This window comes from Pristiophorus japonicus, chromosome 1, assembly GCF_044704955.1.
Source record: "Pristiophorus japonicus isolate sPriJap1 chromosome 1, sPriJap1.hap1, whole genome shotgun sequence".
NCBI lineage: Eukaryota > Metazoa > Chordata > Chondrichthyes > Pristiophoridae > Pristiophorus > Pristiophorus japonicus.
The window spans coordinates 52,592,049-52,664,137 of record NC_091977.1 but is presented as its reverse complement, the minus strand read 5'-3'; the positions used below and the strand labels follow the sequence as shown (position 1 = coordinate 52,664,137).

General features: G+C 45.3%; 1 long non-coding RNA gene and 1 other non-coding gene across 3 annotated transcripts; one reads left to right on the top strand and one right to left on the bottom strand.

Moving 5' to 3' along the window:
• Positions 1–9,877: 9,877 nt before the first annotated feature.
• Positions 9,878–9,982, top strand: LOC139279969 (U6 spliceosomal RNA). Its single transcript, XR_011596569.1, has one exon. It is a non-coding gene; the product is annotated as a U6 spliceosomal RNA (small nuclear RNA).
• A 2,336-nt stretch (positions 9,983–12,318) lies between these two features.
• LOC139263745 (uncharacterized) lies at positions 12,319–58,857 on the bottom strand. Of its 2 annotated transcripts, XR_011593197.1 has the most exons (6): positions 58,842–58,857; positions 51,443–51,559; positions 22,639–22,739; positions 15,507–15,658; positions 12,841–12,970; positions 12,319–12,746 (listed from the first exon to the last, which is right to left on the bottom strand). It is a non-coding gene; the product is annotated as an uncharacterized lncRNA (long non-coding RNA). The 2 variants fall into 2 exon arrangements; XR_011593196.1 differs by lacking the exons at positions 12,319–12,746; positions 12,841–12,970 and having other exon boundaries at positions 15,459–15,658.
• Between the last annotated feature and the right edge of the window lie 13,232 nt (positions 58,858–72,089).

Here is a 72,089-nt window from a genome sequence, read left to right as displayed (position 1 = left end):
ACTAAAAAAATCCATGCACAGGCATCTTCCACCCTTCAGGGTGCAGTTCAGGATCTGGAATATTAGGTCTTTCATTGAAACACCTGTGAACTCATCCCTTTTTGGCACGGAAGAAAGTCATCCTCGCTTCGAGGGACTGCCTATGATGATAATGAATTCCTCATCCTAGTGAATCTGCATTGTACCCTCTTTAAAGCCTCAATATCTTTCCTATAGCATGGAGCCTGATACTGCACACAGTACTCCAACCATAGTCTTATTAAGGTTTTATTTAGGCACAGCATTGCCTCTTGGCTCTTATGCATCAGCCTTGGCTCAGGGATAGCACTCTCATCTCCGAGTCAGAAGGTCATAGTTCAAGCACCATTCCAGACACTTGAGCACATAATCTAGGCCATTGCAACACTGAGGGAATGTTACATGGACAGAGGTGCCAGTTTTAGGATGAGACATTAAACCCCGCCTTCTCTCTCAGGTGGACATAAAAGATAGCACTTTTTGAAGAAGAGCAGGGGCGTTCTCCAGGTGTCCTGGCCAATAGTTATCCCTCAGCCAACACCTAAAACAGATGATCTGGTCATTTATTTCATTGCTATTTGTGGGACTTTGCTGTGCCCACATCAAGTGCAGACACTTCACACAGAGCTAATCTATTATTTTTGGTGATGTTGACAGAACATCAGGAGAACTCTCTGGTCTTCTCTGAATGGTTCCATGGGATGTTTAATGCCCACCTGAACAGGCAGATTGAGCCAACAGCTTGGTTTAACTTCTCATCTAAAAAGGTGGCACCTCCAACAATGCAGCAGTGCTGCAGCACTGCACTGAAGTGTCTGCCTAGATTATGTGCTCAGGTCCCCTCCCCCCCCCCCCCCAGTCGTGGGTCTGGAACCCTCCACCTACTGAGTCAGACAAGAGTGCCACCAGCTGGCTAGAACAATCTGATATGTTCTACAGTCACTTTAAATTTGCTTTGTAAAAAGTAATTTCTCCATGTACATCTTTATGGCTAAAAGAAAAAGATTAATGATCTAATTCATCAGCTGATCCTGGTTATGTGGTGTGGCGGGTAGTAGGCGTTTGTTGCAGAACCCTACAGAAGGAATGCCGTCTCCAAGTCTGTGACTAGAAAGGTCTCTGTGGTTTTTGTAAATAATCATTTGTCTTTGAACATGCTAGACAATTATAAAACCAGGTTGTATCATGAGAAAAGTCACAAAAATATCAAACACTTTCCCCTTGACACCAAACGCACACAAATCCCTAGAGTTGTCAGCACTTACACAAACAATTACAATCAGTCTTTGTTGGTGTTTATCCTCCACACGAGCAGTAATCCTAATCCATGTACCTGCCCTGTTCCCATATCCCTTTATTCCCCATTTCCTTCAACCATCAGTCTAACCTATTCTTAAATGTTGACATGGTCTCTGCTTCAATCACTAACTCCAGTAGTCCATGCACAGCCTCACAACCCTCCTGTGTGGAGACATTTCCCCTCCTCTCACTCCTAAATCTCTTTTTATTTTATCTCTATATCCCCTTGTTCTAGACCCTCAATTATTAGTAACAGCTTGTTTCTATCCATCCTTCATAATTTGAAACATCTCTATCAAATCATCTTCATCTTACAGCCCTCATTTTTCAAGTCTTTTTGTATTTCCTCATACTAGGAAGTATTCTGGTGAATCTGTGCTGTACCCTCTCTCCATGGCCTCAATGTTCTTCCTGCAGTTGTGGAGCCCAAAACTACAAACCGTACTCCAATTGTGGTCTAACTAAGATTTTTTACGTATTCGTTCATGGGATGTGGGCGTAGCTGGCAAGGCCCATCCCTTTATTGCCCATCCCCATTTGCCCTCGAGAAGGTGGTGGTGAGCCGCCGCCTTGAATCGCTGTCCTCAGTTTGGTGAAGGTTTGGTATAACGGAGTGACTCGCTAGGCCATTTCAGAGGGCAGTAAGAGTCAACCACATTGCTGTGGGTCTGGAGTCACATATAGGCCAGACAGAGTAAGGACGGTAGGTTTCCTTCCCTGAAGGACATTAGGGAACCAGTTGAGTTTTTACGACAGATCTGGTAGCTGGGTTTTTTTTAAATTCCAGATTTATTTAAATTACTGAATTGAAATTCCACAGCTGCCGTGGTGAGATTTGCACTCACGTCTCTGGATTATTAGTCCAGGCCTCTGGATTGCTCGTCCAGTAACTTAACCACTATGCTACCATACCTGTAATATAGATTCACCATCACAGCTCGACTTTTATATTCTATGGGGCCGAAATTGCCCTTTTTTTTTTATAAGGCCCATAAGAGGCAGTAACGTCTTTCCGCTCAGGGACAGGCGTGACCCATCTGCAATTGCCAGTCCCGTCTTGCCCCGTCTTTCCCACCCCGTCCGGCGCACCGATTCCTTTTGCGCCCTGCGGGAGCATGGTCGGTGCCCCCGACAGCTTCACGGGGCGCTGTGGCCGTCCTTAAAGGGGAGGGCATACCGCCACGGCCAACATTTTGTTTTAATTGTCCCGACAATGGCGGCAGCCTGGCCTCCAACAGGCAGACTGGCTCCCCCTCTTGAGTGCCGGGCCATTGGCCCAGCCAAACCCCTCCCTGGTGGCCCAGTGGGCAGCATGGAGGCCTCATTAGGTCTCGCAGCACCCCTCCCCTTTAAGTGAAGTGGAGGGATATTGCACTGCGTCAGCGCCACACTGACATGCTCAACACGGCGCTAAATGACACCACCCTTCTGCCTCACTCCAGACTCGCTCTGTCCCGCAACGCTCCAGACTCGCTCTGTCCTGCAACGCTCCAGACAGCAACGGCGCCCGAGAGCGCTGGGAGGCTTCCCAAAAAACAAAGTCCTGAATATTGCTCCATTCTCCGGCCCGTCTCTACGGGCGCTAAATCTTCAGCTAATTCAAATTATCCGCCACAAATGGGGCAGAGGGCGATTTCGGCCCCTATATCTCTATAAAACCCAGTGTTCCTTAAGCTTTTTTTAATGGCTGTATCCACTTGAGATGTTGCTTTTAATACCTCGTGAACCTGAGCCCTCCAAATCCCTCCACTCTCCCACATCACCCAGTTTTCCCCAATTCACAGAAACAGACTCTGGGTGTTCAGATATAGAGATAGAATGGGCAGCTTTGCGTTCAGAAATATTTCTCTTTTTGGCAAATACTACTTTCAAAACACAGTTTAGAAAATAAAATTACAGATCAATAAGTTTGATGTCTCAGTGTGCAGAACGAAGGTTGGAGTGCAAGTGATTTTTGCTTTAGAACCTTGTTGCACACTCAAGAGGCTAGTGTATTGTGGTGAAACATAGAAACATAGAAAGTAGGTGCAGGAGTAGGCCATTCGGCACTTCGAGCCTGCACCACCATTCAATGTGATCATGGTTGATCAGTGATGGTTTTTTTTAATTCATTCATGGGATGTGGTCTTCGCTGGGAAGGCCAGCATTTATTGCCCATCCCTAATTGCTCGAGAAAGTGGTGGTGAGCCACCTTCTTGAACCGCGTGGTGATGGTACTCCCACAGTGCTGTTAGGGAGGGAGTTCCAGGACTTTGACCCAGCGAAGAAAGAATGGTGATATGGTTCAAAATTAGAATGGTGTGTGACTTGGAGGGGAACGTGGAGGTGATGGTGTTCCCATGTGTTTGCTGTCCTTGTCCTTCTAGGTGGTAGAGGTGCTGCCGAAGAAACCTTGGCGAGTTGTGGCAGTGGTGGAGGGAATGAATGTTTAAGGTGGTGGATGGAGTGCCAATCAAGCGGGCTGCTTTGTCCTGGATGATGTCGAGCTTCTTGAGTATTGTTGGGCTGCACTCATCCAGACAGGTGGAGTGTATTCCATCACACTCCTGACTTGTGGCTTGTAGATGGTGGAAAGGCTTTGGGGAGTCAGGAGGTGAAACACTTACTGCAGAATACCCAGCCTCTGACCTGCTCTTGTTGCCACAGTATTTATGTGGCTGGTCCAGTTAAGTATCTGGTCGATAGTGACCCCCCAGGATGTTGATGGTAGGGGATTCAGCGATGGTAATGCCACTGAATGTTAAGGGGCGGTGGTTAGACTCTCGCTTGTTGGAGATAGTCATTGCTTGGCACTGGTATGGCGCGAATGTTACTTGCCAATTATCAACCCAAGCGTAAGTGTGATGGTGGCAGAGAGATCCTGTACGAACTAGGGATTATTATAAAACAGCTAAAAGTGCCAACAGGGAACAGAGCAGCTTCAGATTAAATGATCCCGTCAGCTTCAATTGAACTGGAACCAGTCCCGATTCAAAGGAAGCCATCCTGTAAGATTTCTAGACACGATTTATGGAATGCCAACAGTGAATCCCACCCAATATTTAACTCCATGAAATTAAATTCAATTTGAGATAAATTCGATTGTCAGAACCATTTTCATTCACTGCAATGTCGATTTGCAAGGTTAAGAATTACAAAAGCAAATAGTTCAAATTGAGCCCCGTTCATCGATTGTTAATGGAATCATTCTGGCTGTGGGGGGAAATCTTCAGTCTTTTACTGTCACTTACCATTATCCAAATTAGACAGTATAAAGGTAGAAATTACTGCTATCGATGTTATTGCATGAATGCTTAATGCACATGTAGAAAGTACCTCTTTCCACTCTTAATAGTGATATTAGCCTGTTTATTTTACCGGGCTAATGGATCTGGTAAATGAGCGGAGAGGGGAGCTTGATGCATCCACAATAAACACTTATACGATAATCTTGTCAACACTACTATCGTTGTTTTGAAAAAGGGGCATGGTCCTAAAACAAACCTTTCTAAAGATGGAGAAAACCATGCATTATTTTTATCATAATATCACGCACAAGTGTGGATATTAAGTATTTCAATGTGATCTATATCGTCACATTATGAGCTTCTAATCTAATGATGAGAGCTTACCAAACACATTTTCCATGGAAACAATTTCAATGAAAATCCTAAAGACAAACATCTGGCACCTGATTAACAGTGATCAGATTAATCAAAGAACGTATGTGGGGCTTATTAAAAGAGCAGGTTATTTGACACTACTAGGGGTGCAATGGCACGTATACGTGATTCTACCACTGACAGTCTGCCAATAAAAAATGAAATCTATTTAATTGCAATCAATAATTGCAAACAATCCTGATGACCTCTTGGAGTTCCCATTTTTCCTGCAGATGGGTCGGTCAGACTACAACTGTGCTCCTAACAAGCACAGCCTCACCCTGGCAAAGACAAAGAGGGACTGATGCATTAGGAACGACTCATAAAAGACTTGCATTTATACAGCGCCTTTCATATCTTCAGGATGGCTCAAAGCACTTTACAGCCAATGATGTACTTTTGAAGTGTAGTCACTGTTGTAACATCGGAAATGCGGCAGCCAATTTGTGCACAGCAAACAGCAATGTGATAATAACCAGACAATCTGCTTTGTTTTTCAAAGTGATGTTGGTCGAGGGAGAAGTATTGGCCAGGGCACTGGTAGAATTCACCTGCTCTTCTTCGAAATAGTGCCATGGGATCTTTTATGTCCACTTGAGAGGGCTTGGTTTAACTTCTCATCCAAAAGACGGTACCTCACACAGTGCAGCACTCCCTCAGTATTGCACTGAATTATAAGCTCAAGTCTCTGGAGTGAGACTCAAACCCACAAACTTCTGACTCAGTGGCGAGAGTGCAACAACTAAGCAATGGTTGACACTCATTGATAACAGATCCATGCCTCAGGAAATGGTTTGTATGACTGGGTCTTACAACAGGCAACTTCATTTCATTTCAAACAGGGGATTTGATTAGATTCATGATCTGACAGGTTCAGAATTAAAACTCACTGAACTCTTGTCCAAACTTCAGAATTTAGCATTATGTCATAAAGAAAGTTTCAATAATGGCAGGGTCCCATTCATTGCTGTGAGTAACAGAATTACTTTTTCTCCTTACTAATTTTCTACTCTCATCTCAGGTGGCTTGAAAGGGTTTGAGGGTAAACAGTGGAAGATTATTTCCACCGACAGGTGTATCAGTAGCAAGTTACATATATTTAGCATTAATACAAGCATAAAAGGGGGGGTGATGAGAAGCATCATTAGAAAATGAAACATTGCCAGAAGCTGATTTGAAGCCAAGTCAGCCGCTAGATTTAAGGGGGAATCAAACACCTGAACAGAGAAAGCTGGAGAGAGGCTGCAGAGGAGATTGAATGGAACAATATCAGGGATGGGGGACTTCAGTTAATTGGAGAGACTGGAGAAGCTGGGATTGTTGCCCTTAGAGCAGAGAAGGTTAAGGGGAGATTTGATAGGTGTTCAAAATCATGTACGGTTTTGATAGAGTAAATAAGGAGAAATTGTTTCCAGTGCAACCAGAGGATACAGATTTAAGATAATTGACGAAAAAGCCAGCCGGGAAGGTGGTGGGGTGGGGGGAGAGAGAGAGGAGGAGGGGGAGAAGAGGAGGGAGATTTTTTTTAAATGCAGAGAGTTGCTATGATCTGGAATGCATTGCCTGAAAGGATGGTGAAAGCAGATTCAATAGTAATTTTTTTTTTAAAGGAATTGGATATATACTTGAAAGTAAAAATTGCAGGGCTATGGGGGAAGAGCAGGGGAGTGGGACTGATTGAATAGCTCTTTCAAAGAGACGGCACTGGCATGATGGGCTGAATGGCCTCCTTCTGTGCTCTATGATTCTATGACCTGAAGTGGGAAAATATTAAAGGCTGCATGGAGAACAAAGAAATGGCTTAGGAATAGATAGCCTCAATGTGGAGCTCACACTAGCCTAGGCATGATTGGTTGAGTGCTGATATTTCTGAAGGTACTGATTCCTTTTTGATAGCCAAATTATTTTTATTTTCTGACCTTATCAGTTACTTTATACCAATTCCGACATTACATTATTTACAAGTAAATCTTTTCTATGGAAGATCACATTATTTATTTTGGGAGTCTTCATCTTCTGGAGGTTGGCAGGGATGTGGAACTCAACCAAGTTCAAAGAACATTTTGGGAGTTCACTTACTTGGAGAAGATTACAGGGAAACTAAACTTCAGTAATGAACTCATTACTCATTTCTCGTCTGAAAACGGTTTCCCTATTTTGGCCATCTCGATTGCCAGGCCATATTTTTCCCCCCTCTCATAAGAATTCTAGGTAAATGATGTAATGGAGGGCTTGTGTGAAACCTAGTTGTGAGAAGTTTCCACTGCAGCAGTGGTATACTCTGTTGATCTATGTATCCAAGAGTTTTCAGCTGGCCTTTTAACCAGATGTAGTTATTTGGCTTTATTTTCACAATTATAATAACTTCAACACTACACGTGAATTCTGAGGAACCGCAAATGGATCATTTTAATATCTGAGCAAGCTACAAACTTTCAGTTAGCCGGCCATACAAGGCATGGGAAAAATTAATGATCAGCTCCAGGAAACTGGTCAACACAACATTTCAAAAGCAATGTGTCATTTTGAAATGTGAAGGCCAAGTTTCCGTCATAGTTGCAGGAATGTGTTAAATCTTTACTGTAAAATGGAAACATGTTCCCGACGACACTGGAGAAATTACACCAGCAACAACAAAATGCAATTCACGTAGAAAAAAATCTGAATTCACTTTCCAGAAAAGGTAAAAGAAATAGATAAAACTAAATCAAAGGAACAAATGCTGAGCGCCATGGTGGGAGAGGTAACCAGAAGCTTGGTCAAAAAGATAGATTTTGAGACAGCACTTAAAGGTCAAGTGAGAGGGTGGTGAGGCAGAAGGGTTTAGGGAAGAAATTCCGCAGTGGATGGCAGCTGAAGGTTCTGCCATCAATGGGCAAAGCAAAGGGGTGATATACAATGGGTAAGAGTTGCAGTTGGAGGGAGAGATTCAAGGGTGAGGATGAGGATTATAACTTCAATGAATTGGGAGCAAGGCTCGCGATGGTACGCACGCAGGACTTAGTGCAGGAAGACAAAGACATATGGCATTTTAAGTTTTCCAAATAGGAGCACAAACAACAAGAGCAAAGAGGTAATTCTAAGCAGTGAATAAGGCAATAGTTAGACCAGTTACTAGGCACACCCATTATAGAAAGGACATTCAAGTCAGAGAGAGCATCATAGAATCATAGAAAATTACGACTCAGAAGGAGGCCATTCGGCCCATGTCGGTCGAAAAAGAGCTACCCAACCTAATCCCACCTTCCAGCACTAGGTCCATAGCTCTATCGGTCATGGTTCTAAGTGCACACGCAGATAGGATTCTGCCTCTACCTCCCTTTCAGGCAGTGAGTTCCAGACCCCCACAAACCTCTGGGTAAAAATTTATTTCCTCATTTCCCCTCTAATCCTTCAACCAACTACTTTAAATCTAAGCCCCTTTGGTTATTGGCCCATCTGCTAAGGGAAATATGTCCTTCCTATCCACTTTATCCAGGCCTCTCATAATTTTATACACCTCAATTAAATCTCCCCTCAGCCTCCTCTGTTCCAAATAAAACAACCCCAGCCTATCCAATCTTTCCTCATAGCTAAAATGTTCCAGTCCTGGCAACATCCTCGTAAATTTCCTCTGTACCCTCTCTAGTGCAATCAGATCCTTCCAGTAATGTGGTGACCAGAACTGCACACAGTACTCAAGCTGTGGCCTAACTAGTGTTCTATACAGTTCTAGCATAACTTTCCTGCTCTTATATTCAATGCCTCAACTGCAGCATAGATTCATCAGATTGATGCCAGAGATGGAAAGGTATGGCTATGCGGAGAGACTTGAGATACTGGGACTATTTTCACTGGTGCAGAGTAGACTGAGATTTAACAGAGGTTTCTAAAATTAAGAAAGGTTTGGATGGGGCAACTAGGGAAAGATTATGTCCTCTGATAGTGTAGTCATTGGTGAGGGGTCATCAATTTAAGAGGCCCAGTTTCTCTAGCGTTTCTTCATAACTGAAGTGTCTCATCTTGGTGGATCTCCTCTGCACCCTCTCTGTGGCCTTGATATGCATCTTAAAATAAGGCATCTTTTCACTCTTGTAGAGGTAATGTTAAACCTACCTCCCGAAATAAATAACAAACTTGATTCTCATGTATCAGTTTTCTAGTGGGGGGTGGGTTTACAGTGCTGAGTATGTGGGGTTATGTTTTATGGTGTCTTTTTTTTAAAACAAGCAGTATGTGCCATGACAGATGAGGATGTTAAGAGCTCTCCATATGTTTTGATGTGTGATGGCCTCACATTTAAAGATTAATGATGCTGTAATCATGGCTGCAAATGTACTAAATGATAATCCACCTTCAACATCACGTGCTGCTCTCTAGAATTAATTGAAGATTCCACGATAATCCCAGACAGTAAACCATGCACAACCTCCCTAGTGAGATGGAGTTCAGGGAGTCTTTCAATCGTGCGACAGGCTGTCAGGTACTGGTGGGTTCGAGGCCTTTCATGTGTATTGGAGTAACAGCACCGATCAAATCAGTCAGTCATTACTGATGAGCCATCACAGCACAGTCACCGCAGAAAGTCTCATCTTGCAAACAATGTTTTTATAAATCCTTCTTTGCATCTTACAACCCCCACACCACAGTTATTCCACTATTTTATATGCAACTGATATTTATGTTTCAGCATGTTTTAAGAGGATTGCAAGTTGGACATCCAAATGTGAAGCTATTTTTTTTTTTATCCACACAATTAAATCCTGACTCCTGACTCCACTCTCACGGAGTTTTTACTGTGGAGAGACAGAGGGGCACACCTGAAGCTGGATATATGGCCACTGCCAGACGTTGTCTAAAGCCAATTACATCAGGGTGATGTTGCATACAACTAGAGAGAAGCAGGCAATTTGGCTCAACTGATCCATGCCGGAGTTTCGGTTCGCTTCGGCAGCACATATACTAAAATTGGAACAATACAGAGAAGATTAGCATGGCCCCTGCGCATGGATGACACGCAAATTCGTGAAGTGTTCCATATTTTTAGGGATCAAGGGATATGGAGAGAAAGCAGGAAAGGGGTACCGAGGTGAATGATCAACCATGATCATATTGAATGGTGGTGCAGGCTCGAAGGGCCGAATAGCCTACTCCTGCACCTATTTTCTATGTTTATGCTCCACACGAGCCTCCTCCCACCCTACATCATTGAATCCTATCAGCAGAGCCTTCCATGGGGTCAAAATTGTCCCTTTTGATTGAGCCCCGTTAGCGTGCCGGTAGGTGCCAATGGGGCGCAAACCTCTTTTCGCCCGGGGCGGGCAGCGATGGCACTTCAACTGATATTGGCCCCGAGATTTTGGGGGCGATTGGTAGTTAGCGCTGCGCCCTGCATTTTGTGTTCTGGGTCGGGTGCACACAGCGATGACCCCTTACTGCCCCACGCCGATCCCTTTGCGCCCCGCGGGGGAAATTGCCCCACGGGATGCCAGGATGGCGCAGACCAATGTCAACTGACATCTGCCTGGGGCATTCCTTAAAGGAGACGTGGTGTGCGTCCCAGGCCACCATGCTTTATCGTCGGCTGATATACTCGTCGGCCCGACAATGGTGGCCCTCGTTTCGACAGGGCTGCCATGATGCAACCCAGCACTGCCTTGTGTGTGACGGGCCACTGGCCCAGTCAAAAATGCCCCTGGTGGCCCAGTGGTGGTGCCCATCAAAGGGGCTGCAGAGTCCACAGCAGCCCTCCCTTTTAAATGCGACAGCGCTCCGCCTCGTTTCTGGGTCACAGAGCGGCAATTTCACGCCGGGGGCGGGACTTCCGCCCAGGGCGTTAACTGACCCAGGCCGGATAGGTTAGCACTCCGGATGAGCCAGGGGGCAATTTCTCTCGTGCGTTATCTAGCTTCCCCTTAAATGCATTTATACTATTCGCCTCAACTACTCCATGTGGTAGCAAGTTCCGCATTCTAACCACTCTCTAGGTAAAGAAGCTTCTCCTGAATTCCTTATTGGATTTATTAGTGGCTATCTTATATTTATGACCCCTAGTTTGGGGGGGGGGGGGGGGGGAAATCAAAATAAATTTGTTTCAAATCTGAAAACCACAACAAATCTTATTCATATGGATATTCTACAAAGTTTCAATAACTGACATGACTAAAAGAAAGACTAAAATAACAGACCACTATAAGTGCATTTATTTTTATGTTGTCTATTAAATCAGAACAATTCTAACCCGGTTACTGATTGAACGGTACCATACGTCCTCAAAGATATAAAAATGCATTGAACTTATCTGCCTTTTAACCACTCATTAATATTGAAAGTACACAGTTGCTGTGAGGCATCGACTTTCTGATTCACATACAGTCTGACCTCCATTATACCAACTCAAATTGACTGACAAAGCAGTTCTGGTCACATTATGAAGCATTTAACTTCTGCACTCACTATAATGGTGTTTTATTGGGACTAGGAGTTTTGTATACTCTGGTTTGGTGATTTTGTGGTAGAAATTGGACCTCATTAGTGTCAATTTTGAAGACCAATGTCCTTCGCCCAGAGATGCCTGACCTGATATTAGAATGGGTCATTATTCAGTTGTCTCAAACAGGCAATGGGCTCCTTACATATGTAAATGAGGGTCAAAATTGCTGTTTTAGCACTCTCATCCCAAATTTGGAGTGTGTTGGGCGGGGCAGGAATCGGGTCAGTACCACTTGGATTCTTCAGCAGCCCGAAACAAGCCTGAAAGACATTTAAGTGAAGTAATCTGGGACAGGAAAGGCACTAGATAAATGGAAGCTCTTTTTTTCTGCTTCTCCCTAATCTCTTCTCATTAGCCTACTTTGCTCATTTTAGGTTCTGTCTTCTCTGTTTATTTATAAAAGCAGCAAGGAAGTGCTTTGATGTTCAGTAATAAATGGGATTCATACATTAACGCACTATTATGGGAACACACATGGGGTAGTCTTGGTTACATTTGCTGTGTTTTACTACTGCAAAGGGACATTGGAACAGGTGGGCATGTGCCCCTTGTGCCTGTTTCATCATTCTATTGGAACATGGCTGGTCTGTACCCAATTTCCATTTACCCTCCTTCACTCCACAATTCCCGTAACCAACAAAAATCCATCAATCTCGGTCTTGAAAATTTCAGTTAACCCAGAAACTAGTCCTTTGGGGGTTGGGTGGGGGGTGGGGGGGCAGGGGGGAGATAGTTCCACATTTCCACTAGCTTACATGGCATTCCCTAAAGGTTGCATTAAATCCAATTTGACATCGTATTCAGGCACTGCAGACATTTAATTAATTCCTTGTTCACAATAACTCTTTCAGAAGAGCCAATGTTTTACAGAAAAACCTTCCCTAATCCCAAAAGTATAGATTGCAGAGAATAGACTTGCAAATGACAGCAAAATACGCAGCACAATAGGCCAACTGTGGAGAATCTGGAGCTTGTCGCAATCAGCAGAACTTTTATCAACACTTTTAGTAGTTGGCTTGCCACACAGCATCAAAGGAAAATGTACAATTATTAATAAACTAGGAATCCGTACGAGATTTGTGGATTATTTTGGCTTTTCTCGCGCACAAATTTTTCAATTAAAGTTTTTCCGGGTTGAGTTTTTACAGGCAACAGGACAAAAAGGCCTAAATCAAACACCAAAGTCAGATGAGGTACATTTGCAACTTTCTGACATACAGGTCATGCCAGGTTCAGGCTTGAAAGCACACGGTAGGCCTGGAAGCTGTCGGCAGAGGGCACAACTGGAAACTGTCGGGCTAAAGATAATGTGCCAGCTGTTGAGATAAAGAAAGAATGCAATCCGTCAGAACAACAAGGGTCTGCAAGCTATCAGGATAATTCAAAGAATGTCTGAAAGCTGATGCCTACCAGGTATCAGTGTGACTTTCTCACTAACTGAACAGGCAGCAGAGAGTATCTTGATCTGTGTTAGTGATGGTGGTTAAAAAGACATCGGCACCAGGCTTTCGATGTTCCCCACTGTGATTCGAAGCTGAAACTACACATCGGAAAAGGGATGTCGAGCCTTTAAGGAAGTGACTAAAAGCTCCTGTTAACTTTTCTTTCCTCCACTGCTCTCATCCCCATTGTGATAGTTACTTTCATCGCCCTTGACAGCTTTCATAGGTACATAGGAACAAGAGTAGGCCATTCAGCCCATCGAGCCTGCTCAATTAGATCATTAACTCCATCTTGGTTCCGCATTGGTTCTGTAACCCCTGCCTAACAAAAACCTAGCAATCTCAATTTTGAAATTTTCAACTGACCGAGCCTCAAAAGCTTTTTGGGGGAAAAGAGTTCCAGATTTCCACTGCCCTTTATGTGAATAAATACTTCCTCACATCACCCCTGAAGTGCCTTTCAATAGACACAGCTGGTAACATTCTCCTCAGTGTATGTGTGTGTGTGTCTCTCTCACTCTCTCTCTCTAGACGCCGCCCAAGGTGTTCACAGCAGGACCGGACTCCAGGCTTCTTTCTCTCTGAAAGGGTACATCCTAGGTGGCCTATCTGCCCAAGTTAGCATACAGGTACAGCAGGCGATGAAGAAGGCAAATGGTATGTTGGCCTTCATAGCTAGGGGATTTGAGTATAGGAGCAGGGAGGTCTTACTGCAGCTGTACAGGGCCTTGGTGAGGCCTCACCTGGAATATTGTGTTCAGTTTTGGTCTCCTAATCTGAGGAAGGACGTTCTTGCTATTCCAGGAGTGCAGCGAAGGTTCACCAGACTGATTCCCGGGATGGCAGGACTGACATACGAGGAGAGACTGGGTCGACTGGGCCTGCATTCACTGGAGTTTAGAAGGATGAGAGAGGATCTCATAGAAACATATAAAATTCTGATGGGACTGGACAGGTTAGATGCAGGAAGAATGTTCCCGATGTTGGGGAAGTCCAGAACTAGGGGACATAATCGAAGGATAAGGGGTAGGCCATTTAGGACTGAGATGAGGAGAAACTTCTTCACTCAGAGTTGTTAACCTGTGGAATTCTCTACCGCAGAGAGTTGTTGATGCCAGTTCACTGGATATATTCAAGAGGGAGTTAGATATGGCTCTTACGGCTAAGGGGATCAAGGGGAATGGAGAGAAAGCAGGAAAGGCGTACTGAAGGAATGATCAGCCATGATCTTATTGAATGGTGGTGCAGGCTTGAAGGGCCGAATGGCCTACTCCTGCACCTATTTTCTACGTTTCTATGTTTCTATGTCATGCCAGCAGCAGTGGAATGAAGTGACTACCAGAGCACTGGACGGCCGCAAAAGAAAAAACTGCCAACATGGACAACCAGCTCCACCCACTGTGAAACGAAAGCTTCGGTCTGCATTTAATACACTAAAGCTAAGCCCAAAAAGGTCTTTGAAAATATTTTCATTCTGTGGCTACTCCAGAGTTGTTGGCACAGTGACACAAGAGCAACGTGATAATGCAGACCATGACTACAAGGGACTGAACGAACACCGCCTGCAGCCGGAGAACTGTAGGTATCAAATACCAAAAGCGTTTGATGAATTTTTACCAGTGGGTTGCATTCAGAATGTTGGAAGTAATCTATGGAAGTAATCAAGAAATCCCACCTCCAACGGGTCATTCAGTGCTGCAAGTTTAAAGTCAGCACCAGAGTGCTGCCAAAATTAAAATGTTGTTCAAATTCAGTCTTAAATGATTAAAGTATCCTAACAAATTAAATATCTACTCCAGAGTCTCAAATCCCTTGGCACGGTGTAGGAATATTCTCTGAAGTTGTTGAATATATTTAAGCTGGATCGTTGAATATATTTAAAGGTGGAGATAGACAAATCTTTGAGCAATAAGGGAGTCAAGGATTATGGGGAGCAGGCAGGGAAGTGGAGTTGAGGTCAGGATCAGATCAGCCATGATCTTATTGAATGGTGGAGCAGGCTCAAGGGACCAAATGGCCTATTCTTGCTCCTATTTCTTATGTTTTTATATTGGTATCGATATAAAAACAAAAAAATTAAAATTACCTGCAAACAAAATGGCCCTGAAATTGCGGTGTCTGCGAAGTATGCCAATCGTATTCCCTTTGAAATGCCCTGTAAATTCCGGAGTTTGAGCATGTGCTTGCGCAAAATCCAGAACTTGCAATCTGTCATCGTACGCCTTGACAGATCATCCAAACCGACTGAAAACTGAGTATTGCTGGTGCAGGGTTGGGCTATTTGCCCAGCGACTGGCCAGTTTGCATCAGTGTAACGGGATAGCTAAGGCTTAAATAAAACATTTAAAAATCCAAAATTATACCCATACACTTTATTAAGTGAGTTTATGCAAATATTGACCCGAATTACAGTCTTAAATGTTTATTGAGGTTGGTGCAATGAAGGAACTTATGAATAAAATTGCAATTCTGTACATTGTATACTTATTAGATTTGGGGATTCCATTGCATATCATTAGGGGATTCCTATCATGCAATGAAATTCTCCTTCTTCATTGGAGGACCAGACCCACATGATCCCAGGTACGCTTCCGCACCGCCTGCGCCCCTGGGATCCGTGGCGCATTAAGCTACCTTCCGCCTCGAGACTGGAGACCCCAACTCTTTGCAGCCTGGGCGCCAGACGGTAATTTCGTAAATGTTTTGAGGGTTGGAGGCATAGTCCGGAGGTACGTCTCCGATCGCAATTTATTCAGCATTTCATTTTTGGCAGCTTTTCACAATTCCTGACAAAATAAATAGTGCAACCATAACTGCTTAATATATATGTCTAGACATGCATTAAGAATTAAAGTCCTAGCATTCAACAGCAATGTACTAAAGTCTGTTCTGGTGTCTTAACACCCATTGAGAATGCACTAATGATACAAAAGTCTTCACCTAAAGTTGACTACCATGAGAGTGAGCTGCACAGAAACACAAGCCTCTCTGGCAGGGCAATCAAGAAACATCAGTGAAGACATTCATGGAGGTGCCTGTGGACTGGATTGCCATATCCCGTGCCAAAGTATAGTGCGGAATGAGGCTGACTCGGGAGGGGAGGAAAAGGAATATCAGGGGAAGTGCAAGTACAATATAAAGTACAGAGAACAATATTCAATATTTTTATGAATAATGCATTGTTTTTATCTATGAATATGAAAGCCAGAAACAATACATGGTATTGTATATCAAATTGTTTACAGTGACAAGCTATTGTATTTGTTTTATACAGAATTTCCACATACTGCTTCAAATACCACTCTGGGAAGTATGGTCTGTAAATGACTGAAAATATTCCCACCCCTTATTTTGTCTTTGTTAATAACAAAACCTTTACAGTATACCACTTATTTTATTAGAATCTCATTGCTGATTGTGCATAGTTGCAGCAGGAAAAGTGCTTGCCGAGTTTGTCTACATAACAGCCAATGGCATTCAAAGTAATTCACTGTATGGGAAGCGCATTGAGATGTGATAAGATGCTATAGAACTGTGCAGTTTTTATTCTTTCTTTTTATTATTGCTGAAGGTTGCCCAATGTGTCCTGACAGCCAGGGACGTGTTAATCTGAGTGAAATGTTGTAACATTTGTATTACTTTTAGCATGGTCTGGCAGTAAGCATTCAGCTTGCAGCCAACATTAGTCTCCTGTGTGTGGTTACAGATCAGAGCATCTCTTTGAGGCCGAGAACGGAGAAGCTGTAGCCACTATAAGGCAAAAAACAGCATTCATTGAGCGCAAGGGTAATGAATGACCCATAACAGTGGGAACGATAGTTGTCCAAGCCATAAAACTATATAAACCGTGGCTTCATTGACAAGAAAGGTATTTTTGTTAGAAATAAATTTCATGCTGTGTGTGAGCAGGCCATTTGATTCCCCATTCAAGTGTTGATTCTCCAGCTACATACAGACTGGATGTGAGAGAATAGATTAGCACTGTACTCCTAATATACACATGCCCAAAAAAGGAGGCAACTCTGGGAATCGAATTCCACTTTCAAACATTCTTTTCGCTTTAGATACTGAGCCTACCCCTTCTGAGTAAAGAATTGAGGTAAAAAGTTGAGATGAGAATCAGTACCAATGGACGCACACAAGAATCCAGGCCTAGTTCTCAAGACATTCATTTCTGAATGAAAATCAACCTCTGATCAGAGGATCTGATTAAAAGCCAGTGTTTTAAAGATAAAGAGCTAATACACCAGTGTAAACACAAGTACAAACATATGCAGAGGATCCCCTGAGATCCACTTTCAGTGAGCAATGAGGAGAAGTCACTTCTGAACGGTGATTATAGTCCAACTACAGTTTTAAATGGACGTGGCTGATTCTGCATCACAAGATTTATTTATAAAAGGGAAGTTTAGAAAGTTGCGCTGTGATTCATCCCCAAGTACACAGGAATTGAAGCGTGTTGTTTACAGTCTGAGTACTGAATGCAACTTGTTCACAGTCAAGAAGGAATCCTAGGCCTTAAAACCAGTTCAATAAGGCAAAGTCTTTTCTTGATGACCATTTGGACTCAAAGAATGAACAGACGGGATCGAACTGCTCACATCTTGTATCACAGTGTGACTTTTTCTTTTTGGGGAAGGAGGGCCTGGAAAAAGACAATTTTCTATATTTATTTTTACAAGCTCTGGGTTCATAAGGCACTTGTATTGGTATTTCTCCAAGTGGATTGGATCAATGGAAATATGGGAAACTTGCATTTCCTAAATGGTAACTGCGCTGAAGATCTCCAACCGGTGACATTGGTATGGCCATTGATTTTATTTATTTATTTAATTATTTATTTATTTATTTAATCATCTTCCCTGTGTCACTCCAAGTCATCTCGTGTTTTTTTTCCAGAGTCACTGTTCATTTTAAACCACCAACATCACAATACAGTAGCACATTTGTGTCAAACTTAATATTTGAAAAGTTCTTGCCAAAGCACTGCCGTTGAAAATTGCCCTGACGGCTCTGTAGTTTATAACTATTGATTTTGAATCCATTAGTGAAACACTAATAAGCCAAGAAAATCCTGAAATAAAGAAGTTTTATTTTGACAGAATTAGTCAATGAGTTCCACAGGTCCACAGAAATGGTACTTTATTTTTGTGAAGTACAGCTGTCAGAGGTATTGTGTGGAAAAGCATTACTTACAATATGTGGATGGCTTTTTAGGCTAAATCACTATGAAATATTAGGACATTGGATGGCTAAAGCATTTATTGTATTTACTGACCTTTCCACACATGATCACTAATTGTTTGCCGCTGTCAATCCAGTTTTATTTAAGTAAGTGACTGGCTGCATCTGGCTGGCCCTAACGGCAAGTGTGAACATCGTTACCCACTGAACACTGCACCTTCCTTGTTCAACTGCAGATTAACATTCCAAAAGCAGACTCGATAACCAAACCAAGCTCGACAGTTAAGTGTCTGGTCACCATTGCAACCCTAGCCAATTAAAGCGTCCTGCCAAATCAAACGGCAGTAGGAAGATGTGGCAGGCGTCTGTGGCACAGAGTGACTGAATATGGGTTTATGCAGAACTGTTCTCTCACGCTCTCAGTTATGTAGTCAGGGGAGGTTGATGACAACAGGACTGTCAACATTAGAGAAGATTTATGAAAGGGAAATCATGCTTGACAAATCTTCTGGAATTTTTTGAGGATGTAACTAGTAGAGTGGACAAGGGAGAACCAGTGGATGTGGTGTATTTGGACTTTCAAAAGACTTTTGACAAGGTCCCACACAAGAGATTAGTGTTCAAAATTAAAGCACATGGTATTGGGGGTAATGTATTGACATGGATAGAGAACTGGTTGGCAGACAGGAAGCAAAGCGTAGGAATAAATGGGTCCTTTTCAGAATGGCAGGCAGTGACTAGTGGGGTACCGCAAGGTTCAGTGCTGGGACCCCAGCTATTTACAATATACATTAATGATTTAGATGAAGGAATTGAGTGTAATATCTCCAAGTTTGCAGATGACACTAAGCTGGGTGGCAGTGTGAGCTGTGAGGAGGATGCTAAGAGGCTGCAGGGTGACTTGGACAGGTTAGGTGAGTGGGCAAATGCATGGCAGATGCAGTATAATGTAGACAAATGTGAGGTTATCCACTTTGGTGGCACAAACAGGAAGGCAGAATATTTTCTGAATGGTGACAGATTAGGAAAAGGGGAGGTGCAACGTGACCTGGTGTCATGGTACATCAGTCATTGAAAGTAGGCATGCAGGTACAGCAGGCGGTGAAGAAGGCAATTGGCATGTTGGCCTGCATAGCGAGAGGATTTGAGTATAGGAGCAGGGAGGTCTTACTGCAGTTGTACAGGGCCTTGGTGAGGCCACACCTTGAATATTGTGTACAGTTTTGGTCTCATAATCTGAGGAAGGACGTTCTTGCTAATGAGGGAGTGCAGCGAAGGTTCATCAGACGGATTCCCGGGATGACAGGACTGACATATGAAGAAAGACTGGATTGACTAGGCTTATATTTACTAGAATTTAGAAGAATGAGAGTGGATCTCAGAAACATATAAAATTCTGACGGGACTGGACAGGTTAGATGCAGGAAGAATGTTCCCGATGTTGGGGAAGTCCAGAACCAGGGGTCAGAATCTAAGGAAGGGGTAAGCCATTTAGGACCGAGATGAGGAGAAACTTCTTCACTCAGAAAATTGTGAACCTGTGGAATTCTCTACCACAGAAAGTTCTTGAGGCCAGTTTGTTAGATATATTCAAAAGAGAGTTAGATGTGGCCCTTACGACTAAAGGGATCAAGTGGTATGGAGAGAAAGCAGGAATGGGGTACTGAAGTTGCATGATCAGCCATGATCATATTAAATGGTGGTGCAGGCTCGAAGGGCCGAAGGGCCGAATGGCCTACTCCTGCACCTATTTTCTATGTTTCTATGTTAGGAATGAGATTGGAAGTCAAAGAGTGAGATAGATCACAGAATAACAGAATTTACAGCACAGAAACAGGTCATTCGGCCCAACCAGTCTATGATGGCATTTTGCTCCATACACGCCTCCTCCCACTCTATCAGCATAAGCTTCTCTTCATTTCTCCCTCGTGCTTATCTAGCTTCCCTTTAAATGCATCTATACTATTCGCCTCAACTGCTCCTTGTGATAGCAAGTTCCACATTCTAACCACTCTCTGGGTAAAGAGGTTTCTCCCGAATTCCTTATTGGATTTATTAGTAATGATCTTATATGTATGGCTTCTAGTATTGGACTCCCCCAGAAGTGGAAACATCTTCTCTACATTTATCCTATTAAACACCTTCATAATTTTACAGATTTCACTTTTGGTGATTGATTAAAATATACAACTAGATAAGAAAGTCTCACTCTGTATGTTGCTAGTTCTCCGCAGAGGAAAAAACAAGTTTGTGAACCTGTCACCCCTCAACCCGCCCACATTAAATGTGTGCCCCTCCCACAACTACTTGAGCAGCAGACACCTGGGAGCAGGTTAGCTGGCTGCACTCTACTGTCACATCGCATCAACCGGCCTAAAGACAGAGGGAGAAACGGGGGCGGAGGGGGGGGAAATCCATATACCTTGGATACATAGGCCGCGATGTTGCCAACCATGGTGAGTCAGGGGCGGCCAGGGTCTTTAGCGAGGTTCCAGCCCGCTCCTGGTTGCAGCCCGCCCTCTCCAAGTAATTTTACAGTGATGGGGCTTGTTAAGCCCGCCCAGCGAGGATCCTGGTTAACTAAAAGGAAGAGGATCTGATGGCGTCATTTGATGAGGCGTCATCAGCGCTTTACTTAAAAAGGACCATGCCCACATTCATTTTGATAGTTGTACTGTCAGTGTTCTACAGCATCGAGGTGCTGCAAACACTGAAGCACTGCACAGAGGTGCACGGCTGCACCCAGGCTCTCCCATGACTCCCTCCAGATGCTTATGGAGGGAGTCACAGCACGCAGCGAGGTTCTCTTCCTTTCGCATGGGCAGAAGATACCTCCCCAGGACACCAATGCAGCTTGGCTGCACATTGTCCTGGAGGGCACAGCAAGGAGGTTATCAGGAAGACCAGGCTGCAGTGACGCAAACCTTTCAATGATCTCGGTAGATCACAAAATGTTACTGCAAAGCCACACTCAACCTCATCCTGCTGTGCCACTGATCATATCCCCATCATTCTGCCTTCCCTATTCTACCTCTGCATATCCTTACTCACACCAACTTACCTTGCACCTCCACCCATCCCGCTCTCTATCTACATTGCTATTTCCCCATCTCACTAGCCACCTCTCACACTCACCCTCATCCTTGTCCACTCATACCAACTAACAATACACAAGGGTAGGCACTTGGGTCTTTTAGCCAATGTTCACATAAAGTTTCTGTTAATGTGTTGTCAAACATTGACATTTTTATTTTCAACACTTTGCATTCTTGGACAGATTTGTGTGCACCTTTGGAAGTGGCTTAGTGAGTTGTAATGAATGGTGAGACATACGGTACCCCTGCAACGGTGGTGAGTTTGAAAGGAATGGCTTGGGCATTGTAGTGATGCTTTATGGTGCTGGTGTGGGGTGGTGCCAACTTGGCACATCATGTGGCAGCTAAGGTGTACAGCGTCAACTGAAGTAAATTTGGCCATGGTGAGGCCACCCCTGGCCCCTCAGGCAGCAATGTGGTTGGGTACTGATACACTGTACCCTGTGCAGCATCAGTTGATTGCAGAGAAGGTTGATGTTGTTGTTGGTGCTGCTGGTGTGCCTAGTGATGCTGGTGTTGGGGCTGATTGTGGTGGGATTCTGAGGACCAAGGTGAGATTTTTTTCCAAGGGCACCGATGCTGATAGAGTAGATGGCAGCTGAAGTTGAGATGACAGAAGCGATCGGTCAAGAATGAGAGGTTGTCCCAAGGAGGTGACAGTGGAAAGAGAGTTTACTCCATATACTTCCAACCTGCATAAAGCTGAAAAGTGTATTCCATATCCTGAAGGCTCCAGCTTCCAAGATTGGAAGGTGAACAGTTATGAAATGGTAGCTTTAATACCACATTTGCAGCTGTCAACTATTCAGAAGAATGGACACTGATTGAAAACCCGACCTACTTACCTGACATGATCCCCGAGCGCTGTGCACCTCATCAACAAGCTGGAAAAATGTTAAGTACAGGATAAAATTGTCTTTGTTGGCTTTTAGCTAGCATTTAATGATGCAAATTGCCTCCCCCGCTGCTCGGTGATGGGTTTGTTAAGACCCAACACTTGGGAGACTAGCATGGAGGCGGGTTGACAACGGGCTCCCGACCCGCTGTCAATCATTTCCATTTTGACAGCTGACCCACCTCTGCCCTCTCAGCGCCGGTAAAATTCCAGCCATAGTTAGGGGATCAGTAGATGTGCTACACATTGCTTCAGTGTCTCTGGGCATGGCAGTGGAGGGAGAGGTAGGTATAAAGAAAGAAAAAAATATAGACAGGGTTCTAGCTCCTGCTCACTTTGCTGGATTCTACTTTACTGTAATGCTCCAACATTTGAACAAACTGTTGATGCTCACTTCTCTACTGAAGATTAGTCACTTGTTCATGGTATAGGTGGTCTGCTGGCTCTTATTAAGCTGTACCCCAATGCAAGGGAGGGGAGAAGAGTGGGTGGGGGTGGAAACATACTGTCAAATATGAATATGTTTAGTGATGTTTGAGAATAGGATCAGAATATCTGAATAGTAAGAGGTTACGTTGTCCCCTCTGCTCACCTCCTTTATCCAGTCCTCGGCTCCTTCCTCTCTTTAACAGACAATGATGTTCTCTCGCAGGTTCGCGAGTCCGACCATGATAACATTAGTGAGTCAATGGCCTGGGTGGGACAGACAAGAGTTGTGCCGATTACAAAATGCCTCTGGTACATATACACACATTTAAACAAATGAAACGGGAGAACAGGAAAAATGATTTAAAAATAACATTTCAGATCAACTGGTTTGCAATTGATATTCATACCAATGCAGCATCCAGTGAATCTAAGCTATGCCGTTCTTTCAGAGCATACATACAACAATACACAAACACTTGCTTGTCATCTATCTCAGAAACATGCACCAACTGAATAGGATTCTGGGATGGAGCCTGTCTAAAATGTTAACAGCCTTTCATTGCCATGACAACAAGTGTTAAATATATATTAAGTGCCTTCTGTTTCAACAGTGCCAGTCATGGAACCTAATCGGCCAAATAACTAACAAATTACTGGAGTGTCAAACATCTCTTGATAAATGTATCAGGCTTCATGTACTCACCCGGTGCTGGAAAATTCACGATTTGTTGAATAATCCGAGGTAGATCACTAATTTTAGACTGACTACCTATAAAAATGGCCAGTTTAACAACTCAAAAAACCAATGTTAGCAGCTTTGATGAAGAGCTACATCGATACACCCTTTTCCAGAATCAACACTGGCTCAGGTGCAGGTTATAAATTAACTGAAAGCAAAAAAGTGTTTGGGTGAGTGCATCCATTTAAAAAAAGGAGCATTGCATAAATCTATCAAGAACTATATCAGAATTCAAAAAATAAATCCAACTTTGTATCCACTCCTTTGTAAATGTGACCATCAAAAGATTATTTTTCTTTAAAAATGACAATGGGCATCAGCCAGCTCCGGAATACTGCTGTGTAATAGGGGACAGCTGAGCAGATTCTAATCTTATTATCGCGCATGAATGCCCAAAAGGACAAAGGAGGGCCGAGAATTTCAGATTTATCACAGATCCTTTGGGTGTCTATCCCCATCTGTCACTGCACAGCTTGGTGTGAGCAAGACATGTTCACACACTCGCGCTCAGTGCTCCAGGGCCCCACCACAGGGCACATAGAGCAAATGTCAATGTGAGGTGTGGGGGGCAGGGGGAAGGGGAATTATCTGACAGCACAAGGACACACAAAACAGAAGATGTCAATACTCAGTGTAATCCACCCATTGCAGCCTTCGTCACATCAAGGTTTTTCCACGGAGATAAACCAGGGCCTGCATTTTAAATGAAGTAGTGTACTTGTTCATAATTTTTTTTTTAATGTTTTTATTTCGACATTTTCCAACCTATTAATCCACCAGCTTCCACACCCTGTCCAGCTTCTAAAACACTGCAGAAATTATATGCTGCTCTGCTGATAAGCTGTCATTTTTGTTGACACTAAAGTAAGGCCCTGGTTTTACTGAGAGCAGCAGCTGTAAAGTTGTGGGGGGAGTCAAAATCTAGGGGCCACAAAAATAAGATATTGCCATGAATCCAATAAGGAATTCAGGAGAAACTTCTTTACCCAGACAGTGGTTAGAATGTGGAACTCGCTACCACAAGGAATATTTGAGGCGAATAGCATAGACACAAATTTAAGGGGAAACTAGATAAGCACATGAGGGACAAAAGAATCGAAGGATATACTGATAGGGTTAGATGAAGTAAGGTGTGAGGAGGCTCGTGCAGCATAAACAATGGCCAGTTTCTGTGCTGCAAATTCTATGTGAAGTTGTCAATCTAGAGGCTTACACAGAGTGGAGCTACCTTGGCAACGCCAGCAGAGATATCTCATAGCTTGTTCGTCCATGTAAAAGCAAGAAAGACTTGCATTTATATGGTGCCTTTGACGAACTCAAGATATTCCAAAGTGTTTTACAACCAATGAAGTACTTTTGGAGAGAAGTCACTATTGCAATGTAGGAAATGTGGCAGCTAACTACCGCACAGCAAGCTCCAACAAACAGCAATGTGATAATGACCAGATAATCTGCTTTTAGTGATGTTGGTTGAGGGATAAGTATTGGCCGGGACACGGGGAGAACTCCCCCGCTCTTCTTCGAAATAGTGCCGAGCGATCTTTTACGTCCACCTGAGAGAGCAGACTAAGGGGATGCTGCATTGTCAAAGGTGCCGTCTTTCAAATGCTCGGATAGCCGATGCCTCACTGTTTCCCTACACTACAACAGTGACTACACTTCAAAAGTATTTATTTGGTTTAATGTCTCTTCTGAAAGACAGCACCTCCAACAGTGCAACACTTCCTCAGTACTGTCCTGGAGTATCAGCCAAGATTTTTGTGCTCATGTCTCTGGAGTGGGACTTGAACCCACAACCTTTTGACTCAGAGGTGAGACTGCTACCAAGTGAGATACATACATACATAATATATACACACACACACACACACACACACATATATACATACATACATAATTTATATACAGACACACATACACATATATACACAAATATGTACACACATACACGCACATATATATACACACACACATGCATATATATATACACATATATGTACACACATACACATCTACAAAAAAACACAGGTAAAAATGCAAAATAAAACAAACAGCACCAGGGATTGACAACAGGCAGAACAAGATGGATCTCAGCCAATTGAGAACAGCTAAATCTAGTTTCAGAGACGAGATGTGGTACAATTTCAGATCCGGTCATCCAAAAACTCACCACAACACTAGTTTCAAGAAGCACAGTTAAAGCAAAGAGTGGAGCATCTGAAGTACACTCACTACTGATTGACTTCACGCAGTTACAGAAGCAGTTGGAAGAATAGCTTTATTGAAACAAAATGAGAGCTTTAATTTTCCAGAATCTCAGGAAATGTACCAACAGCTGGAAAATGCTGAATTACACATTTCTCCAGAACTCCATAGACAATTCCCCTGCTCTGTGCCAGAAACAGAGACTTCTACTGCACGCCATATGGTGTACTGTACCTGTAAAATTATTTTCAGTGGCACCAGAGGAGCAGTGTAGAAAATATCCTGGAGTGTATTGCAAAGCAGCTGCTTAGAAGATACTCAGAGTACAGCATTTAAAGAGCATGGTATATAGCATTCTAAAGAAAAGCACAGTACTGTACACTGGACATTCTCAAATCTTTTTGGGTGAGGCTGCATGAAGAAGTTCTCATAACCTCTCATACCCACAAATTATGGAGTGAGCATGGATATGAAATTATTTTTATACTAAACAGAGTGGGCATTTTATGATTATGCACTGACTACATTGACGTGATGTCGAAGTAAAACTTTTAATCCTTCTTCTAGCTTGGCTCAGTACTGGCACTCAAGAGTTGGAATGGTGTGTGTTCTAGTCCCACGTCAGAACTTAAAAACATCATCTAAGGGGATGCTGCATTGTCAAAGGTGCCGTCTTTCAAATGCTCGGATAGCCGATGCCTCACTGTTTCCCTACACTACAACAGTGACTACACTTCAAAAGTATTTCTTTGGCTGTAAAGCGCTTTGGGACATCCCAAGTTCATGAAAGATATTGAGGAGATATTGGCCCGGAATTACAGTCAGCACCAGTGGCCCTGAAGTAAGCTTTGCACAAAGATCTCGCGATCTCTGTGTCGAAAAATTCAGGTTTTCCGACATATAATTTAAATCAACGTAATATGGTGGGAATCCCATGGTGCGAGCTGCTGTGGCAACAAGCTATCTAAGCAGCCACTCAAAATGCAGAATTCTCAGACAGCGAACAAAGATGTGGGTAAGCTCATAAAAGTCTAAGGGGGAGAAATTCCAGTAAAACCCACGAGGCGTGAGCCTTTGTGCCAGGCGCAGAAGTCTCGCCTCTTGAGAAATTGGGGTTACCGCCCCCGAAAGGAAGTGGAGCGCAAAATAAAACAATCCACTTCCTTTCTGGGGCGATAGTGGGGTGGAGGCGCCGCGAGCGGGATGCAGCGCTACGCACTGGGCCGCATAGTGTTGCTATGTAGGAGGGGCTCTTCCCGCAATTAAAGGGAAGGCCCCAAGTTGCAAATTCTGCATTAATGAAAAGGTCCTACCTGTACCAACTATCGCGGCATGGACCCCACGTTCAAAGCACCAACGGAATAAAGCACGACTAAATCGGAAGAATTGTTTTTTCTAAAAAGGCCCACACCTCCCCTTTAACTTGCATCCTGCGAGTGGCTGGCCGTCCGGTACGCGCCCCCTGAAGCGGTCGCCATCATCGCCAGCTTCAGGGGGCAATACCCAATTTAGTGCACCGTGAGGTCATCGTCATCGCTGGCGCAGCAGAGCGGGGCGCTACGGGTTACCGCCGCCGCTAAACTATCGGCGAATTTAGCGGGAGTTGTCGGGGCGCAAACGACTTTTTGGCTGCTGTTAGCTACCCCCGGGGGTGCTAACGGAAGGCACAAATGACCCGAATTTCTATGTCTAACTTTTAAAACATGTTCAAGAGAGCAAAACAAAGATTGGGGCTCTCACACAGGGAAAAGACAAACCTGGAATTAAGATGAACAGGCTTTTTTAAAAAAGTTTCTTAAAAATGACAATTTTTATTAAAATGTGATACTGCACAAAATTAAACTTAGTTTTTAGGACTATAACCTTAGTTTAGCAGTCAATACGCTGTTAAAACCCCAGTTACACCTAATCCCTTTGGGTCTAACGTTTGGTGGGGAATTTAACAGCTTAATTACTGCGGAAGAGCCGATGTTTGTGTCAGTTTCCCAGATTTGAAAGATTCCACTGATTGCTGGCTCTAGGGCAGGGGCGGGAGCACAGCACAGCCTGTGGAGCAGCAGTAAAGGGCAGACCATAACTTTAGGATTTCCACGTTAGGCTGCGCATGCGGCAAATCCTGAAGTTGCGGTCAGTTTCAAAGGCAAGATGACAGTGAACACTTCCAGTTCATCATCAGGATCGCAAATTCTGGGTCATTGAGTCAGACAGTACAAGAAAGCTGGATTTTAGCGCATAAAATGACAAAATCACTCAAGATTTTGCATTGATGATTGTAGTTCTCTCACAATGTTGGCCTCAATGACGTGTCCAACCCAGTTCTCCCAATAACCTCATCAGCACCACTAAAAATATAAGGACGTTAATAGATGGTCATCTTGAAACTGCTTGAAATGGTAGCCTACGCAACAGCAGTGACTTAAACTTCAAAAGTAATTGGCGGTGTAGCAGATGCCCTGAGGATTTGAAGAGAGTTATGTAAATGAAGATTTTCCTTTACTACATGTAACTTTTGTCAGCCTACCTTTAGAAGTACATGGATATGGTTATAGGAGAGCAACATGAATGACCCCAGGACTAATGCACCAAATTATGAAGAATGACACACAGAACTATATTTGTTTTCACTGGACAATGGACAATTGAAAGGGGGCACGATCTCAGATTTTTTAAATGCCGTGAAGATAATGTAGGAGTAAGGGAGTTATTTAACTAGAACTGTGAGCAAATAACTAAAGCGCAAGACTACAACATTAGCAAACTTCAGTAAGACTGGAGATTAGAAGACATTTCTTTCCTGGTCCTCCCCAACCCCAGCAGATGTATGCTGGTGTCAGTCAGTTAATTAAAAAAAAAGATGGGTAAATAGCTGGCTAAGAACTGGATTGAAATGATAGATAAGTAAAAGCAGAGATAATTAAACACTCTCTCATAAACAATGGCCTCTAGAGATAGGGATAGATGGCTGTGAGATATTGGGCCCGAATTTGGCCCTCCGTTTTTTTTGGTGCACTTACGTGTGGTGCGCCGACTTCCTACACTCAAAACGGCGTCGAAAAGATATCCCCGTATTCTACCCGCTCTGTCGACTGTCCTTGTGCTTGGCACGGTGTGGCAATTCAATTAGGGGGGCGGAGCTAGGACCGGTAGCTCAACGCATGCGCACTGGAGATTTCACGCATGCGCAGTAGCTCCTCTGCAGCATGGGACCTGATGGCCACCGCCCCCATCCCAGGCCAAGTGGCGTCACGACGCGCGCGGGCGGCTGCACATCATGGAGAGTCCCGCACCTATCCCCGGCTGAGTGGCCTCCCACACCAGCCGGCTGGCCGATTTCCCGGGCTGAGGTAGGACTTGAGTTTTGTTTATTGATGGTTGTGCTTTGTTTAGTGAGGAGAGTTTTGATCCAGGGCAGGGTGGGGGCGGGCAGAAGAGTGTTTTGATCCGGTGGGGGGGGGGGGGGGCGGGAAAGAGAGAGTCAGCAGTCCTCGGAGGAGAAGTCCACCAGTCCCCCGGAGTTGACTCCTGCAGCCTCCGTGTTCTGCGAGCCCAGCCTGCTGTGTGTTGTGTGTGGCCAGTTCCCTGCGCATTCTCTCCCTTCCGGGCCTCCCACCCACCCGCACATATCCCCAGTAGAGTGGCCTCTCGCTGACTTCCCGAGCTGAGTTATGAAAGCAGGACATAAGTTTTATTATTTATTTATTATTTATTATTGATGGGTTTTTATGCTTCTTGAATGTGGTTGTGCAGTTGTTTAGTGCTTTGTAAGGTCCTCTCCACTTCCCTTCCCCGCCCCCATCTCTGGCTACCTGCGCTGATTTCTTAACTCTCCGTAAGGGTTTTCTGTGCGGCCACAAGTGGCTACATACGCTGGCCTAAGTTAGTTTGGAGCAACTATCCTAGCTATCCAAACTGGCTTAAATGGCCAAAACAGGCATGGGTGGCTGGTAACGCCCCCTTTTGAAAAAAAAACGAAACTAAAAAAAATTGTAACTTACTCACTTACACTGGCGCAAATTAAATGTGCAGAATGGGGATTTTTTAAAGAAATTCCAGAAAAATCAAGTTGCTCCAAACAAAACGGAGCAAGTCCTGGGCAAATTTGGACCCATTAGGCCTACAAACAATGCATTTGTATGAAATTCTTTGTCCACTATTTTAATGCAGATGTGAAACCATTTATTTAAGAAAAACTATGTAAAATGTTATTGTCCTCTTCCTGCACCTGGTGAAACTTTCAAGTTTCCAGTTTAATCGTTAACTAGATCATTTATTTGCATGACGAAGATGAGTAATCTACTGGTAATAATGAACTCCAGGCTGAGTGCACATTGGGGGTTTTTAAACCACACAGCCCATTATTCCAAGATTCACCTCTGCCTCATACCAAAATATCCCCTAGCACGGAACACACCTGCACTCTCATTCACTTTTTCCCAATTAAATTCCCTTGAAAGCAACACGAGAACATTATCTGTTTGAGGATTTTGATTGCGCTCATTTTGTGGTTGGAAAAAAAGTCTGCCAAATTATAATAGCCGCAAATATTTTCAGAGCTATTTCTGAGCTGTTCATAATTGGTGCAACACAACATAATTAAAAGCCAGGAATAAAACTATGATGATTAAAAGCAACAGAAGTCAAATGCATTACAGTGCTTAGCTACACACAACCGATGTGCAGGAGCCATGCTATACCGATTGCTGATCAGATACGATGCAATACCAGCCAGTGTTTGGGGCTGTGCAATACTAATACCCCATACAATATAATACCAATATATAGGACATAAAAAATAGGTGCAGGAGTAGGCCATTCGGCCCTTCGAGCCTGCACCGCCATTCAATAAGATCATAGCTGATCGTTCACCTCAGTACCCCTTTCCTGCTTTCTCTCCATACCCCTTGATCCCTTTAGCCATCAGGACCATATCTAACTCTCTCTTGAATATATCCAATCAACTGGCATCAACAACTCAATGCGGTAGGGAATTCCACAAGTTAACAACTCTCTGAGTGAAGCAGTTTCTCCTCATCTCAGTCCTAAATGGCTTACCCCTTATCGTTAGACTATGACCCCTGGTTCTGGACTTCCCCAACATCAGGAACATTCTTCCTGCATCTAACCTGTACAGTCCCGTCAGAATTTTATATGTTTCTATGAGATCCCCTCTCATCCTTCTAAACTCCAAGTAGAGGCCCAGTTGATCCAGTCTCTCCTCATATCAGTCCTGCCATCCCAAGGATCAGTCTAGTGAACCTTCACTGCACTCCTTCAATAGCAAGAACGTCCTTCCTCAGATTAAGAGACCAAAATTGAACACAATATTACAGGTGAGGCCTCACCAAGGCCCTGTACAACTGCAGCAAGACCTCCCTGCTCCTATACTCAAATCCCTTAGCTATGAAGGCCAACATACCGTCTGCTGTATCTGCATGCCAACTTTCAATGACTGATGTACCATGACATCCAGGTCTCGTTGCACCTCCCCTTTTCCTAATCTGCCGCCATTCAGATAATATTCTGCCACCAAAGTGGATAACCTCACATTTATCCACATTATATAGCATCTGCCATGTGTTTGCCCACTCACCTAACCTGTCCAAGTCACCCTGCAGCCTCTTACAGCTCCTCACAGCTCACACTGCCACCTAGCTTAGTGTCATCTGCAAACTTGGAGATATTACACTCAATTCCTTCATCTAAATCATTAATGTATATTGTAAATAGCTGGGGTCCCAGCACTGAACCCTGCGGCACCCCACTAGTCACTGTCTGCCATTCTGAAAAGGACCCGTTTATCTCGAGACTCTGCTTCCTGTCTGCCAACCAGTTCTCTATCCACGCCAGCACATTACCCCCAATACCATGTGCTTTAATTTTGCACACCAATCTCTTGTGTGGGACCTTGTCAAAAGCCTTTTGAAAGTCCAAATACACTACATCCACTAGTTCTCCCTTGTCCACTCTACCAGTTACATCCTCAAAAAATTCTAGAAGATTTGTCAAGCATGATTTCTCTTTCATAAATCCGTGCTGACTTGGACCGATCCTGCCACTGCTTTCTAAATGCGCTGCTATTTCATCTTTAATAATTGATTCCAACATTTTCCCCACCACCGATGTCGGGCTAACCAATCTAAAATTACTCGTTTTCTCTCCCTCCTTTTTTTAAAAGTGGTGTTACATTAGCTACCGTCCAGTCCATAGGAACTAATCCAGAGTCGATAGACTGTTGAAAAATGATCACCAATGCATCCACTATTTTTAGGGCCACTTCCTTAAGTGCTCTGGGATGCAGACTATCAGGCCCCAGGGATTTATCGGCCTTCAATCCCATCAATTTCCCTAACACAATTTCCTGCTTAATAAGGATTTCCTTCAGTTCCTCCTTCTCAATAGACCCTTGATCCCCTAGTATTTCCGGAAGGTTATTTGTGTCTTTGTTCGTGAAGACAGAACCAAAGTATTTGTTCAACTGGTCTGCCATTTCTTTGTTCCCATTATAAATTCACCTGAATCTGACTGCAAGGGACCTACGTTTGTCTTCACTAATCTTTTTCTCTTCACATATCTATAGAAGCTTTTGCAGTGAGTTTTTATGTTCCCAGCAAGCTTACTCTCATACGCTATTTTCCGCCTCCTAATTAAACCCTTTGTCCTCTTCTGCTGAATTATAAAATTCTCCCAGTCCTCAGGTTTGCTGCTTTTTCTGGCCAATTTATATGCCTCTTCCTAGGATTTAACACTATCCCTAATTTCCCTTGTTAGCCACGTTTGAGCCACCTTCCCAGTTTGATTTTTACTCCAGACAGGGATGTGCAATTGCTGAAGTTCATCCATGTGATCTTTAAAGTCTGCCATTGCCTATTCACCGTCAACCCTTTGAGTATCACTCGCCAGTCTATTTGAGCCAATTCACGTCGCATACCATTGAAGTTACCTTTCCTTAAGTTCAGGACCCTAATCTCTGAATTAACTGTGTCACTCTCCATCTTAATAAAGAATTCTACCATATGATGGTCACTCTTCGCAAAGGGGACTCGCACAAGATTGCTAATTAGTCCTTTCTCATTACACATCACCCAGTCTAAAATGGCCAGCCCTCTAGTTGGTTCCTCGACATATTGGTCTAGAAAACCATCCCTAAATACACTCCAGGAAATCCTCCTCCACCGCATTGCTACCAGTTTAGTTAGCCCGACCTATATGAAGATTAAAGTCGCCCATGACAACTGCTGTACCTTTATTGCACGCATCCCTAATTTCTTGTTTGATGCTGTCCCCAACCTCACTACTACTGTTTGGTGGTCTATACACAACTCCCACTAGCGTTTTCTGCCCTTTGGTATTCCATAGCTCCACCCATACCAATTCCACATCATCCAAGCTAACGTCCTTCCTTACTATTGCGTTAATTTCCTGATCATCGACCTCAACTCCACTTTCCCGCCCGATCTCGACATCCCTTAATTCCCTTAGAGTCCAAAAATCTATCTCAGCCTTGAATATATTCATCCGCAACCCTCTGGGGCAGAGAATTCCAAAGATTCACAACCCTCTGAGTGAAGAAATACCTGCTCATCTCGGTCTTAAATGGTCGACCCCTTATCCTGAGACTGTGCCCCCTAATTCTACACTCCAGCCGGGGAAACAACCTTTCAGCATCTACCCTATTAATCCCCTTCAGAATCTTGTATGTTTCAATGAGATCATTCTACACAATCTCTCACCATAAGACAGCCTTCTCATCCCAGGAATCAATCTAATGAACCTTCCTTACACTGCCTCTAGGCAAGTATATCTTTCCTGAGATAAGGAGACCAAAACTGTGCACAGTACTCCAGGTGTGGTCTCACCAAGGTCCTGTACAATTGTAGCAAGACTTCCTTACTCTTATTCTCCAACCATCTTGCAATAAAGGACATTTGCTTGGTTGATGTGGAATCGGTATGGGTGGAGCTACGGAATACCAAAGGGCAGAAAACATTGGTGGGAGTTGTGTACAGGCCACCAAATAGTAGTCGTCAGGTTTGGGACAGCATCAAACAAGAAATAAGGGATGTGTGCAATAAAGGTACAGCAATAAACATGGGCGACTTTAATCTACATATTGATTGGGCTAACCTAACTGGTAGCAATGCGGTGGAAGAGGATTTCCTGGAGTGTATTAGGGATGGTTTTCTAGACCAATATGTCGAGGAACCAACCAGAGAGCTGGCCATCCTAGACTGGGTGATGGGTGTAATGAGAAGGGACTAATTAGCAATCTTGTTGTGCGAGGCCCCTTGGGGAAGAGTGACCATAATATGGTAGAATTCCTTATTAAGATGGAAAGTGACAAAGTTAATTCAGAAACTAGGGTCCTGAACTTAAGGAAAGGTAACTTTGATGGTATGAGGCGTGAATTGGCTAGATTAGACTGGCAAATGATACTTAAAGGATTGATGGTGGATAGGCAATGGCAAACCTTTAAAGAGCATATGGATGAACTTCAGCATTTGTACATCCCTGTCTGGAGTAAAAATAAAACGGGGAAGGTGGCTCAACTGTGGCTAACAAAGGAAATTAAGGATAGTGTTAAATCCAAGGAAGAGGCATACAAATTAGCTAGAAAGAGAAGCAAACCGGAGGACTGGGAGAATTTTAGAGTTCAGCAGAGGAAGACAAAAGGTTTAATTAAGAGGGTGGAAATAGAGTATGAGAGGAAGCTTGCCGGAAACACAAAAAATGACTGCAAAAGCTTCTATAGATATGTGAAGAGAAAAAGATTAGTGAAGACAAACGTAGGTCTCTTGCAGTCGAATTTATAATGGAGAAAAAAGAAATGGCAGACCAATTGAACACGTACTTTGGTTCTGTCTTCACAAAGGAAGACACAAATAACCTTCCGAATGTACTCAGGGACCGAGGCTCTAGGGAGAAGGTGGAACTGAAGGATATCTTTATTAGGCGGGGAATTGTGTTAGGGAAATTGACGGGATTGTAGGCCGATAAATCCCCAGGACCTGATAGTCTACATCCCAGAGTACTTAAGGAAGTGGCCCTAGAAATAGTGGATGCATTGGTGATAATTTTACAACAGTCTGTCGACTCTGGATCAGTTCCTATGGACTGGAGGATTGCTAATGTAACACCACTTTTTAAAAAAGGAGGGAGAGAGAAAACGGGTAATTATCGACTGGTTAGCCTGACATCGGTGGTGGGGAAAATGTTGGAATCAATCATTAAGGATGAAATAGCAGTGCATTTGGAGAGAAGTGACAGGATTGGTCCAAGTCAGCATGGATTTATGAAAGGGAAATCATGCTTGAGAAATCCTCTGGAATTTTTTGACGATGTAACTAGTAGAGTGGACAAGGGAGAACCAGTGGATGTGGTGTATTTGGACTTTCAAAAGGCTTTTGACAAGGGCCCACACAGGAGATTGGTGTGCAAAATCAAAGCACATGGTATTGGGGGTAATGTACTGACGTGGATAGAGAATTGGTTGGCAGACAAGAAGCAGAGAGTCGGGATTAACGGGTCCTTTTCAGAATAGCAGGCAGTGACTAGTGGAGTGCCGCAGGGCTCAGTGCTGGGACCCCAGCTCTTTACAATATATATTAATGATTTAGATGATGGAATTGTGTGTAATATCTCCAAGTTTGCAGATGACACTAAACTTGGTGGCGGTGTGAGCTGTGAGGAGGACACTAAGAGGCTGCATGGTGACTTGGACAGGTTAGGCGAGTGGACAAATACATGGCAGATGCAGTATAATGTGGATAAATGTGATGTTATCCACTTTGGGGGCAAAAACACGAAGGCAGAATATTATCTGAATGGCGGCAGATTAGGAAAAGGGGAGGTGCAGCGAGACCTGGATGTCATGCTTCATCAGTCATTGAAAGTTGGCATGCAGGTACAGCAGGCGGTGAAGAAGGCAAATGGTATGTTGGCCTTCATAGCAAGGGGATTTGAGTATAGGACCAGGGAAGTCTTGCTGCAGTTGTACAGGGCCTTGGTGAGACCCCACCTGGAATATTGTGTTCAGTTTTGGTCTCCTAATCGGAGGAAGGACGTTCTTGCTATTGAGGGAGTGCAGCGAAGGTTCACCAGACTGATTCCAGCGATGGCTGGACTGGCATATGAGGAGAGACTGGATCAACTTGGCCTTTATACACTGGAGTTTAGAAGGATAAGAGGGGATCTCATAGAAACATATAAGATTCTGACTGGACTGGGCAGGCTAGATGCGGGAAGAATGTTCCCGATGTTGGGGAAGTCCAGAACCAGGGGACACAGTCTTAGGATAAGGGATAAGCCATTTAGGACTGAGATGAGGAGAAATTTCTTCACTCAGAGAGTTGTTAGCCTGTGGAATTCCTTGCCGCAGAGAGTTGTTGATGCCAGTTGATTGGATATATTTAAGAGGGAGTTAGATATGGCCCTTACGGCTAAAGGGATCAAGGGGTATGGAGAGAAAGCAGGAAAGGGGTACTGAGGTGAATGATCAGCCATGATCTTATTGAATGGTGGTGCAGGCTCGAAGGGCCGAATGGCCTACTCCTGCACCTATTTTCTATGTTTCTATGTCTCTATGCCATTTGCCTTCCTTTTTGCTTGCTGTACCTGTATGCGAGCTTTGAGTTTCTTCCACGAGGACACTCAAATCTCTCTGAACAGCAACATTTAAAAGTTGCTCACCATTTAAAAAATATTCTGTTTTTCTTTTCTTCCTACCAAAGTGAATAACCTCACATTTCCCTATATACTCTATCTGCCAACTTACTGCCCACTCACTTAGTCTATTTATATCCCTTTGCAGACTCTCTGTCCTCCTCACAGCTTACTGTCCCACCTAGCTTTGTATCATCAGAAAACTTGGATACATTACACTTGGTCCCTTCATCTAGGTCATTAATATAGACTGTTAATAGCTGAGGCCCTAGCACTGATCCTTGTGGCACCCCGCTAGTTACAGCCTGCCAATCTTAAAAAGACACGTGTATCCCTACTCTGTTTTCTGTCCGTTAACCAATCCTCTATCCATGCTAATACATTACCACCAATCCCATGGGCCCTCATCTTGTGTAATAACCCTTTATGTGTCACCTTATCGAATTCCTTTTGGAAATCCAAATATATTACATCCACTGGTTCCCCTTTATCTACACTGCTAGTTACAGCCTCAAAAAATTAATAAATTTGTCAAACATGATTTCCCTTTCATAAAACCATGTTGACTCTGCCTAATCTTGTTATGATTTTCTAAGTGCCCTGATACCACTTCCTTAACAATGGATTCCAGTATTTTCCCAACGACTGATGTCAGGCTAACTGGCCTGTTGTTTCTCTGTCCCTCCTTTCTTGAATAGCGGTGTTACATTTGCTGCCTTCCAATCCACTGGGGCAGATCTAGAATCTAGGGAATTTTGGAAGATCAAAACCAATGCATCCACTATCTCTGCAGCCATCTCTTTTAGAATTCCAGGATGTAGGTTGTCAGGTCCAGGGGATTAGTCGGCTTTTAGTCCCATTAGTTTCTCTAGTACTTTTCCTCTAATTATATTGATTACATTAAGTTCCTCACCCTCATTCGATCCTTGGTTCCCCACCATTTAAGTATGCTTTTTGTGTCCTCTACTGTGAAGACAGATGCAAGATATTTGTTAAATGTTTCCGCCTTTTCCTTATTCTCCATAATAATTTCTCCTGTCTCACCCTCTAAGGGACCAACGTTTACTTTTGCTACTCTCTTGCTTTTTTACATACTTGCAGAAGCTCTCACAATAGGTTTTTATATTTCTTGCTAGTTTTTTCTCATTCTAAATTTCCCTTTTTATCCATTTTTTGGACAACCTTTGCTGGTTTCTGAAACTCTCCCAATCCTCAGGCTTACTACTATTCTTTGCAACATTATAAGCATCTTCTTTTAATCTAATGCTATCCTTAACTTCTTTAGTTAGCCACAGATGGTTCATTTTTCCCTTGGAGTTTATGTTTCTCAATGGAATGTATGTTTGTTGAGAATTACGAAAAATTTATTTAAAGGCTAGCCACTGCTTATCTACTGCATACATTGTAATCTATTTTTCCAATCTACCTTAGCCAACTCGCTCTTCATACCTATGTAATTGCCATTACTTAAGGTTAAGGGACTGAAATTGCCCCTCTCAGAAAGGCAAGTTAGTGTCTCTGGGAGGTGCTAAAGGGTTTTCATCCGGGCACGGCAGCGAGAGCGCACCCCCCCCAGGCGGAATTGACCGACAAACACCCCGGCAAAAAGTGGTTTGTGCTGCGCTCCACGATTAACGCACCAGTGCGTCGTCGTCGTGTGCGTTGATCCCTTTGCACCCCTCGGGGGAAATTACCCTACAGATGTGAGGTCGGCGTAGGATGATGCCATCCACAGTGGCGCCATGGCCACCCTTAAATGGGAGGTGGTAACACTGTGGCCGCCATCTTCTTTCTGTTGGCCAACTTTTCAGTCGGCCTGACAATGGCGGCCGCTGGTGTGGCTGGGCCACCAACATGCAGACCGGCATTCCCTCTTGGGTGCCAGGCCATTGGCCCGGCCGATACCCTCCCTGGTGGCCCAGTTGGTGTCATTAAAGAGGCTGCAGAGTTCGCAGCGGCCCTCTCCTTTAAAAAGGGAAGGGCGTTGTGACACGTTGTGCTGACATCAGGGCCACGCTGACATCATCTGCATGGCACAGATGTGCTGAGCGCGACACCGAGCACTGCGTTCCGTAGCACGTTAGTGCAACAAACTCCTCAAAGAGGCCAATTTTGTGCCGCAGTCGATTCGATCCGCGCCAGCGCAACTAATTCAAATTAACTGCCCCAAATCCAGCGTGGGAAATGTCAGCCCTTAGGCTCCTAGTTTCTGACTTCGGCAAGTCACTCTCAAACTTAATGTGAAAACATATTATGATCATTCTACCCCAGAGGATCCTTTACTATGAGGTTGCTAATAAACCCGGTCTCTAAAATAGATATTGTTTTATGTAATGAGACAGATTATGCCACCTGTTAGCCCAAGCCTGGGTGCTGTCCAGGTCTTGCTGCATGTGGGCAGGGACTGCTTCATTATTTGTGGAACTGCAAATGGAACTGAACAATCATCAGTGAACATCCCCACTTCTGATCTTATGATGGAGAGAAGATCACTGATGAAACGGATGAAGATGCCTGGGGCCTAGGACACCATCGCTTTCTACTGAGATACATGTGGAACTTCATGAGGAGAAATTTTAACTGGGAGCTGGATACAGGCAGGTTTGGGAGGGGTGTGGATGCACTGCAAGCGGCAAATGCATCCAGTGTTGGTAGTGAAAGGCGCGGGCAATTTTTGGTCTCAGGCATCTCATCTGCATGACTCCACTCACGTGTCTGGTTGAAACGGGAGGAAAGTGACAGTTGCCGGCGGGCGGGAGCAGAGATTCAGATGGCAGAAGACTGTCAACCAGCACCAAAGGAAGGCTCGGACGAAATATCTGTGCCCACATGCTGCAAGATGTGGATTGGTTAATTAACAGAAAACAGAGAGCCGGGATAAATGGGTCATTTTCTGGTTAACAAACAGTGACTAGTTGGGTGCCCCAGGGATCAGTGCTGGTTCCTTAACTATTTACAATCTATATTAATGACTTGGATGAAGGGACCGAGTGTAATGTAGTCAAGTTTGAAGATGATTCAAAGATGGGCGGGGAAGCAAATTGTGAGGAGGACACAAGAAATCTGCAAAGGGTTACAGACAGGCTAACTGAGTGGGCAAAAATTTGGCAGATGGAGTATAATGTGGGAAAATGTAAAGTTAACCACTTTGGCAGAAATAATAGAAAAGCAAATTATAATTTAAATGGAGAAAAATTGCAAAGTGCTGCAGTACAGAGAGGCCTGGGGATCCTTGTGCATGAAACACAAAAAGTGAGTCTGCAGGTACAGCAAGTAATCAGGAAGGCAAATGGAATGTTGGCCTTTTTTGCAAGGGGGATGGAGTATAAAAGCAGGGAAGTCCTGCTACAACTGTACAGGGTATTGGTGAGGCCACACCTAGAGTACTGCGTACAGTTTTGGTCTCTGTATTTAAGGAAAGATATACTTGCATTGGAGGCTGTTCAGAGAAGGTTCACAAGGTTGATTGCGGAGATGAGGGGGTTGACTTATGAAGATAGGTTGAGCCTATACACATTGGAGTTCAGAAGAATGAGAGGTGATCTTACTGAAACTTATAATATAATAAGGAGACTCGACAAGGTGGGTGCAGAGAGGATATTTCCACTCATAGGGGAAACTAAAACTAGGGGACATAGTCTCAGAATCAGGGGTCGCCCATTTAAAACTGAGATGAGGAGGAATTTATTCTCTCAGAGGGTTATAAATCTATGGAACTCTCTGCCCCACAGAGCTGTGGAGGCTGGGACATTGAATATATTTAAGGTGGATACACAGATTTTTGAGCACTAAGGGAGTAAAGGGTTATGGGAACGGGCAGAGAAGTGGAGCTGAATCCATGATTAGATCAGCCATGATCTTATTGAATAGTGGAGCAGGCTCGAGGGGCCAAATGACCTACTCCCGTTCCTATTTCTTATGTTCTTATGTATAACATCCAGGCTTGGGCCGATAAGTGGCAAAAGATGTCCTGAATATTGGTTTCCAGTTCTAACGAAAGGTCATCGACAAGAAACGTTAACTCTGTTTGTTCCTCCACAGATGCTGCCTGACCTGCTGAGTATTTCCACCATTTTCTGTTTTTATGCCAAAGGAAGGCTAGTCGGCAAGTTAGTAAGTTGCGGGGAGGAGGCTTCGGGAGGATCTCGCAGGAGAGAACAGGCAAAGTCCAGTGCAGGGAAGACTAAACTTTCCATGTGAGGCCCAAAGGCGCACGTTGGCTCCTCCTAGACTCATGACGAAAGTCGGAAAAAATGGCCTCTTCTGGTTGTGAATCCTCTTCTTGCTATCATCACCTGTTGGGAAGTAGCCGTTTACCCGCTTAGGCCAGAGTTAAAATTCCAACTGGCGTCCGATCATTGGGCCCCCGTTTTGCATAATGATAGAAGGACCCTGCCTGTCACCTGCTCAGAAGAGCAGGTTAAACTAAGATCAATGCAAAACAGGCGGGAAATCAACAGGTTAAGTGACCCAGGGCATTATAACAGCCAGGCAAGCAAGGTTAAAATCACGCCACAGTCGATCTCTCCAGAGGCTCTTGTCTGCCAATCATCTTCACGACAGGGATTCGAATCACTTGTTCCAGGCCTATTCGAGATTGTCTGACTTGGGTTCAAATTTCACTGCTGCAAACTTCTGCATGAATGCACGTCCAGCTGTTAACTCTGCACATGGAAATAAGCACCTGCTCATGTGTGGTACTGGAGGGTCATAGAAACATAGAAAATAGGTGCAGGAGTAGGCCATTCGGTCCTTCGAACCTGCACCACCATTCAATGAGTTCATGGCTGAACATGCAACTTCAGTACCCCATTCTTGCTTTCTCGTCATACCCCTTGATCCCCCTAGTAGTAAGGACTACATCTAACTTCTTTTTGAATATATTTAGTGAATTGGCCTCAACAACTTTCTGTGGTACAGAATTCAAAAGGTTCACAACTCTCTGGGTGAAGAAGTTTCTCCTCATCTCGGTCCTAAATGGCTTACCCCTTATCCTTAGACTGTGACCGACCCCTGGTTCTGGACTTCCCCAACATTGGGAACATTCTTCCTGCATCTAACCTGTCTAAACCCATCAGAATTTTAAACATTTCTATGAGATCCCCTCTCATTCTTCTGAACTCCAGTGAATACAAGTCTTTTGATCCAGTCTTTCTTGATATGTCAGTCCCGCCATCCCGGGAATCAGTCTGGTGAACCTTCGCTGCACTCCCTCCATAGCAAGAATGTCCTTCCTCAAGTTAGGAGACCAAAACTGTACACAATACTCCAGGTGTGGCCTCATCAAGGCCCTATACACTGTAGTAACACCTCCCTGCCCCTGTACTCAAATCCCCTCGCTATGAAGGCCAACTTGCCATTTGCTTTCTTAACCGCCTGCTGTATCTGCATGCCAACCTTCAATGACTGATGTACCATGACACCCAGGTCTCGTTGCACCTCCCCTTTTCCTAATGTGTCACCATTCAGATAATAGTCTGTCTCTCTGTTTTTACCACCAAAGTGGATAACCTCACATTTATCCACATTGTACTTCATCTGCCTGGAAGAGCATCGATTGGAATCATCCCACCATAAGCTGCCAGTTTATGAGTACTGAAGCTAGCCTGGGAGCTGAATCCAGAGCAGGAACAAATCGGAGCTAGCTCAGGGTAAAGTGAATAGTCCCAGCCACGGAACAGAATACTGAGGACGCAGAAGCAGGCCGGGTATGGATTAGAGGCAGTTCAAGAGAGAATAAAGTTTCAATAGAAAGTGGCAGTGAAGTTGGGAGAAAGAAAGACTTGCATTTATATAGTGCTTTTCAAAACCTCAAGACCTCCCAAAGTGCTTTACAGCCAATTAAGCACTTTTGGAGTGTAGTCACTGTTGAAATGTAGGAAACACAGCAGCCAATTTGTGAACAGCAAACTCCCACAAACAGCAGTGATGACAACAAGATAATCTGTTGTTAGTGATGTTGATGGAGGGATAAATATTGACCAGGACACTGGGGATAACTCTCCTGCTCTTCTTTGAAATAATGCCATGGGATCTTTTATATCCACCTGAGAGAGTAGTCGGGGCCTTGATTTAAAGTCTCATTAGAAGGATGGCATCTCCGACAATGCAGCACTCCCTCAGCACTGCACTGGAGTGGCAGCCTAGATTTTTTTTTTTGTGCTCTTGTCTCTGGGGTGGGAGTTGAACCCACAACCTTCTGACTCAGACCCAAGAGTGCTACCCACTGAGCCACGGCTGACATAGGAGGTCAGTGAAGACCAGAAGTTGGCAGCAGAACCAATTGGGCCTAGGAGAAAGTGGATTTCTGTCCAGGGTCCAATACAGCTGCAGAGTAAAGCAGTACGCTGGAATGCAGTCCAGAAAGCCAGCAGGTAACTGGTACGGGTAGGCAGTGGAGGCTGGAACAAATAGGATTGGCGAGACTGGGTAGGCTCAGTGAACTAGAGTATGGTGCTTCCACAACTGTGACCTAGATTCAAATGCAGTCCCAGAGTAGTGGATAAAACCTGCAGGGATCTGATGTGAAGCGAATTCAGGCAGTCTCAACTCAGTCCCCAGTAGGCATGGCCAATGGCACAAAAGTGTCCATGATTCAGCACAATTTAGCATTCTTACTAAAAATTCAGGTGCAAGAGGAAATCTAGTGGCCGGGATAGAAAGTTGGTTGATGGACAGGAAACAAAGTTAGGGTAAATAGGTTAGGAGGAAAAGTAAGTAATGGGAATATATTCTCAATGGAAAGTCAGTTAAGTGTATGGATGAATAGGGAGCTTAAGGAGATCAAGTACATAATTCCCTGAAAGTGTGAATACAGGTAAATAAAAATCCAGTAGCATTTTATAAATAGAGGAATAGAGGACAAGAGTAAAGAAACAATGGCACCTTTGTACAAAACATTAGTTAGCTCACGGAGAACTGTATGCAGTTTTGGATGTCCCATTAAAAAAAGAACAAAACCCACACAGCGTGTACAGCATAGGCCCACCAGAATTATGCCAGGGATAGGGAAACTATAGTTATGACAGGAGACATGAGATAATTGACTATATCCACTGGAGCAGAGAAATCAAAGAGGAGATGTGATAGATATTTTAAAAATAATGATGGGTTTTGAGAGAGTAAATATGGAAAGACTATTTCCTCTGATTGGGGAGCCAGTGACAAGGCGTCACTGTTTAATTTAGTACCGTCACAAAGTAAAAGAGAATAGAGATTAGGATAAATTTCTTTACACAGAGGTTTGTTGTCATGCATGAAATGCTTTGCAGTAGGGAGTGCTTCAGGCAGAGATCATTCTATCTTTTAAAAGGAAAATTGGACAAATGTTTGCAGCATAGAAGATACAGGGTTATGAAGAGAACATGGAACAATGGGATTCATTTTGCATTGCTCTAACAAACAACTGGCACAGACATGATGGGCCAACCGACCTCCTTCTGTGCTGTAAACCTCTCATCATCAGAGGCAGTCCCTCGAAATCGAGGAAGACTATGGTTCTAGCATCATACCTGTAAATAAAACCCTGTACTGATGTATCCCAGAGCAGTAGAATTTATGACTGCTAATGAAACGTTAACATAACCATTCCTTTTTCAAATCCTGTCTATTAATTTTCTTCCATCTTCTCCTGGAGCTGTTGACTCTAGCTGGGGCACAGTTCTATAGGCAGCAGCAGCCCTTGAATATATATGTTTTTATTATTCCTTCATGGGATGTGGGCGTCGCTGGCAAGTCTAGCACCCTAATTGCCCAAGAACCGCTGCAGTCCCTATGGTGAAGGTACTGCCACTGTGCTGTTAGGGAGTTCCAGGATTTTGACCCAGCGACGATGAAGGAACAGCGACATATTTCCAAGTCAGGATGGTGTGTAACACTAGAGGGGAACGTGGAGGTGATGGCGTTCCCATACATCTGCTGCCCTTGTCCTTCTAGGTGGTAGAGGTTGCGGGTTTGGGAGGTGCTGTAGAAGAACCCTTGGCAAGTTGCTGTAGTGCATCTTGTAGATGGTACACATTGTAGTCAAGGTGCGTTGCTGGTGGAGGGAGTGAATGGGGTGCCAATCAAGCGGGCTGCTTTGTCTTGGATGGTGTCGAGCTTCTTGAGTGTTGTTGGAGCTGCACTCATCCAGACAAGGAGAGTTTTCCATCACACTCCTGACTTGTGCCTTGTAGATAGTGGAAAGGCTTTGGGGAGTCAGGAGATGAGACACTCATGAATATCTCTCCTAAATGGCCAATCTTCATGTCCGAGCCGAGATGATGAACATTAGCAACAATTCAACTATAGAGGCTTCATAGCTGGGTTCTATCCTGCTATGTCCAACACCCACACATCCCAGGTAGTCATTGGGCCACAATCATAGGAAGGAATTCTGGCTCCATCCCCCCCTTCCCCCCACCCAACTCAAAAAAGGTATCAAGACCAACTGTAGAGCCCTTACCTCTACCCTGGCAGAGATGAGTTAACTCAGCACAGACCAAGAATCAAACCTGAGATTCTTCTGGTCCGTATGGCGAGACATTCGTTTATAAATGAAATTTTCTCCAGCCCCTGATATGATCAACAATTGCACATAACCAAATAATGCATTAATCTGGGAGTCAATAAAACATTCCAGGGTGGGAAATTCATTGACCCATGGGCTAATCCAACAGGTCTACTATCAGGGACACACACAGTTAGTTCAGTCAGCTGGAGTGTCGGATAGGTGGGGTCGTCTGAATGTCTATGTTGTGGGTATAGCATGTAATGTGGTGTGGGTAGAATACATACTCTGGTTAGGGGAGCATGTCGATCAGGTATGTGTGTGTTGTGGGGTGGGTATGGCATGTGATGTAATGTGGGAAAATATGTTGTGTTGGTAGGGGGTATGTCTATGTGGATAGGGTATATGTGTTGTGGTGTAGCAAAGGCGTGTCAGTGTATGCCGTGGTGTAATTCATATATTTAAAACATTTCAGAGCTGATTTTTGAATAAGCTCCTAAAGCTGTAAAGTTTTATCATGAAATGAAAGAAAATTACAAATCATTTTGAATTTTTGATAGATCTTATGTCTAATCTCAGCGTTGTAAAATTAGCTGTATGGAAAAAGGAAGAGCAAAACTTGGCATGCTTTCCAGAATATCCTATACTTAAATTCGTAATTACCAGTCCTGTGTGTATTCATAGAATCCCAGAGTTTACAACACAGAAGGAAGCAATTCAGTTGATCACGCCTGAACTGATGCTGGCTCTTTAGCTGGAGCTATCTACTCTAATCCCATTTTCCTTCCTTCCCTTTCCCTGTATCCTTTCACATTCCTCCTTGCCAAATATTTATCCAATTCCTTTGAAATTATAGTAATAGTCTCTAATTCAATATTCACACAGGAAAGGATTCAATATTCTAATAACCTCTCATTTCAAATCCATTCTTCTAACTTCCCCAATATTCTTCTCGTGATAATCTTGAATCTATGCCCTCTTATTACCCATTCACTAACCAGTCAAAACAATCTTTCACTATTTACCCTCCAAAAATATTTCACATTTTTGAAAACCTCAGATTTCCTTTAAGCTTCTCTGTTCTAGTGGAGGAAGTCACGATGTTCAAGTCTTTTTCATTCTAGTGCACCTTCAATGTATTGTTTTCCATAGCAGTGGGAGATCTAGAACTGCATGCAATACACTAACTGTGGCCTAACCAATCCCTTGTACAAATTTAATTTATTATTCAATGTACTGAATTGCTTTCTTTATGGCCTTTCCTAAATGTACTCCCTCTTCTATGTATCTGGATACTTAGTTCCCTCTCATCATCATCATCATAGGCAGTCCCTCAGAATCGAGGAAGACTTGCTTCCACTCCTGAAGTGAGTTCTTTGGTGGCTGAACAGTCCAATACGAGAGCCACAGACTCTGTCACAGATGGGACAGATAGTCGTTGAGGGAAGGGGTGGGTGGGACTGGTTTGCCGCACGCTCTTTCCGCTGCCTACTCCTGATTTCTGCACGCTCTCGCTGTTGAGATTCGAGGTGCTCAACGCCCTCCCGGATGCACTTTCTCCACTTAGGGTGGTCTTTGGCCAGGGACGCCCAGGTGTCAGTGGTGATGTCGCATTTTTTCAGGGATGCTTTGAGGGTGTCCTTGCAACGTTTCCTCTGCCCACCTTTGGCTCGTTTGCCGTAAAGGAGCTCCGCATAGAGCACTTGCTTTGGGAGTCTCGTGTCTGGCATGCGAACTATGTGGCCTGCCCAGCGGAGCTGATCGAGTGTGGTCAGTGCTTCAATGCTGGGGATGTTAGCTTAGACAAGGACACTGATGTTGGTGCGCCTGTCCTACCAAGGGATTTGTAGGATCTTGCGGAGACATCGTTGGTGATGTCTAGTTGGTCGAGTTCCCTCTATTCCTCCACTCTTAAAGTCTTCTCATTTACTGATTTACCCTCAAAATGTACTTCTTCACCTCACTGCATTGAACTGCATCTGTCCTCAGTCTGCCCATTTGGTTCATGTTTTGCTCCTTGAACATAGGCTGGAATTTTGTTCGGGAAGGCGGGTTGGGGTGGGCAAGTGAATGAGAGTCCGAGGCAGGCGGAAAACCCTGCAGGCCCTGCCAAGTTTACCGGCAGGGCCTAATTTGAATGCAAGGCCTTGGATTCCCGCCCACAGCCAGCCAGCTAGAGAGGCTGGCTAGCTGCGGACAGGTAGGCCTCAGTTGCGAGGGGTTGGGGATGAGCGGGGGCTGAGGGTATCTCAACCTTTCTCTCATTCTCAAGAACAAGATAGCACCTTTATTTCCAAGTGCTCCCATCCCTTCTTTAACCACGTGCTTATAAAAGCCCTTGGTATTTGTCTTTATGTTAACCACCAGTTTCATAAGCCCTCCTAACTCTTTCAATTCACAATATTTTTTATTATCCCCCTAAACGTATCATCTGCCTCTTTTTTTAAAATGTAATTTTTGCTCTAACGTCGATTCATACATATAATCTTAAACTTCAATTAGTTCACGCTGAAGTCTCTTTTTCCAAAGAAAACAAAACCAACGTTGTCCCAGTTTAAATTCCTGATACCCAGAATCATCTTTGTTGTCTCACTATCTTCCAAAGGACGGCAATACTGTAAACCTAGACAATTTACAAATGGTGCATTTTGCATGCTTAAGTTGCTAGTCATGTGAAATACTGCATTACTACTTTCAACCTGCAACTGCATTTGCCTAGCAAGTCAACACTTCATTTATAATCAGCACCTCCTATGATCAGAGGGTGTGGTGACTGTAAGACCAGCTGATTACTGTACCGGTGCATAACTAATCTTCTTCCACCTTCAGGGGGCTGGGATAAGGCAGAGAACTGGAACTTCAAATACATTACCGAAATTAAGTGCCCTTGAGCCTGGGAAATGCACTGTACAAGAACCCATTAATTGTATGATTGAAATTATTTTGGTTACTGACTTCACTGAAATAATCCACACAAATTTGACATGAACAAGTCTACTAGATTAAGCACCATGGGATATTTTACTATGTTATTTACTATGTTAAAGGCACTATATAACTGCAAGTTATTGTTGTAAATTTGAGCCCACTGAACTGCACACACTACTCCAGATGACGTCTGGCCAGCATGCTATACGGTGACAATACAATCTCTTAATGTGTCTATGCTCTATGCCTCTGCCAATGGAACCCATCAGAAGAGGAGTAGACCATTCAGCCCCTCAAGCCCATACCGCCATTCAATTAGATCATGACTGATCTCGAACTCAAATCTATTTACCCACCTTTGAACCATATCCCTTGATGCCCTTACCCAACAAACATTTATCAATCTCAGTCGTGACAATTTCAATTGACCAAGGATCCACAGCCTTTTGGGAGAGTGTTCCAGATTTCCAGCACCGTTTGTGTGTAACAGTGTTTCCTGATTTCACTCCTAAATGGCCCAGCTCTCATTAAGATACTTTACTTAACTTATTAAAAAAACACGGTGTTGGATTTCTCTGGTACATCTGCCTTGATCAGCTTGCTGTACCATTCTCTCATGCTAATTATTTCACAATTCTATCCATATTGAATTGCTTGCATCACATATTAACTAAAATATTTAAATCCTTCTGAATATGATTGAGTTGTTTCTCATTATTTACCTTGTCTCCTATTTTGTTATCACCTGAAATAGCCTCATCTTAATTATGCATTTTCATAAACAATAAAAATGGTACAACTGGGTGCACTTCCTGTCAGTTGCACTTCAAGCATCATGTGTGCGCATATGTACATTTCTGTGTCACATTTGCACCTTATTTGTTCAAATTTCTAAAACTATGAGGGTAGAGGAAAATGTACTAATAAAAAATGAGAAACTGATCCAAATCAAATCAAATCGTTGTCCAAAAAAATGCTAATTTTTTTGACTACCATTTTTTCCTCAGTAAATGACATTTCTAGCTTTGTAAATAAGGTTTGTACCATAAAGACATAAAAAATTATACATTTCACCAAAACATTACATATTTCACAAGTAAATTTGCCTATAAGATGGTCAGTAATGTCTTAAAGAGGGATAGAGTATAAAAGCAGAGAAGTTCTGCTACAACTGTACAGGGTATTGGTGAGGCCACACCTGGAGTACTGCGTACAGTTTTGGTCTCCGTATTTAAGGAAGGATATACTTGCATTGGAGGCTATTCAAAGAAGGTTCACTAAGTTGATTCCGGAGATGAGGGGCTTGACTTATGAAGATAGGTTGTGTAGGTTGAGCCTATACTCATTGGAGTTCAGAAGAATGAGAGGTGATCTTATCGAAACATATAAGATAATGAGGGGGCTAGACAAGGTGGATGCAGGAGGATATTTCCACTCATAGGGGAAACTAAAACTAGGGGACATAGTCTCAGAATAAGGGGCCGCCCATTTAAAACTGAGATGAGGAGAAATTTCTTCTCTCGGGGTTGTAAATCTATGGAATTCTCTGCCCCAGAGAGCTGTGGAGGCTGGGTCATTGAAAATAATTAAGGCGGAGGTAGACAGATTTTTGAGCGATAAGGGAATAAAGGGTTATGGGGAGCAGGCAGGGAAGTGGAGCTGAATCCATGATCAGATCAGTCATGATCTTTATTAAATGGTGGAGCAAGCTCGAGGGGCCAGGTGGCCTACTCCTGCTCTTATTTCTTATGTTCTTAAACAAATACGACAGCTTGAAGTTCTTGTTGCCTTTTTTTCAAAATGGGTGTCAATTATTCAATCAGATTAGGCCAGTGAATCATTGTCCCATGATCAACTGCCTGTCATAACCAACTGTTTCTACCATTCTCTATTCCAAGAGGTTTCAATCAACTTATCTTTTTAAACCTAAATTGTGCTGCATCTGTTTTAGCAGTTGTTCTATTTCTAAGATTGCAGCAAGATTTATGTTGGCCATTTAGTACTATTTGTTGACGAACTAAAGTTTTGTTAACATCCTAAGAAAAATGGTTCTCAGTAGCTCAGAAGGAGTGCTGAAGCATTTTGGTCCACGTTCTTTCAAGGCTTCACATATGTTTCTCCTTAGCCCTCTCTCTGATTAAAGAGTCATCTACATGGCCTATATACCAACAGAAAATGAAGAGTAAACACAGCTCTAAACAATTATGCAGCTAATCATCACAGCACTAAATGATACACTGTCATTCTTTCCCAAGTTTCAGCCTCAACGTTAAGTATTTGAAGCAACTTTGAAGAGCAACAGCCAGATAAAACAGGGAGGCATTGCCCATTCCAAGTGCAAGCTCCCACTCCACCTACCAGATCTGACATATGTCAGCAGATTTGCACAAGGCTGCTGTAAAGAGCTCAAATACAAATCTACAGCAGAGTGCATATCCTAGCCTGGTACTTCAATGATAAAAGGCAAGACAACAGAAGAAATAAATGCAGCCACTGCATGTTCAATTTATGTCTACCTGCGAACCCGAATCAGAGCACAGTCTCTGTGGAAACACGACTACATCTCTTATGTGTTGGCGGTGTTTAACATGACTTTTTTGCAACACAGTACATGGTAATAAATTGAAAGGAAAGATCTCTTCAGATTATGCAGGCAGTATAGTAAGCCAAAAAAAATGTTCTATAGAGCCTATTAGCAGCCAGGCACAAAGCGACAATGGTGACTGCCGTTGAGCATTCTCCAGCAGGTCCTCTCAATGTCCTCAGGAGGAAAAATCCTAGCAGCTTGCCACTGTTCTTCTCGCCACTGAAATATAAATAAATTTTGCATGCTTGCTTAGAAAGTGATCGTTGTCCTACACCGAGCCTCTTTGTAGTCCTGGATAATAGGTCCTCCCCTCAACCAATACCACACAAACTAGGTTAGCTAGTCATCCATCCATTTGCGGTTTGTGTGACGTTGCGGTGCACAGAATTGCTGCCACATTCATCTGCATAAGTGGCTTCCCTTCAAAGTAATTCATTGTATGTGAGGTGCTTCGGGACATTTTGGAAAGATGTGATAAACCGTTATATAAACGCAATTTCTTTCTTCTGATGACGACATCAGAGGCCTTTTCAGTGTTACACATATGGACATATTGGATATGCCTCTGGTTATGCTCTACAAATAGGGGCCAAAATTGTCCCTCTCAGAAAGGCCCATTAGCGCCTCCGGGAGGCACTAAAGAGTTTTCGCCTGGGCGTGCTGGCCAGAGCAACGCCACCCCCCCCCCCCCCCCAGAATTGCCCCCAAGGCACCGCCGTAAAAAGTGGTTTGGCCACGCCCCCCACAATTAGCGCACAGGCACGGAGCATGCACAGCGATGATGTCATAGGTGTACGTGCCGACTCCTTATCGCCTAGTGCCGATCCCTTAGCGCCCCTCGGAGGAAATTCCCCCACGGGATGCGAGGTCAATGTGGTGCGAGAAGCTGTGGTGCCCCCGGCTGCCCTCAAAGCGGAGGTGATAGCGCGGTAGCTGCCATCTTTTTTCTGTCGGCCCAACAATGGTGTGGCTGGGCCACCAACATGCAGACTGGCACCCCCTCTTGGGTGCCAGGCCGCTGGCCCGGCCGACACCCTCCCTGGTGACCCAGTGAGCGTCACTAAAGAAGCTTCAGCGTGCTGATGTCATCTGCACCGTGCCGATGTGCTGAGCGCGGCGCCGGGCGAATGCTCCGTTACCGCAATCAATGGTTTTTTTACTTAAAGAGGCCAATTCCATGCTGCCGCAAAAGAAAATCACGTAAATCAAATTGACCGCCCCAAACCCACACGGGGCAATTTCAGCCCCACAGTACTTTAACATAAATGCAATCTAGAAGCTATTATCTCATGATACTATTATCTCACGTGATCTAAAAGTATAAATGTATGTCAAAATGACTAAAGACGATGCTGAATTACCAGTTACATGGAGGTGATGGCAAGACTGAATGTATAGAAGTGGATGCAGAAATAGTCCTCACTTGAATTAGGTCTCAAAGCAGATCAGGCTGCTGGCAGGCCCTGATGGTATTCAACCTAGAGTTTGAAAGAAAGTTAGACTGTATTATGTGAACCACTGCCTCGTAAACTTAACGGCTTATTGATGTCTGGCATTATTTCCACAGACTGGGGAGACGTCCTTTTGGTGCCTATATTTAAAAAGGGCAGTAAGCTTGAAAGAGGCCCATTAGCTTAACTCCAATTCTAGGCAAAATGCTAGAAGGTATTGTTAGAGATGCATTGTATGATCATCTAGAATGCCTGCATTGCTTCTGGAAAGGATGTTTCTACGTCACTAACTTGATTGAATTTTTTGAAGAGGTAACAAAAATGTGGAAATTAGTGGCCCAGCTTTTGGGTGGGGGCTAGTAACTTACATGAAATAAATAGAATACAGGCGGAATTAGGCCCAGAGGAGGCCCATTTGATCAATATCTAGTTTAAGGACTATTATTTATTGATAGGCTTCGGAAACTAGATGAGTTAACTGGGACTAGTGGTATCGGTCACTACAGTCTCCTGGAGCTTACTTGATTACCTTCAGGGTCAGAGAGGAAATTTCCCAGAGTATGTTCCTAAATTTGCCTTGGGATGTTCTGTTTTTTGCCTCTCCCAGGATATTGGTGGTGGGGGTGGGGGAGAGGGGGGCGGCAGAGGACGTGGTGTCAGGTTGATGTAGGTACATGTAGGTTGCACTATCTCAGTATCAGGCAGGCTTCATGGATCAGTTGCTCCTTTCCTGCCCCTCGTTTTTATATCCTTATTTTTCAAGCTGCCCTGGTGGCTCTATTGGTAAATGTTCTGCGCTGTGTGGAAAGTCCAAGATTCAATCCCAGTTTGTGCTGTAAGATGACATCAGCAGGGGTAGAAATTAGGATTACTAAAACTGACCTCAGATAATTTTGTGCCCATTATGATGAGAATGTCATTGCTGGACAACAGGCTGACGAGAAAACATTCTTCTAAGTGAGTGCCCTAAATAAAATAGTTTTATGTGGTTAGTCACATCCCAGTTCTTTCTGGCATGAGCATACAAATAAAACTGTCTATAATTCTACACTAATTACAGTCCTGGAGTCAAAAATCAATAAATTTCCATTTGTAGTCCCGCTCTTTCAGAAAAGATTTGAAACTTGCATGTGATGGATCAAAGACTACCCATGTGGTACTAATGGAAACACCCTTTTCTGTGGAGAGAGGTTTGCTGTGGTTTAATCTATGTTAGCACTTTTCAAAAGTAAACTATTGGCACTATATTGGTCTGTCCATTCAGAAAGGAGTGATGCAAGAAATGGAAATGTCACATGAGTGTAGGAGTACTTGGTCTTCTGAAACTGAGGGCAAGATATATTGCTGAACCTAAATACAGTTTTACTCACCATCAAACCCATGCTATAACTGACCTAGGAGCCCTTGATGCTGACACAAAGCGCATTGATTAGAAAATGTTCAATTCCAAAGCACTGACAACCCTCACTTATTTCTTCCAATTTTCTCACCTCCTCCTAATCATCGCCTCAATCACATATGCACAAGTAAAGGTCATTGGAAAGCAAACGGGACACAGAACCTAGAATGATTTTCCCCACCCTTCCCTCCATTGCACAAACCCTACAAAACATTGACTTCAAAAAAATTAAAGTTAACATGAGTTTCTATGTACATTATATTACTAAATAACAGACTGCAGTTAAATTGAAGTACAGTACTGCACAGTTAAAATTACATTGTAAAATTATTGGCACACTCACTCCTGAACATCCCAGTAGAATCAGATTGTCGCCTCGCATTAATTTTCCTTTCTTATTGCTGTGCAAGTTCCCATTATAATCACTACCATTTAAAATGTTATTCAGCTGTTACATTGATGGAAGACAGCTTTTCAATTTATATCAGTGTTTACTGGCAGTAATGAATTGCAAACATTGATACATCAGGGATTTAATAATGCTACTTGCCTCTATTAGCACTCAGCTTTATCTTATGCCAATCAGTACAGCCCCAGTTACCTGTATGCATTTGTTATCGGCTCAGTTTGAAACACAAGCCAACAACCCTTACAGCACAAGCGGAATAATGTAGCAGTGGCAATGTCTTACCAACCACCTTCCTTCACTTGTGTGATAATTCACTTCTGTCAGTGGCATTCCAGAGCTGTGCAACATCAATGAACAGCACTGTCCGAGCTGCAATATCCAGCTGGATCACAATACACACCAATATGGTAAAGTCATTGCTAATCAACTATGAATCATCTAAAATGACTCAACCCCTTTTCATTTTTCCCTCAGTTTTCTCCACTCCATTCTCCTGAAGACCATGACACATGATGAAGTACAGATTCATGGATGGCGGTGATCTTCCTGTAACTGCCTAAGTGGCCATTCTTTGTTTGTGGGTGTGGGGGGACAACTGACCACCTCTTCACGCATAACAGCATGAGAGCTGAATCCAATCTGTTCTCATTCAAAAACAGAACGTTTATATATTTTAAAACCACATTTTGTTAATCTGCAAATACCTGAAGAATTATGATATTTTGACTGTGTACCTTTCATCAGACCCCAGTGAGTCTGGTAAAAAAAATGCACGTGAAAAATCGCAATCTGTCTTTACTAATTACAGATACTGACTGATCTGTGTGCATTTCCAGCATTATTTCAGATTTCACTTCTCTCATTCAAATGTCCACATACTTACACTTCTAGCAAGAGCGAAAGGGGAGGTGCAACGAGACCTGGGTGTCATGGTACATCAGTCATTGAAGGTTGGCATGCAGGTACAGCAGGCGGTGAAGGCGGCAAATGGCATGTTGGCCTTCTTAGTTAGGGGATTTGAGTATAGGAGCAGGGAGGTCTTGCTGCAGCTGTACAGGGTCTTGGTGGGGTCTCACCTGGAATATTGTGTTCAGTTTTGGTCTCCTAATCTGAGGAAGGACATTCTTGCTATTGAGGGAGTGCAGCAAAGGTTCACCAGACTGATTCCCCGGATGGCTGGACTGACATATGAGGAGAGACTGGATCAACTGGGCCTTTATTCACTGGAGTTTAGAAGGATGAGAGGGGATCTCATAGAAACATATAACATTCTGACAGAACTGGACAGGTTAGATGCAGGAAGAATGTTCCCGATGTTGGGGGAGTCCAGAACCAGGGGTCACAGTCTAAGGATAACGGGTAAGCCATTTAGGACCAAGATGAGGAGAACCTTCTTCACTCAGAGAGTTGCTAACATGTGGAATTCTCTTCCGCAGAGAGTTGTTGATGCCAGTTCGTTAGATATATTCAAGAGAGAGTTGGATATAGCCCTGACGGCTAAAGGGATCAAGGGGTATGGAGAGAAAGCAGGAAAGGGGTACTGAGGTGAATGATCAGCCGTGATCTTATTGAATGGTGATGCAGGCTCGAATGACTGAATGGCCTACTCCTGCACCTATTTTCTATGTTTCTATGTGTCACTGGAAAGAGACCAGGAGCATAAACCCCAGTTATTTTTCTCTCCCACTTCCACTGCACTCTTCATTGCCACCTCAGTTGAGGCCAACTAACTTAGCAGAGAGCAGAAATCAAATCTGGGACTTACTTGGTATACGCCATAACACAGTAAGTGCAGTTATCCAGTGGGCAATGGGAACATTCTCAATGATTTTTTTAATTCATCTTTTAAACATTGAATCCCTACCCTGCAGATGTATTCAGAATTAACAGAATACGGTTTTAATATATATAAATGTAACGTTAAAGCTGCTTGGGATAATGGGATAGGGTCTTGGTGGAACCTTTTCTTTTCAAAAAGTGAATAAAATCCTTTGTACTTCTGCCACATCCTCTGTCAAGTCTGTGCAAAGTTTAAGGAATTTGTTGCTTCATTTTGAATTTATGAACTCCACCTGAAATCAAGCAGATTTGGGAGAAAAGTGATACCTTAGATCTGATAATTGGAGAATCAGGTAAATAGAACAATGGAAACATGGAAACGGCTGCCCCTCAATAATTGAAGGGTTCAGATAACATTATAGCGGTCATCTGAACCCTTTGATCCACATAAATAACATGGCAAATGAAGGAGGTCAGAGGCTGGGTATTCTGAGGTGAGTGTCTCGCCTCCTGACTTCCCCAAAGCCTTTCCACCATCTACAAGGCACAAGTCAGGAGTGTGATGGAATACTCTCCACTTGCCTGGATGAACGTAGTTCCAACAACACTCAAGAAGCTCGACACGATGGACAAAGCAGTCTACTTGATTGGCACCCAATCCACCACCTTAAACAATCACTCCCTCCACCAGTGGCGCACAGTGGCTGCAGTATGTACCATCTCATCATCATAGGCAGTCTCTCGAAATCAAGGAAGACTTGCTTCCACTCCAAAAGTGAGTTCTCAGGTGACTGTACAATCCAATACAGGAATTACAGTCTCTGTCACAGGTGGGACAGACAGGCGTTGAGGGAAAGGGTGGGTAGGGAGTATGGTTTGCCGTACGCTCCTTCCGCTGCCTGCACTTGTTTTCTGCATGCTCTCGGCGACAAGACTCGAGGTGCTCAGCGCCCTCCCAGATGCTCTTCCTCCACTTAGGGCGGTCTTTGCCTAGGGACTCCCAGGTGTCGGTGGGGATGTTGCATTTCATCAAGGAGGCTTTGAGGGTGTCCTTGAAACATTTCCTCTGCCCACCTGGGGCTCGCTTGCCGTGTAGGAGTTCTGAGTAGACGTGCTTTGGGAGTCTTGTGTCAGGCATGCGAACAATGTGGCCTGCCCAATGGAGCTGGTCGAGTGTGGTCAATGCTTCGATGCTGGGGATGTTGGCCTGATTGAGGACACTAACGTTGGTGCATCTGCCCTCCCAGGGTATTTCAGGATCTTGCGGAGACATCGTTGGTGGTATTTCTCCAGCGATTTGAGGTGTCCACTGTATGGTCCACGTCTCTGAGCCATAGAGGAGGGCAGGTATCACGACACTACAACCCTGTAGACCATAAGCTTGGTGCCAGATTTGAGGGCCAGATCAGTGTGTACGCCCCAACACTTGATGCAACAGATGAGGCCAAAGAAGGATTTTACTCCAGCCTCAAACAATCCCTGTCCTGCGTCCCTACCGATGACAAAGTGATCCTCCTCAGTGACTTCAACGCCAGGGTCAGTAAGGACACAGACCTCTGGGGAGGCGTGATCGGCAAAGAGGGGGTAGGGAGAGCCAACTCCAGTGGTACCCTGCTCCTGACGAAGTGCCTAGAACACAACCTTGTCATCACTAACACCTTGTTCCGCCAGAGGGACAAGTACAAGGCATCATGGCAACATCCTTGCTCCAAACACTGGCACCTGCTCAACTACATCAACATTCGAACTAGGGATCGCAAATATATGCGCATCACCCACGCCATGAGCTGACAACTGCTGAACAAACCACCGCCTAATCCGTTCCGTCATCAACATCAATATAGCCCCAAAGCGGCGACGGCAGCAGAAGCAGTGCCGCAGAAAAATCAATGCCGGGGTACCACCAAGAAGGATAAGGGCAGCAGACGCATGGGAACACCATCACCTCCACATTCCCCTCCAAGTCACACACCATCCTGACTTGAACATATATCGCCATTCCTTCATTGTCGCTGGGTCAAAATCCAGGAATTCCCTCCCTAACAGCACTGTGGGAGTATCTTCACCAGACGGACTGCAGCGGTTCAAGAAGGTGGCTCTCCATCACTTTCTCAAGGACAATTAGAGACGGTCAATAAATGCTGGCCTTGCCAGCGATGCCCACATCCCAGGAACGAATATTTTTAAAATGGGAACTGTCTGTGCATACACTTTTGGAATGGGCTTTTCAATTCCCTGTGGAGAATGAGAGTTTGGGCTAGGCAGTCCGCTATTGATCTGGTCTACATTCACGCCACAGGATTAATGACTGGGGCACAAAAGCTGCCAGTGGATCAAAAATTAACCTGCTGTTAATTACCAGGGAACTCCACGTCCAACAAGTATATATTGGAGATCTTTGATCTTCCGCTTCCTTATCTGGGAGAAGTTTCTTCACAGGCAGCGGTGCTTTTTCTCTCCAAATTACCCTTTGATCTTCTTCCTAGACTGTCAGCAATCAAATTAACTCCTTAAAAGTGACTTTGCAATCTCCAGACCCCGCAAGAATCGAAGCATCACATTAAACAGTTTTATAGCGGAGGGCGCTCTCCTTCCAGACGAAAGAGCAGCCTCCACATCTAACAGGACCACCCCAGAAGCATTTTATGAAAGTGCCCCAGAGACGGGATGAGCCTCTGTGACCTCCCCGGTACTGTCCTGGTATATAACTCGCTCACTGTACGGCTCCCTCTTTCCCCTCTCGCAAAACAGGGTGCACAGCCCACTTTAAACTAGGCTCCTAATCCAGGGAACGAGCAGATGTCAGAAGTAGCCCTCCTTCACCGCTCAGATCGCATTCATTCTCTGCTTGCATTAGTTCAGGGTGAATCGTGGCGCACACACACACACACAAAAGGAACAGATTGCAGCAGATTTTTCAATGAACGTTCAGGTCTCCAGATGAAAGGGAAGCCCCCCCCTTCCCTCCCCTCTCCGTTTCCTCCATTGTAGGTCTGGGAAATGCTAGGGATCTCGGACCCAAACGCTTTTACTGGCCTGCCCCGTTTGGTGTTGCCGGTACAGGGACCTAGTACCCCTCCCCTGAAACTTCCCAGGCAGGCTCAAGCCAAGTTCAGGAGGTACAAAGATCTCTGCAAGTCGCCCCTACTCATCCACTCGGTACCATGAGAATAGCTAGCAGTCTCCTGGGCTGCAACTCTCCCGTCTGCTCTTGTACACTCACCCCATCTTAGCCCCTTGGCTGCAGTGAGCCCCTGATAACATCGGAGCCGGCTCTCCCTCAATGTGCTGCAGCAGCAGTCTCTGCTGTGACTCCTCAGCAAGCGCTGACTAGAAACACTTTCCACCGCCTCTCTGCTTTTGTAACTTTCTCTCTCCCCCTCCCCTCTCTCCCCAGCCTTCAATCTCCTGCCACTTTGTGACTGGTGGATTTTATGTAGTCCCACACTCGGCTGTAATTTCAACAGCCGGAGCGCAACATTCCCAGTGCTGCTACCCCGGGGTGAAACCCTGCGAGATAGACCTCACACTGCACTCATTCCCTCCCCTCCCGGATAGCCCCGACTTCCCAGTCTCCCGGGCAACCCCTCTGGGCTCCTGACACATTCCCAATCTCTGCCGCTCTCACTTTCCCACACTCCCGACCTCACTATCGCTGCAATAAATCTCCCCTGCCTGTGCATGCCTTTGTATCCTGTGCCAGTCCTCCACTGCAAGCTCACCTACTTTCCGTGCTCCTGGTGTGCGGGAGGGAGGGAGGGAGGGGGCTTGGCTTGCTCACTCCTGGTCCATGCCCTCCCTTCCTGCAGCTCGCTCGCTCGAAGAAATCCAAGTGCTTGAATGAGCAGTTCTCAGTGGGCAGCCCTCCCTATCCTTTCTTTACTCTCTCGCCAAACACATGCACGGCTGAAGAGGAATCTACTGATGTCATGGCTCCGCCTCCCCCTCCCCTCCCCCTGCTCCTGGGACGGAGGGAGTTCCCAGCCAGACTCTCCCACAAGTATCTGAACTGGGAAACGTTATGTCTCCGCGTCGTACAACACGGGACGGGGGGGAATTCAACAAGCTTCGCATTCAACGAAATACAGCCACAGAAAACAGTCGCAAACACATTACCGCTGTTTGTATTAACTTATATGTGTATGCAATAGTTTAAATACACAGATCACAGGATTAATTTAGCAGAAATACAAAATGTTGCAGGTAAAATGGTCTATTCGTCCAACATTTTAATGTCTGGTCTCAGAGCATTGAGTGCATCTGCAGAACAGGCATGCATGCTGTTATGTTCAGAATAAATCCACAGGACTATACCGCAAGCTCAAACTGTTGTGACCTTGGTCTCTTTATTCAGACTCCAGAGTGGAGAAGCAGCAGCATGGTGAATCCCCTTTTATACCTGCTTGCCCCAGGGTGCACAGGTGACCCTTAGGTCTCCCACAGGTGTGCTCCCTAGTGGCAAGTCTTATATTTTGGGACGGTTTACATACATACATAACATCACCCCCCCGCCCCTCCCCCAAAGTCTTATGTGCAAGTTATTTGTAAGTTGAGGCGATCTGGTGCCCTGGGTCCCCAGGTTGAAGTCCTGACATGGTGGGTTCATCCTCGTGGTCGATGGCAAGGTTGGTCATGTTAGTGGGTCGCTGGGGGCCAGGACTTTCACAGTGGTTCCTGGTTATCTGTAGTTTGCAGTTTGGTCTTGTCCAAATGCTTTACTAGTTAGCCCAGTACACAGTTTCACAATCAAATGCTCCGTTTTCATCACATACACTCCATTCCCCCCCCCTGGCTAATGCATTGCTAGTGGCCCAACTGGGACCCTAACTATGGTCTACATCACTTGTTCTGATGTCGCGTGGAGGGGCCGTACACTTATGGTGCATTCTCTGCTGATGGCTCGGTCTTGAGTGACTCTGTCTGGTGACTGCGTAGCACCCACAATAGCCAGATCTGTAGGAAGTCTACCGTGGCACTCGTGGTGCTAGGTTTAGTGATTTGGGCTGCCTGCTCCGAACTATTGTCGCTGACCCTCAGGTCTAGCAAGCCCAGGATGGCCGCAATGGCCTTGAGACTTTCGGTAGTGGCGGAGGCCTAGTGGTCCCCGTGGATCCTGGGCCATAATATGGGGGCCCCGGACCATCGACTGTGTGTAGTCTCCCTGCCTTACTTTGCAACTTAGGGATGGGTCTTTCGTCTCTGCGCTGGATAGCTTGCCACATCCCGTCTAGCAGGTCACCTTTGGCAGACGTTAATGTGGGGTCCTGGCTGGTCCAGGTACTAAGCTGGGGCCCATTATGGTTGACCCCTCACTTTCTAGCACTTCCACGACTGTGAGTGGGTCTGCAGGCTGCGCCGTTTCCACCCCAATGGTGGGCAACGGTAGCCAACTGAGGGCATTAGTGCCGTTCTCAGTGCCTGGCCTGTGGCGGATCATGTTACAGTGCACAGAAGTGTTAGACCTTCTCGAAACAACGCATCGATAATGGTGCCTCTGCTCTCCCAAACTTGTGGGATGAGCAGCTTGTCTGACTCGAGCACATATTGGGACACTCTTTGGTACATCTCTTTAGTCCCGTGAATACAGGCTGTTGCCTTGTTTAATTTATTGGATACATGTTCAATCGTTTGGAGCTCGCCTGCTACTTTTGCTTGCTGCTCAACACTCCCGACCTCATGCGGTAACATCTCACTTGCTACTAATACTTTGTTAGATACATATACAACTGGTTGGAGTTCACCTGCTATTTTGGCTTGCTGTACAACACACCCGACCCCGTGTGATAACACATCACTTGTTACAAATACTTTGTCAGATAAATATATGGCCGGTTGGTATTCGCCCGCTACTTTGGCTTGTTGTAAGGTCCCCCCAACCCCATATAATGGTACATCATTGGCCGTGAAAGACCGTTCACAAGGGTTACATAGTGCACACAATTTATTGGAGCGTAGTGGGTTCCTGGCCTTCTCAGTGGCCGCCCCTTTAACTTTGCCCCAAACCCAGTCGTCTTCCTTGCTGGGCGACACATCCCTCCATTCCATTGCAGTGACCTCCCGTGGTCTGGATGCTCTCTCTTCCCGTGGTCTGGACGTTCTCTCGTCCCGTGGTCTGGGCGCTCTCTCGTTCTGTGGTCTGACGTACCTTTGTCCCGTGGTCTGGATGCCTTCTCGTCCTGTGATCTGGACGCCCTCTCGTCCGTGTCCATGATGCCGACTGCCGTGATCTTCCTCCCTAGGTATTTTGCCTCTGGCGTCGGGAAGATGCATTCGGATCATTTCGGCCGGAGTCCCACTCCACATGGTCGAACTGGAGCCTCTTCCATCGTCGCGAAGAGGTTGTCGGCTTTGGGTGGTGGATACTGCGCCTGTACCGCTGCTCGGTTGATCTTCACCTCCTTGTGGTCGTGATGAGCAACCTGTGCCTCGGGGATCTGCAAATGGATCTGCACTTCGATGCCTGGTTCAGCTGCAGGTGGGGGTTTGCTCAGCCTTAGAGAAGGGGAGACCTTGTTCGCCGGAGAAGTTACGCAGAGGTCTTCCCCGTTCCATCGAATCTTCCCCATCCATCTCCTGCCAAGCAGCGTTTGCCCATCAACTGAAACAATCCACAGTGGTAAATCGTGCACTGCTCCCTCATGAGATACTCTTATGTCCACACTACCAATAACTGGTATCAGTTCCTTGGCGTAGGTGCGCAGCTTTACCTAAATCGGGATCAGCTCGGGTCGCTGTGCTTTGTCGCTCCACAGCCTCTCGAATGCCTTCTGGCTCATAACTGATTGACTTGCCCCCATGTCTAATTCCATGGAGACTGGAGTGCCGTTAAGTTCAACTTTTAACATTATCGGAGGGCTTTTGATGGTGAAGGTGTCTATCCTATATACTTCATCTTCATCCTCAGGTTCAGTTGCCTCTCCTGCTCGTTCATCGTGATCATCGCTGGATCGGTCGTCCTCTCCTGACTCTGCCATGTGGTGAGTCAGAGATCGTTTGTGATATGTCCTTACTATACAGTATAAATGCACACGAGACCCATACTTGAAAGAAGGTCACTCTGTAACCAGTTACCTCTATTACCAAGACCTTAAGTGATGAAGGTGGGTGGAGCTTCCCCTTTTATACCTGAAAGTCCAGGTTAGGAGTGTCTCCCACAAGTTCACCCCCTTGTGGTCAATGTTCTCAAGGTGTACAACTTAGGTCAGCTTATACATGGGTTACAATGATAATTGAATACATGACATCACCTCTCCCCCAAAGTCTTATTGGGATCACACGTTAAGTCTCTCTGGTGGTTTACGCTCCCTTGTAGAGCGCCTGAGTTGGGGCTCCGGTTGTTGGGCACTGGCTTTTGTGTCTGCTGTTTGCGGTGCCTCAGGCCTGTCCGGACTGCCCACAGTGACTGGGCTCTCCTCCACTTGGTTCCGGTGTTCGGTCACCTGTGGTGGAGTAAACTCTATGTCGAGTTCTTCCTCTGCTTCTTCTATGGGGTTGCTGAATCTCCTTTTAGTTTGATCCACGTGTTTGCGGCAGATTTGTCCATTGGTAAGTTTAACTACCAAAACCCTATTCCCCTCTTTGGCAATCACAGTGCCTGCAAGCCATTTGGGCCCTGCAGCGTAATTAAGAACAAAAACAGGGTCATTGACATCAATACATCGCGCCCTCGCATTCCTGTCATGGTAGTCACATTGTGACTGATGCCTGCTCTCAACAATTTCTTTCATAGTGGGGTGTATAAGGGATAACCTGGTTTTGAGTGTCCTTTTCATTAGCAGCTCTGTGGGTGGAACCCCTGTGAGCAAGTGTGGTCGGGATCTATTGGCCAGCAGGAGGCATGATAAGCGGCTTTGTAGGGAACCCCCTTGGATTCTAAGCATCCCCTGTTTGATTATCTGCACTGTTCGTTCCGCCTGGCCACTTGAGGTCGGCTTGAATGGTGCTGTTCTGACATGGTTGATTCCATTGCCAGCCATGAAGTACTGGAATTCAGTGCTTGTGAAGCACGGGCCATTGTTGCTGACCAAGACATCCGGTAAACCATGGGCGGCGAACATTGCCCATAGACTTTCTCCCGTGACAGAGGATGTGCTTGAATATAAAATGGCATACTCAATCAATTTGGAGTAGGCGTCTATTACAACCAAAAATATTTTTCCCATGAAAGGACCTGCGTAGTCCACATGGATGCGTGACCATGGCTTGGCGGGCCAGGACCAGGGGCTAAGGGGGGCTTCCCTGGGTGCGTTGCCCAGCTGAGCACATGTGTTGCACCTGCGAACACAAAGTTCCAGGTCTGCATCTATCCCTGGCCACCAAACTTGTGACCTGGCAATTGCCTCCATCATGACAATGCCCGGGTGCTCATTGTGAAATTCTCTGATAAACACCTCTCTGCCCATCTGGGGCACGACTACTCGGTTTCCCCACAATAGTCAATCCGCCTGAATCGAGAGTTCATCCTTGCGCCTATGAAACGGTTTAAATTCCTCAGGGCATGCCCTGTACGTGGCTGCTCAGTCCCCATTCAGGACACATTTCTTAACTAAAGACAGTAGTGGGTCTTTATTTGTCCAGACTTTAAGCTGACGGGCTGTCACAGGTGAGCCTTCGCTTTCGAAAGCTTCAACAGCCATGACCATCTCAGCATCATGCTCAGTTGCCCCCTCAGTGGTGGCTAGTGGGAGCCTGTTGAGTGCATCAGCGCAGTTTTCAGTGCCTGGTCTGTGCCGAATTGTATAGTCATAGGCGGCTAACGTGAGTGCCCACCTCTGTATGCGGGCCGATGCATTCGCATTTATGGCCTTGTTGTTGGCCAAAAGGGACGTTAGGGGTTTGTGATCTGGCTCCAGCTCAAATTTCCTGCCAAACAGGTACTGGTGCATTTTTTTTACTGCATATACACATGCTAGCGCTTCCTTTTCTACTATCCCATAGCCCCTTTCTGCCTGTGACAGACTTCTGAAGTATAAGCTACCGGCTGTAACTGACTATTGGCATTCACATGATGCAACACACACCCGACCCCATAGGACGACACATTGCACGTTAAAACAAGTTTCTTACACGGGTCATGTAATGTTATCAGTTTGTTGGAGCATAACAAATTGCGTGCTCTATCAAAAGCCCTTTCCTGTCTGTCCCCCCAGACCCAATCGCGACCTTTGCGTAGGAGCACGTATAGCGGCTCTAACAGCGTGCTCAATTTGGGAAGCAAGTTACCAAAATAGTTCAGGAGCCTCAGCAACGAACGCAGCTCCGTCGTGTTACGGGGTCTGGGGTCTCTGGATCGCTTCTGTTTTGGATGCAGTAGGTCTGAATCCGTCTGCTGCTACCCTCCTCCCCAGGAATTCTACCTCTGGAGCTAAGAAGACGCACTTCGCCTTTTTCAGTCGCAGCCCTACCCGGTCCAGTCTGCGTAGCACCTCCTCCAGGTTGTGGAGGTGTTCTTCAGTATCGCGACCCGTGATGAGGATGTCGTCTTGAAAAACCACCGTCCTTGGAATCAACTTGAGAAGGCTTTCCATATTTTGCTGAAAGATCGCGGCGGCCGAATGAATCCCGAACGGACATTTGTTGTACTCAAACAACCCCTTGTGTGTCATGATGGTGGTCAGCTTCTTCGACTCACTCGCCAGCTCCTGGGTCATGTAAGCTGAGGTCAGGTCCAATTTTGAAAAAAGTTTGCCACCGGATAGCGACGCAAAGAGGTCCTCTGCTCTCGGTAGCGGGTACTGATCTTGGAGTGACACCCGATTGATGGTGGCCTTGTAATCGTTACATATTTTGACTGACCCATCCGCCTTGAGCACCGGCACAATTGGGCTCGTCCAGTCACTGAACTCAACTGGCGAGATGATGCCTTCCCTCAGCAGGCGGTCCAATTCGCATTCTATCTTTTCCTGCATCACGTATGGCACCGCTCTGGCCTTGTGGTGTACTGGCCTGGCATCCGGGTTTATGTGAATCACTACCTTGGCCCCCATGAAAGTGCCGATGCCGGATTAAAATAATGAGTCAAATTTGTCCAGGACCTGTGAGCATGATACTCGCTCCACAGAAGAAATTGCATTGACATCGCCCCATTTCCAGTTCATGACAGCAAGCCAACTCCTCTCTAGTAGTGCGGGACCACCCCCGGGACAATCCAGAGTGGCAACCTCTTCTCCGAATCTTTGTGGGTCACGACTACCGTGGCGCTGCCTAGCACCGGAATGATCCCCTTTGTATATGTCCGTAGCTGTGCGTCAATCGGCAATAATTTTGGCCTCCTGGCTTTGGACACCCACAACCTTTCAAACTGTTTGATACTCATCAGGGACTGGCTGGCCCTCGTGTCTAGCTCCATTAATACTGGGATGCCATTGAGGAGCACTTTCATCATTATCGATGGCGTCCTGGTATATGAACTGTATATGTGCTCCACATGAACTCGCTGAACTTCAGCTTCCAGCGATTTCCCCCAGTATTCACTTGGCCTCGTAGGGCTTACATCGGTCCCGTACTCCTTGTACATCAACCTGGCTGCAGGCTTCCTGCACATACACGCCAAATGACCGCTGACGTTGTAGTTTCTGCAGGTATATTGCTGATACCTACAAGCTCTGGTTGGGTGTTTGCCTCCACACCTCCAGCTTGAGCTGGAGGCCCCGTTGTTGGAAACAAAAGGTCCATTACCAGTCGATCGTCTCTGACTGTCTCTGTAACTGTCCTTAAGCGCACCATTAACAGATGTTGATGGCCCCATTACTGGCCGCATTGTCCATTGCGATGCCATGAATCGCTGTTCAGCTAGCCATTGTCTCTGTTGCATTCCCCCTTTGTGTTCGACTACATGCTGGGGCATGTCTGATTGCCCTTGTCTGCCTAGAGAACTGTGTGCTGCGTTAACAATGTTGACTCCCTGGTCGTTTGCCGCATTTGAGCCAAGATTTTTGTCATACATCATTCTGGTCTCTTCCTCCTCTGTGATAAATGTCTGGGCTATCAGAGCCGCCGCTTCCAAGGTCAAGTCTTTGGTCTCAATCAGTTTCTTGAAAACCCCAGCGTGCCCGATGCCCTCAATAAAAAAGTCTCGCAGCATCTCCGCTCTGCAGGCATCTGGGAACTTACATTGGCTCGCCAGTCGCCGGAGATCTGCCACGAAGTCTTCTTGCTGCCGGTGCGTGTAAAACCGGTGTCTCGTTATCTGCATGCTGCTTGCCAGTTTAAGGTGTTCTCCGATCAACTTACTGAGCTCTTCGAACGTCTTGTCCGCCGGCTTCTCTGGCGGTAGGAGGTCCTTCATTAGGGAGTGCGTTCTGGATCCACAGTCCGTCAGGAGATGAGCCCTGCGTTTGTCGGCCGAATCCTGTCCCAACCATTCCTTAGTGACAAAACTTTGCTGTAGTCTCTCAATATAGTCATCCCAATCATCACCAACACAGTACCTCTCTTCTGTGCTGCTAGTGGCCATGCTCGCGTGGTTTAAATCCCAGTTTCTCGTCGCCAATGTTATGTCCTTACTATACAGTATAAATGCACACGAGACCTATACTTGAGAGAAGATCACTCTGTGACCAGTTATTACCAAGACCTCAACTGATGAAGGTGGGTGGAGCTTCCACTTTTATACCTGAAAGTCCAGGTTAGGAGTGTCTCCCACAAGTTCACCCCCTTGTGGTCAATGTTCTCAAGGTGTACAACTTAGGTCAGCTTATACATGGGTTACAATGATAGTTGAATACATGACAGTTTGCACAATCGCTGGAAGTGCCCCATTGTTCCACATCCCTTGCTTACATAGGACATGAATCGACATTGATGAGCTCTATGGCTGCCCCCACATTGCCAACATGGTGCTAATGGATACGCATTCACGCCCCACGGCGGACTCTGAGTCATTTTAGGCCTAGGTCTGTCCTCTGCAACCCTGTGGGCCCTGCCCTGTGCCATTCTGCCTACTGCAAACATTATTTTGTGCACAGTGCTTGCCGGTGAGCTTTGATTCTGTGAAGATATCTGTTTTGTGATATCGCTCGTGGATATGAAGGCTTCGGCTATCATGATGGCCTTGCTCAGATCTAGGGATTCGGCAAACAGCAGTTTGCAAAGAATGATCTCGTAACCAATTCCAAGCACGAGAAAGTCCCGTAACATTTCCCCCAAGGATCCTACAAATTCGCACTGTCCTGCAAGGCGTCTTAGGTCGGCGACAAAACTCGCCACGTTCTGGCCCTCGGGGCTACGGAGCGTGTAAAAGTGGTACCTGTCCATTGGGATGCTCCCTTTGGCTTGAGATGTTCCTTAGCCAGCATACACAGCTCTGCGTAAGATTTGTCCATTAGTTTGACCAGTGGCAGCAAATTTTTAAGGAGGACATATACCGATGACCCACATACTGTGAGGAGAATCGCCCTGCGCTTGGTCGCCATCTCAGCCTTATCCAATTCATTGGCCACAAAGTATTGGTGGAGACGCTCAACGAAGGCTTCCCAATCATCACCCTCAACAAATCTCTCAAGAATACCAACGACAGCCAATACCGCGTGAAAGTTCGTGATCCGTTACTCGTCGCCAGTTTGTTATGTGCAGAATAAATCCACAGGACTATATCGCAAGCTCAAACTGTTGTGACCTTGGTCTCTTTATTCAGACTCCAGAGTGAGGAAGCAGCATGGTGAATCACCTTTTACACCTGCTTGCCCCAGGGTGCACAGGTGACCCTCAGGTCTCCTACAGGTGTGCCCCCTAGTGGCAAGTCTTACATTTTGATAACGTTTACACACATACATAACACATGCAATTCTGTCTAGATTATTTATAGATTCTAGATTATGCTTTTTCAATTTCGGCTTAAAAATGCAAGCTTTTATACAACTGAGAACTTGCTATGAAAAACTATGATAAAACTTGCATTTATATAGCATCTTTCACAACCACCGGACATCCCAATGCACTTTACAGCCAATGAGGTACTATTTGGAAGTGTAGTCACTGTTGTTAACCAGAAAACACAGCAGTCAATTACCACACAGCAAGCTCCCACAAACAGCAATTTGACAATGACCAGATAATCTATTTTTTAGTGATGTTGGTTGATATCGACGACGAGATTCAACACCGCCTCCAGTGCACCAGCTCAGCCTTCGGCCGCCTGAGGAAGAGTATGTTCGAAGATCAGGCTCTCAAATCTGGCACCATGCTCATGGTCTACAGGGCTGCAGTGATACCCGCCTCCTATATGGCTCAGAAATGTGGACTATATACAGTAGACACCTCAAATTGCTGGAGAAATACCACCAACGATGTCTCCGCAAGATCCTGCAAATCCCCTGGGAGGACAGATGCACCAATGTTAGTGTCCTCGATCAGGCCAACATCCCCAGCATCAAAGCACTGACCACACTCGACCAGCTCCATTGTGTGGGCCACATTGTTCACATGCCCGACACAAGACTCCCAAAGCACTCGGAACTCCTACACGACAAGCGAGCCCCAGGTGGGCAGAGGAAACATTTCAAGGACACCCTCAAAGCCTCCTTGATAAAGTGCAACATCCCCACCGACACCTGGGAGTCCCTAGCCAAAGACCACCCTAAGTGGAGGAAGAGCATCCGGGAGCGCGCTGAGCACCTCGAGTCTTGTCGCTGAGAGATGCAGAAAACAAGCGCAGGAGCGGAAGGAGCGTGCGGCACGCCATACTCCCCACCCACCCAACTGTGAGGAGGACACAAGAAATCAGCAAAAGGACATAGACAGGCTAAGTGAGTGGGCAAAAATTTGGCAGATAGCGTATAATGTTGGAAAGTGTGAGGTCATGCACTTTGGCAGAAAAAAAATCAAAGAGCAAGTTATTATTTAAATGGAGAAAGATTGAAAAGTGCCACAGTACAGCAGGACCTGGGGGTACTTGTGCATAAAACACAAAAGGATAGTATGCAGGTACAGCAAGTGATCAGAAAGACCAATGGTATCTTGGCCTTTATTGCAAAGGGGATGGAGTATAAAAGCAGGGAAGTCTTACTACAGCTATATAGCGTATTGGTGAGGCCACACCTGGAATACTGCGTGCAGTTTTGGTTTCCATATTTACGAAAGGATATACTTGCTTTGGAGGCAGTTCAGAGAAGGTTCACTAGATTGTTTCTGGGGATGTGGGGGTTGACTTATGAGGAAAGGTTGAGTAGTTTGGGCCTCTACTCATTGGAATTCAGAAAAATAAGAGCTGATCTTATCGAGACGTATAAGATTATGAGGGGGCTTGACAGGGTGGATGCAGAGAGGATGTTTCCACTGATGGGGGAGACTCAAACTAGAGGGCACAATCTTAGAATAAGGGGCCGTCCATTTAAAACAGAGATGAGGAGAAATTTCTTCTCTCAGATGATTGTGAATCTGTGGAATTCGCTGCCTCAGAGAACTGTGGAAGCTGGGACATTGAATAAATTTAAGACAGAAATAGATGGTTTCTTAATCGATAAGGGGATAAGGGGTTATGGGGAGTGGTCTGGGAAGTGGAGCTGAGTCCATGATCAGATCAGCCATGATCTTATTGAATGGCTGAGCAGGCTCGAGGGGCCGTATGGCTTACTCCTGTTCCTGTTTCTTATGTTCTTATGTTCTTATGTTTCCTTCAACGACTGTCTGTCCCACCTGTGACAGAAACTGCAATTCCTGTATTGGACTGTTCAGTCACCTGAGAACGCACTTTCAGAGTGGAAGCAAGTCTTCCTCGATTTCGAGGGACTGCCTATGATGATAAAATGTTGGCCAGGTATGTGGAGATAACTCCCCTGCTCTTCTTCGAAATAATGCCACGGGATCTTTTACATTCACCTGAGGGGGCCAGGCGGTGCCTCAGTTTAACGTCTCATCTGAAAGATGGCACCTCCAACAGTACGGCACTCCCTCAGTACCGCTATCGAGTATCAGCCGAGATTTTTGTGCTCAAGTCTCTGGAGTGGGACTCTGAACCCACAACCTTCTGACTCAGAGATGAGAGTGCTACCCACTGAACCACAGCTGGCTACATATTTATGTGTCAGGGGACATGGGGTGGGGGGTACAGGAAGGAGCAAGAGGTTGGACACATTAAACAGAAGGATAAGGGCAGCAAACACATGGGAACACCACCACCTCCACATTCCCCTCCAAATCACACACCATCCTGATTTGGAAGCATTTCAAGGTACTTCATCGTCTCTGGGTCAAAATCCTGGAACTCCCTCCCTAACAGCACTGTGGGAGTACCTTCACCACATGGACTGCAGCGGTTCAAGAAGGTGGCTCGCCACCATCTTCTCAAGGACAATTAGGGATGGGCAATAAATGCTGGCCTTGCCAGCGATGCCCACATCCCGTGAACAAATTAAAAAAAACATTAAACTGCAACCTGCCTAACTAAACTCTTAAGCAAGACTCTATCCAGCATTGAGACAACTCGGGAACCGCCTCAGTACATGAAAATTACAATGCAGAAAACAGGCCGTTTGTCCTAATCAGTTTGTATTAGTGTTTATCCTCCATTCAAGCAGTAGTTCCCATATCTCGTTATTCCTTCAACCACCTATCTGACCTATTCTTCAATGTTGACATGGGTTCAGTTTCAATCATTAACTCCAGTAGTGCATTCCACAGTTTCACAATGCTTTGTAAGGTAAAATCTGCTGCTCTCTGTCTTAATCTTACATTTAATTTTTTATCTTTGTCTCCTTGTTCTAGACACCTCAGTCACTGGGATCAAGTCTGTTTCTCTCCCCTCAAGTCTTGGTATTTGTATTTCCTCATACTGGACAGCATCTCAGAGAATCTGTGCGGTACCCTCTCTATTGTGGTGGAAGCAGATGCAATAGTAACTTTCAAAAGGGATTTGGATAAATACTTGACAGGAAAAATACAGGGCTATGGGGAAAGAGCAGAGAAATGGGACTGATTGGATAGCTCTACTGAAGAGCCGGCAAAGGCACAATGGGCTGAATGGCCTCCTTCTGTGCAGTGTCATTTTATGATTCAAAATCCTTCCTATAGTGTGGAGCCCCAAACTGCACACAGTATTCCAGCTGTAGTCTTACTGAGCTTTTATATAGATTCTCCATTATATCTTAGCCTTCATACTCTATACTGCTTGGTAAAAACCAGTACAGGTGTGACATCCGAAATCCGGAAACTTCGGGACCAAGGGCCGTTCCGGATTCCGAGTATTTCCGGATTTCGGAATGTCTTTGCCTGGGCCTAGGTAGGGGAGGGGGTTGGTCAGGCCGCTGGAGGTCGGGGGGAGAGTAGTTGGTCGGGCCGAGGTAAGTAGGTAGGGGATGGAGTGTCTGTCAGGCCGCCGGAGGTTGGGGGGTTTGGTCGGGCCACCGGAGGTCGGGGTGGGGGGTCGGTCGGGCCGTCGGAGGTCGGGACGGTGGTTGGTCGGGCTGCTGGAGTTCGGGCCGAGGTAGGTCGAGGGGGAGATCGGGCTGCTAGAGGTCGGGGAGGGTCAGTCGGGCTGCCGGAGGTCGGAGGGGAGATCGGGCTGCCGGAGGTCAGGGGGGCAGGTGGTTGGTTGATCCACTGGAGGTCGGGCCGAGAGAGGTCGATGGGGTCGATCGGGCTGCCGGAGGTCGTGGGGGTCGATCGGGCCGCCAGAGGTCGGGCCGAGGTAGGTCGAGGGGGTTGATCGGGCTGCCGGAGGTCGTGGGGGTCAATCAGGCGGCCGGAGGTCGTGCCGAGGTAGGTCGAGGGGGTTGATCGAGCTGCCGGAGGTCATGGGAGTCGATCGGGCCGCCGGAGGTCGGGTGGGGGGGGGGTTGATCGGGCCGCCAGAGGTCAGGGGGGGGCGGTCAATCAGGCTGCCAGAGGTCATGGAAGTCGATCGGGCCGCCAGAGGTCGGGGGGGGGTCGATCAGGCCGCTGGAGGTTGGGGAGGGGGGTGCTTAGTCAGGCCGCCGGAGATCGGGGGGTGGGGGGAGATCGGGCCGCCGGAGGTCGGGGGAGGGTCGGTCAGG